The following is a 60,948-nucleotide window of genomic DNA, read 5'->3' as shown; positions in this document are numbered from 1 at the left end:
CAATATTTCAAGATGTTTTTCAGCGTTTCCACTCAGGATTTTTAAAATCTTAACTCAATTCAATAAAATAAAAGTTAATAATAATAATAATAATAATAATAATAATAATAATAATAATAATAATAATAATAATAATAATAATAATAAAAGGAACTGCAAGGCATAGAAGAAGGTGCAGGATACTGGTTACTACTGATTTTATTGGGTGTTAGTAGAATTGCTCCAAACCTATTGTATTTGGAACCTAACATACCAATACTATACTGCTGATACATCCCATATTAATATATTTTTTATGTCATTATTCTTTCTAGAGACTGGGTGAGGTTGAGGGATGAACCTAACTGGGACTATTAGTCTTGTCGATAAATAACAGTAAATACTTATTAGTAGGAAGAGCCACAAAATTCTCTTTTGTTTGCCTGCTTACATACTTTTGAAAATACATCTCTTTTCCCAAGTCACGAACCAGCAGCAATGGGGCAGGCAGAACCAGCCTGTGGATCCTCCTGCTGGGGCGAACATATTAAGGGCACTTCAGCTTCTCAGACAGGCCTCGCTTTGATCTGGGAATACACAGAGTCCTCAGTGCTGACAGTTTATGTAAGCAGCAGATCCCCGCCTGACGCTCAGATCAACGCCACTTTGGGGAAAGAAACTGCTCGCGCTTTTGAGAGACACACTGGGAGAAAGACAAGGGGTAACGACGCAAAAATACAAAAAAGACACTGACACATATGGGTCTTGAACATGCTGTGTCTCAATTGAAGAGGAACGGTGGAGAGATCTCGGGCATTTTCAAACATAACGCAACAGTCAGACTGCAGTCAAGGTCGTGGCAGAGGGAGATGACTTCCAAATCTTTATGTGCTGCTGCTCTGATGGGGAACTAGACACCCTGAATACCATCCAATGGAATGATTCCACTTTCTAAGGACTCATTTATTAAGAGGTTAATGACTCGAAATGGGAAATTAATTTAACGTCCAATGGAACATTCCCTGTAAGTGTGTGAGTGTGAGTGTGTGTGTGAGTGTGTGTGTGTGTATGTGTGTATGTGAGGGATGAGCCGTGCTTAGCCATCGGCCTAATGTTCTTCAAAGTCAAGATGAATGGACCCCTCCCTTCTTCAGTGAACTCCATTTCTCCGATGCCGATCGTAGATATGCGCTGTTGCTTTTTTCATGGCCAGATTCAATTTATGGTTTAATTAACATTTTGGATCCAAAAAGACACTCTCACGTCTTCAATAGCGCAGCTGGCCCGAGATGTATTGATGGATAAAGTGAATTGAATTTGAAAAGCAGAGATTTTGTCTTTTTTTTAAATAATTTTTATGATTATTACATCATTTGCCTGAGCCGTATATGAACTCACACTCCACAGCTGGTGGAAGACTTGCTTACTGTCAGTGTTCTGTTACCTAAAAAAAAAAAACTCACCTCCATTGCTTTGCTCACTCGGGAGCAGTAAAAACAGATGGCAACTAAGATGATCCATGTGTGCAGTATGATGACGATGTCTGATCATAATTTACCCCAAGCTCATCACAGTAATGTTGTGTTTGCAAAGTGCTTAATTCCTTTTTGATTCAGTGCCATCGTAAAAAGACATAGTCTTTGTGGAAGTGAACACTATTTCAGTTGTCAGGCCGGCTACAGGCTCACTGTCAGTTATATTGGACAATGCTGATTAAAGCTTTAAATTTTGATCTGTGGGGATTCAGGCTCGCAATATTGGTCAAAAGTGATTAAGCTGTCATCGCAGGGTAAGGTCATTACCGCTTCCTGGTAATGATACAGGCTTTTCGTTTGTCGACGTGTTTTCAATATGCAATAGCGATTACGCTGGCAAACTGGAAAAGTGCACTCAGAGGACACTGAGGTGTGTCTCCCTCTCCGCTCTCAAACAAAGAAGAGAATCTCGCTCGATTGTCCCTCAGCTGCCCTACAGTCGGTGAATATGACAGTGAAGATGACAAGAAGGGGTATTTATTCATTCAGTTTTTCTGAGCCACGATAAAGCCCAAAATGTTGCCTGCAACAGACTCAGTCTTTCCCTACTTTCCCCCAGTTGTTGATCACTTACCGGCCGGTTCTGGGGATTGAGGAGTCATCAGTCAATGACGTTAAAACAGTTAATAAAATGTTTTTTATCCCGAAATTGTGAAACTGCAACCACGAGAGGTCCTTGAGCATACGGTCATAAATGAGCACAACAAATATCAGGCTGATGGGTCCAGTGGTGTGCGAGATTTAGCGTGTACACACACACACACACACACACACACACGGAGAGCCAATTTATTAGTTAACGTAAAATACGCTGAATGAAAAGTGTAGTCATGTAGAGTCATCTTCTATATCTGCTTCTTTATGGTTACTGGTACAGATCTGATAAGAGAAACACGGTTTCTTTGTGGGTCAGTGTGTTCTAGAGGGGGGGGGGGGGGGCGGTGTTGAGACCACATCCCTGTGCAGTCTGTTCTACCTTTGTTCACCTCTCTGATCTAAGAGAGATGAAATGCAATAATAAAATATGAGGTTAATCAATAGGAAACTGGCTTTTATATGGATTTGCCTCATTAGCGAAGGCAATATCGGTTAAATCAATAAATCAATAAAATCAATAAAATCCCCATTCAAAATGTGTGCTTAACAGTTATGAATTATAATTATTAACCTTGGAAACAAAAACTTCCAAGGACTTTGTCATTTCCATTTTCTGAAGTGTTTATTTACTTTTACTAGCTGTGAATAGTGCCTTCATTGCCATTTCACTGTGCACTGCGTGACAATAGTGAAGCGCTGCACTCCAAATTGAGCAATTTACTGTAAGTATGAATGCTGGCATGTTTTTTCATTGTTCATCTTATACTTACTCAAAACGCTTGTACGGCATCATTCAAGCTTGTTGAAGACAGATATAGATTGTTTAGATTTTCAGCGCTGTAGAGGAATAATGAAGTTTCTAATTGCGCCAAGTCGGAGCTCTCAAGGGAGCGCCACCTCTCCAAAACAAAGAAAGATTAATAATGAGACGTGGACTATCAGAGGATGATGCGCTGGGAGGGGAAGCTATGATTTAAAGATCTGGACAAGCTAAGACTTAATCACTTTATCTGATTGGTATTTGAATCCATGAATCTCAATTAGCAGGCATTAGGATCTTTGTTGGCAGTTATGCGGACTCCATTTCCATGATTGGACCCTGCTTGCTTGTCAATAATATGCAGTTAATATACTGCACAGATGGAAATAGTTTAAAAACAGCCAGAGAAATATGCAATATAGTTAATTTAGGATGGGAAATATAAAAAGATATATATAGTATTTTAGAGGACATTTCAATTTCATGTGCACAAATCAGTAGATCTCCAGGCTGTGGATTGAATTCATACTAAATTTTCACCTTCAGTATTGAAGCACTTTTTCCTCAGCTTCTGCTGTTGTTTCCTTTTAGGTCTTATAATTAAGGGTTTCCCATCTTTGCTGCTTCGTCTATAGTGCTTTGTTTCTCCATGCGAGCCACTGTGTACTGTATTCTTCTGCCTTTGTGCGCGTTAATTACGGCTGAATAGGAGACAATGAGCCTTTTAACTGATAGGCCTTTCTCTCAGATTCCAGGTCCTTTATCATTCCTCGCCACAGGTTCTCAAAATGGCACCCTCCATACCTCAATTATTAACAAACCAAACGGTTGTCCTGGTTACCTGCAGATAAGCAGCTAGGCTAATTCAGTTATCTTATCAGTCGGAAGGTAAAATGAAAGCTGGAAAATCACCTAATTAGCCACTTTGAGGTATTGTCCCTTTGTAAGTATACAATCAGCAAAATAGATTAGCTTTGCTTACCCCACTACTGAAAACCAAGATTAACATGCTTTTGATTTTTCTTTTCTGCGTTTTTGTAATATTTCTTTTTGAATTATTCACATTCTGATCTCCCATTCTTTGCTCTCTAGGCGCACACACATTCACGAAACCCAGTTTCCACAGAGCCTCTTTAGCATCACCTGGGGTAGTGTTGGAAGGATTGCTCATCTAGAATTCAGTTTGAAAATATGTCTATGAAATATTCACTCTTCTCTCCCACCGTTGATTTTTGCATCCTACGGTAAGCTGCGAGCGGCCTCTTTGTGGCGGCGTGTGTCTGATATTGGCAGAGGCTCTCAGGGAGATGTGCGCGGATGACATCGGGGGAATCACTCAGACGAGTATCCTACTTGACAGTTGCTCGCTGCCTTCCGATGCCTCTCACCTGAGGCACAGGCACCGACGTCCTTCAAAACCATCTGTCTGTCTTTCACTGCTAATTGATTTGTCCTTGGAAGGAGGTTTCTGGGAATGCTTCAGGGAGAACATGTATTTTTTTTTTTGACAGATGCTCAGCACGTGAATGTGTACCGTACACGAAAAAGGGCGGGGCCTTGACTGGAAGATGCTTTTGATACCCGGAGGTGAATTAGTCGACTTTGTGATGCGTCGGGTTGTTTAAAGAAAGCGGCGGGGAGCTTGATGGCGCAGCGTCTGAGCAATTTTGCAACAGCAGTCGGGTTTGTTTTTCCTCGTGCTTCAAAAGTACATTAAACTCTTTGCAATACTTCTCTTTTGCCCTCTGGTTGCTCCTCAACTAAGCCAGCACTTTTCACAGTCTTTAGGGATTCATGCCTAAATGCAAGAAAACACCGTCACAGGAGGGGGTGGGGGGCACCCTGCCTTTTTTGATGCAGCCTGATACATGTTCCGAAACAGTTTCCCATCATCATATGCCTGAAGCACTGAAATCAATAGCATCGTGTTTTTCGACAGCATTATGATAGCCCACCCTTGGTGTGTGTGTTTTTTCCCCACCAAGATCACGAAGGCAATAATTAATTCAGGAAGTGAGGAATTATTCAAAAAAGAAAATGCTGCAAGCCACAAGTCGACTACCGTAGCCTTTAGTTTGAGTTCAGTGATCATAAGGGATTCATCCAGAACTGATTTTATTTAGTTTTTTGCATAATCACACACACTAAACCTTATTGCCCCCCCCTCCTCTTCACCACCAACCAACTCGCCTAAAAATGCTCTGGGAGAAATGTAGGTTATCGTCAGTATGATGTGCCGCGTGTTAACAAGAAACTTCAGGCGCTGCAGAAGTAGATGGTTGTGATGTTCACAGATCCTCTCTAAAGGGATTTCAATGAGAGGTAACGCACAGAATTATTCATGGTTCATCATTGTCAAGAAACTACCAAAATTCTGAGGATATAAAACACTTCATCATGCTTTTTAATGAGTATCAAGTAGAAGCTGTTTTCGGATGACAAATTAAGGAACTTTACATGCAACTTGCTATTAGACGCACTAGAAGCAGCACCTAATTACCAGCATGTGGGACTAATTTTCCCACAGTGTGGGAGTGACAGCAGATTTAAACTACCCACCAATAATTTGTGGTCTGGCTCTGAGGACATATTCCCCGGTGCTTACATTGAACAAGGAGCGTAGTTTATGTATTGTGTGTCAGAAAAGGTTAAATGCATACACAGGCATTAAAATGTAATTAAGCTTTTCTCCCAGTATGGAAAGACAGAAACAAAACAAAACATTTTTTTTTTAACATACATTTTAAACAATACTACAGCAGTTATACAGACAAAAAAAATACAAGATTATCACAATATACAACATTAAATATCCTTGTATACCACTTTATAATCTGGTCAATTACGACCTTTTACAATCTGTTATTTCTCTATAGGAGGCCGCTGATTGTTGCTATGGACGCAGTGCTGATCATAGACTCTGGAGGAGCTCATAAAATTATTTTGAAATCAAATTAATTTTAGATCCATTTTTTTGTGTCAAATTATTGATTTAGCCGTGTAATAAGCGGGATACTATTTGCGTGGGGGTCCTGCATCACCCTGTTGGGATTAATTTTGCAATAACGACCGGCTTGCTGTACATTATCCCTTTACGTAGTACGCTTAAAAAAAAAAAAAAAAGAGCCACTTGCATCACAGCATCCCTTGTTGGAGCCGAGGCGTGCACAGACATGTGGTAAAATAGTCCCTTGGCCATTTGGAGGCAAGGCATAGCTATAGGAGGTTTTTAAAAAAAATGCAGGTTTAATTATTTGAGCGTACCTGTGATCACTTCCCGACTAACAGCAGGAATGTCTGCTAGGGGTGTGCGTTGATTCCTGGGAGGCTACAGGCTACAGAAGAGACAATTAAACATTTAGATTGTGTGTTGACACAATTTAGACGTATGGGCCTGCGATTCAGACAGAGAGAGGGAAGCAGGGCCACGAGAGATAGTTGTCTTTGGGGGCCTTTTGTATGTATGCATGCATGTATGTGTGTGCACATGTGGAGGTTTGGCTGTACACACGGTTGAGGTGGTCCAGTGGTAATAGCCATGTCTATCTCTCTCCCCCACGGCTTTCCTCAGGTCTTTCCCCCCCCCCCCCCCCCCCATCAGTGATGAAGGATTGGAGGATTTGTAGCTTTAGCTTCACTGTAGCTTACTGCTTATTAGTTGGCCTCGACACCCCGAGGAGAACATGTGGGTAAATATAAGGGGGATTTAAGGAGGTTCCATCTAGTGAATGGATGGATTACATGATTATAAAAGAGCCCTGCAGGAAGGCTTCGATGTTAGTAGAGGCAACCAGCTGGGGAAAAGGAAAAACAGTAAGCAGGAGGAGGAGAGATGGGAGGAAGACACCTTGAATGCGCACGGATGTAAAGGCAACTTTACAGTGGGCAGAATAGTCCTGTAAAAAAATTCAGTGTGTAACTGTACTGTACTAGCGAGAGGTCACTGTTATATAGAGACAGTTAAAGGAAAATTGGGTTTTTACAATCTGGCTAAGTAAGTTTCGTAGTTCATATCACATTTTGATACAGGGAAGTGGCAACTCTGTTAGTCCTAATTTCAAACAGACCTTCGCACTTTGAACTTGAATTAAGAGATTCATTAATTTTATTTGCCTGCTTTGGGGAAAACACAAAAAGAACATACACAAAATTGACATGACTTCTTTTAGTTGATAAGTTAGCTAACAGTTTCCTATTTACACACCCAGAAGGCACAGAGCAACATTAGCGTTCATTTAGAGTAATCTTTCTGGCTACTTGGCAAAATGTGTGTAAAACTTGCATATCTTTTAGCTTTGTTTTTAGTCTCCACCAACTCTTGTGAAAAATGTGTAACTCTTTAGCTGCTAAATGCTCTTTCTTCACCAGCTAGTTGCTAACTTACACTGTTTATGTCAGCATGTAGCTTTTCTCTACATCCTTTACTGGTAAGCATGGCTCCCATTTTTATAATTTGACAATGTAGGAGTGGCTTATTGTCTTTAAGGAGAGATATTCTTACTCGTCAATTCTGAGATTTTAAGCTATTAATTACATATATTTACAACCTACACAGTGCCTTGCTCAGACATTTCTGCAGCTCTGGAAACCAACTCAGCCCTTTGACTCAGCCCCACTTTATCAAATCGCAATTACTTATGAGACTATTACTCCATCAGATCATGAGCGCCTGCTCCTGCAATTACTGAAATCTGTCGATGCAGTCCGGTGGTGATGACTTATGTGACAAATTCTCACAATAGTGACTCGATCGATCAGAGTGTGAAGCATATGCAAGTTTGTTAAGTCAGTGCAACACGTAGAATGTGAGATGGTTTGTCTTTATTGACGGGTTGTTCAGCTGATATTTACTGTGTGAAACAGTTCATTAGCGTAGTCGATCGCAAAGCATACACTTCTGTCATGCTGTCAAATAAGCTGCTTTGGTCTAAAGCTGTTTTTATTGATATTCCTCAATGTTTCTAGTCTTTTCTTTTTTTTCACACCAACTTGCGCTCCCCTCAGATGAATCTTTTATTGATTTCAAGCTTCAAAAACACCGCCTTTCCTTTGCTGCAAAAGTCTAAAGGGGTTTTGTGTTTTGTAAAATGAGATGCTATTTTCAACTTTGACCTTGACTAAATGCATCTGATACGTGGAAGCAAGAGTCAGAAACAAACAGCCACCTTGTCAGCATATAACACATCTTATTCAGAGGATGCACAGTACAAATCCTTTAAAACTTTCACGTAGATTTTTAGATTGCCCAAAGCCAGTGTGTCAAAGGAGAGATAGATAGTTTTCTAAATCCTTTACGATAACTTCATAAATGAATAATTCGATGAATGATTGAAAGGAATGAATAAAAATCAAGAGGAAATATTGGTCCTCATCAAACTAGAAAGAATGTTGCACTGTTGGGCACCTGGGTTCTCACTTGTAATTTGAAGAGCCTTTTGCCTAAAGTTACTGACAAATCCATTTTTTTAGCCAAAAGGAGAGCTTTATTAACAAAACCTAGCAAATACACAAAAATACAAAGTAACAAAATAACACAAACTAATTAGCGGAAGACACGGGGTAGAGACGAGCAGGACACGAGTAAGACACCAGGTAACATCAACGCCGAACTTATAAGGAACAATGACACAGACAGGGATATATACACACCGAAACTAACGAAGGGAACGAGACACAGCTGGGGAGAAAGGCAAGGACACAGGGCCAGGGTGAATGGACACAGGATGATCAAATCAACAATCACAAAGGGAGGGAAAACATAGACAGGAAGTACAACTAGACATAATATGAGGGGAGTGAACCTTATAAAATAAAACAGGAAACAAAGTAAAACAGGAAACAAAGTACACCCAGATCGTGACATCATCATGTCAAAATTGGTTTGGTTTATGACCAAATACCTGCCAAACTAATGGCATTCCTAACAGCCTCAGCCGTACTTTGTGTTTAGTGCTAATGCTAGTAAATGATAGCATGCTATCATGCTAAACGAAGACGGTGAACGTGATAAACATTCTCATCATCAGTGTGTTAGCATTGTCTGTCTAAGAACTTTAGCAGGCTGACGTTAACATTTAGCTCAAAGCACCACTATGACTAAGCCGCACAGAGTTGCTAGCATGCCTGTAGACCAGGGGTTCTCAAACGTTCTGTGGCCAAGGCACACCAAAGACCAAGCCAAAATCTCAAGGCACACCTGTGTTCATATCCCCTCTATAACACATAGTATCACTGATATCACTCTGTGAACATTTATTTATCCTAATCCTTGTAAGAAGCTATTCTCCTTGACACTAGCAGAGAGCCTTTGATGTGTCACACTCTAATACTTCCCACCATGCGCAAATGGCTAAAACATTTGACAGATTTTTTTTTTTAATGATTGTTTTATTTATATTTAAGCCAAAGCATATAAGACCTATTGTTTCTATATTGTGAAATAAGTGTGTAGGACAAAGTACCGATAAAGTACAGTGTTTTCCTGCACTGCGCCCCCCCCCCCCCCTGAAATTCAAGACGTTTATTTAGTTTTTTTTATATATTCACAACTCAACTTTATCTCATTTATGTGCTGTAGACCAGACCTGGTTATTGTACGGCCCCCGGGCCACATCCGACCCTTTGGCTGTCCCTGACCGGCCTGCGTGAGGCCACTGGTAAATTAGGTATCAAACTTAAATAAGTGTACATCATGGATGCAATACAACGGCCCGTTATTTTGTATATACAGACGCTAACGAGAGACCGAGTTAGCCGTTAGCCGTCAAAAATGTCGGCTCACGTTAAAAAAAGAAAAATTGACACTGAATGTAGAGTTTTTTACAAAACATGGACTTCTAAGTATTTAGTTACTGAAGTCAAACATAAAGCCGTGTGCTTAGTTTGTGTAGTACAGGTCGCCGTGTTTAAGGATTATAATTTGAATCGCCATTACGAGAATAAACACCCAGAGAAATACAAGAACCTGACTGATGCAGAGCGGGTACGGATATTCAAAGCTTTGCTAGCCAAGCTGAAAACTCAACAAGGACTTTTTAAACCAAACTTCACACATCCACGGATGGAGCCGTCAAAACCAGCTTTGTGATATCCCACAAAATTGCTAAAAACAGTAAGCCAGTCTCTGATGGGGAGTTTATCAAAGAGTGTTTGGTGGATTCGGCAGCGCTAATAAGCCCCGAGAAAAAGGAAGCATTTGAGAATGTGCCGCTCTCCAGGCGAACCATAACGAGAAGGTTTCGACGACATCGCGGAAAATCTGGAGCTTCAGCTGCAAAACAAACCAGACAATTTAGACCTTTTCTCCATAGCTGTGATGTCCGCGATACAGCCCAGTTACTCGTCTTTGTACGTGGGATAACGAAAGACTTTGAGATTACGGAGGAGCTGGCAACAATGCGGCCAATGAAAGGGACGATGACGGGGAGTGATTTGTTCACGGAGGTAATTGCATGCTTGGACAATCTGGGACTGAAATAGGACAAATTGGCAGGTGTAACAACCGATGGTTTATCCAAATCTGACAGGACAAATGTCGGACTTAAGCGGATGCAATGTAAAGTGAATGAAATGAACCCTGAACAGAAATTAGTATTTTTGCATTGTATTATACATCAGGAGGTGTTAAGAACACTAAAAATGCTAAATGCTAAAAATTAGCCATGTTACTGATGTTGTGCCTAAAACAGTTAATTTCATCAGGGCAAGAGCGTTGAATCACGTTTGTTGCACTTTTGGAGGAGCATAAGACTGAACATGGTGACATAGGCTACCACACAGCTGTCAGAAGTGTTGGGACTGCCTGGGAAAAGTGTTTAAAAGAGTATGGGACCTGAGAGCTGAGATTTGAGAATTTTGTGAAAAGAAATGCAAGGACTGTTACCAAACTGCACATGACATGTACAGTCTGGTGAAGGCTTTCATGAGGAAGTTGCAAGTTCTTTTCAAGCCAATTGGAGGGCAACATTCCCACCCACATGCCAACACTAAGAAAAGCCACACCATCAGCGGATCACCTCTGCAGGTACTAATACATGTTAGCAGCACTGCATGGTGAGTTTTTAAGGCGCTTTGAAGACTTCAAAACAGTTGAGAGTGAAATGCACATGATTTCTTCTCCATTCACTTACAGTGTGGATAATGCACCCAGTGATGTTCAGCTTGGACTCATTGACCTGCATTCTGATGCCATACTGGTAGAGCACTTAAGTCAGTATCACTGCTGGATTTTTATTCTTTTCTCAAAGAGGAGAACTTTCCACACATGAGGAGGCATGCTCAGAAGATGTTGGTTCTCTTTGGATCTACCTACATATGTAAACAAACATTCTCAGTGATGAAGTTTAACATCCATCCAGACATCCAGACCCTCTCTCACTGACTCATATCCACCTCAGACATTCAACCTGACTTCAGTGCACTTGTTCAAGCCCAACAAAGACTGGATTTCTCTCACTGAACAAGGAAAAAAACTGAAAAACAGAAAATAAGGTCAAATAAAATAGCAAAAGCACTTATTACTTTTTTGTATAATTAAATTTAATTGTGGTCTTTGAAATACTGCACAAACATGATCATTATCAAACTCGTTTTTGTGAATGTTGATCTAAATATCGATATAATATTGGCATTTTACTTTTTACTGTGCCTGCACCATATTTTCATAACCTGTAACATCTACTCTTACCAGTGGCAGCTAATCAAAACCATACAGTGTACCGCTTTTTATAAAGAGATAAAATGGTTATTGAGCAGAATTGAGTACAGGCTGTTGGTCCGGCCCTCCACAACAGTCCCAGGTTCTCACGAGGCCCCTTGTGAAAATTGTGTCTTGTTCTAGTTAACTTTTTTATATCATATTTGGTGTTTCGGCTGTTGTCAGGGGAACTGTTGAGATTTAGAAGACATCTGAAGTCCTTCTTATATCACTAAATGTGTCCACGGTACATACTTGCACAGTTAAATGTGCAAACATTTTATACATGTTGGTATGTATACTACTGAGGGCATATTCAATTAATTGATACGTGTTCAACATTAAGGTTACAAGACATTTCTTAAGACTTGTTCTTATTATACACTCCTCCAGCCAACTACCCCACCCTTTACCTCCAGGACTAAATAAATGATCCAAACAATATTGATACTAAGCAACTGTACAGTACAAAAAAGAAGATTCATTAGCATACCTTTAAGTTATGTATGTATATTAACTCACCAGCCTTTCACCTTATTTTTTTCGGCATGATTGGCCCACGGATCTCAATGACTCGACCACAACATCACACTGCAGCTTCTCATAAAACCACATCAATTACTTCCAGATTTCTGTCTCATTTCTTGTCATCTATTTTCACAGCTTCACGGGGACGAAACACCATCTGTACACCTTTCTCCCCCCCCCCCAAAAAAGAAACTCATCCTCTCTGTGTTTAAGATAATCTCATGAAGGCACTTGTTCCTCTGGAAATCCTCTTGCCACTGAAATCAATTTGCTTTCATCAGGCCTAATCACACTTGGTTAGAGAGCATTTCATGGAGGATGAAGTAACTCGGTGAAAACACTTCAGTATCCAATGATCCATATGGTCAATAGACTTTGCTAAAAGGATCAAAGAAGTGTGCCATGTTCACCATCTTAGCTTAGCCGTGTGGAATGCTAACCTTTGCTAATTAGCACTAAACACATAGTAGCTGAGGCTGATTGCACTCAGTAGCGTATTGAAAACTGAAAACACATGATTACAACCTGCTACCACTCTCAAACTGATTGACTTATTATTATCACTCAACAGTCAAAGTTAGTAAATCTTTCTGACTTAATTTGCACAAGTAGCAGTTGTAAGCAATCATTTGTAATAGTAGAAGTGAGCAAAACAATACATTAACTGATCACATTACTTCAGAAACACTGTACAAGCATCTTAAAATGTTATAAAATGGTATAATATTATATAATACGTATAACAGACTGCACTGATGTTAGTGTAGCAAATGATGTGGGAAGATGGCACTGATATACCACTATTCAGCCATCTGAGTAAATTAAATACTTAAAGTGAATTTATTTTCAACAATTAGACACAATAGTACAGATATATACAACAAATTAGAGAAATAATACATGTATATACAACAAATTAGTCGATAATTCATGTATTTACAACAAATTAGATAATGCATACAAAACAAATGAGAAACAATAAATGCATTTACAACAACTAAGGAAAAACAGCATATTTATTTTCAACAAATTAGAAGAGTAATAGTTTTTTTTTTATAACAAATCAGGAGAAAATAATGTAAACAAAGACCGGCCGTAGATGTAAGGCCCAGGAGTGCCCCATGCAACTGCGACTCTTTCACACCAATTTCTTCAAAAAGGGAGGCGGTTGTAGTTGTGCCATTGCAGCCTGCTGTCTGATATGAGGCAGGCTGCTAGCTGATGTCAGGCTCAATCTTTTCAGTGTCCATTATCACTACTCAGGATGGTAGCTCTGAAGGAGGCCGCTAGTAAAAAACCGATGCCGCGCAGTACCCCTACAGATTTGATGCACAGATCTGCATAAAGTTAGCGTTTAATGACGTCTGTGCCGTCTCAGAAAATAAGGGCGCTGACGAACACATGAACTATCATCAAGACCCTTTAGTATAATGTATTGTCGTATCCTGGGCATAAAACCTCCATCTCATAAGTGACTTCAAGTTATTTCTGTCCTCCAACAACTATTTACAAAAAAAAAAATGTTTTTAAGTACATTACTACGGTAGTTTTTATTCCTCCCCCCGTCACTTATGGCCATGAAATTGTCAAATCTATTTGTGTATTTGCCACAGTCTAAAGCCATTAATTTTCGTTCCCTACCGCCTGGCTCCCATTGTTTAACAAATCCATTAAAAACAGCTTGTAAAGACGTACTGCTGTCTCGACTAATGTAATACATCGTTTTAAACAGCATGCGTGTTGCAGTTTTTTCCCCCCGAACATGACATCTCACAGTCATGTTAAATGGAACTATCTTTTTGTTTTTAACTGTGCTGTTAATTCACACAGTAGAGTTATTTTGGTGGCAATTCAGGAGTCTGTTGAAAATACATCACTTAGAGCATAAATTCTTGTAGGAAAAAAAACTAAATGTGTGCTGGCATCATCATTTACAATGAATTGGATGGATGTCTAGTCTTGGGTTGACAAAACAGACAAGGTTCTTGGTAGATCTTAGATACTAGATGGGCAAAACATAGCCTTTTAATAGAACATTTTTGGAAAAATTGTTTTCATCTTTCGCTCTCCTCCACAGAGCTTTGAATCCTCGGAGCACAGATTGTATTCCCAGCACAACACTCGACATCACTGAGCCCACCAGGACTCTTGCAGTAAACCGGTAATAACGGAGAAAGATAAGGAGCAGTCGGCCAGATCAATAGTTGAGCACACCGCTGGCTAATCAAAGCCTTCACCACACAGGAGAGACCGACACAGAATGTCTTTGTCTCTCAGGATAATCCAGGTGTCAGACGCTATTGTCACTGCTGAGATGGAAAACCTTGAAAATAACTTTCAAGTCTTCCAGTCTTGTAATATATAGCATAATGTGGTTCCAAAAGTATTTCGTTTAAATGATTCTGGATTCTTTTAGTTTCGGATTCCTGTATGCTGGCATGTTTTTCATTGTGGATATTCCACATTTTTATTTGCTGCCCATCTTGACAGACCCTGATACACTGTATCTCAACGGGACCTTTCTGCTTAAATAAAAGGTTTCAATTCAAATTTAGGCATCTTTTATTTTGATCACGTATTAAAATGTAAACACTTTTTCAGTTATTAAAGCGTTTCTTTCAGATTGTACACACAGGAATCAAGCGCTACATTCTCCAAAACACAGTCATTTATATACAGTTTCTCTCCCTCCGCCGCCCCACAGAGGAACACTTGCAGCCCCTTTGTTCACCTGCCATCCCACCCTCTTCTGCATGTATTCCATTCCAATTATCTCAAGTGTTAAATCTGCATTGGGACTGGCCCTCTGAATATTTTATATCGCCAATTTAGCACAAGTTGAGCCATCTTTACTGTTGCTGATACAGTTCTGCAAGAGTTTTCCTTATATAATAGCAGCTCTTTACATTGCTCTGGTCTGTGGTCTCTCTGTTGGTCTTTGAACAACATTCTGTCACAGTGGGCAAAAGGGGAGGACTCAAATGCAAGACGGCAGACGAGGAAGTTAACAAAAAGAGGGCTTTATTCAAAAAGCTTACAAAATAACAAAAATACAAAAGGTAAAAAGTAAACTGAAAAGACAAACCAGGATGACACGGAGAGCATGAGGCGGCACGAGGAACCATCAACAAACAAGGGTGACACATGGATGACGATCTGACAAGGAAGCACTGGGAAAGACAGAGATATATACACACAGACACTAACGAGGGGAACGAGACACAGCTGGGGAGAGAGGCTAAAACACAAGGGCAAGGTGAACGGACACAGGAGGAACAAATCAACAATCACATGGAGAAAACACACAGACAGGAAGTACAACTAGACATGACAAAAGGGGGAGTGAACACTTCAAAATAAAACAGGATATACAAAAATCATGATCATGACACATTCGGTGGAAATGGGGTGGTTTTAAAAGGTCACAGGTTCGATTCCAGATGAGCAACACATATACATGCATATGTCGTAAGTATTGTCTTTTCTGAATGGGATGCTTCCTGTTTTATGTAATTCATATCACCCGAGTGAGTAAGCGAGTTCCAAGAGGTTGATTTGTATTATGCAAAGAACCCAATATTTAGAAAGTACAGGCTTTGTGTGCAAAGCCTTGAAAGAAACATGACAATAAATCAATGCAGCGAAAAGATTAATTCAGCTGTACCAGCGAAGACAAAAATAAATAATGGTGAAATGTGCGTTTGAAACAGACTGAAGTTCCACAGCAGTACTGTTAGTTGTCCTTCATGGGGAAAAGACAGTGAAAAATATCCATTTAGTTAATTGAATCTGAGTCATTAGCGCATAATTGAGGCCATGAATAGAGGTTTAATGAATGGAAAATTATCAGTCATTACCCTGCCCGAATCACTCATTTATTCCGTAATAAGACACAAGTTTTGATTGTGCTGCATATAAATATATGACAGACGTGGTTATAGTTGGTATGACAAACTAAAACTGACTGATCAAATCTATATCTGCAGGTTCATTTAACAATACGTGCAACACAGTTTGCATCGCCTATTGTTTTCTTTCCCCTTCTTTGCTGAGCATGCATGTTGTCTTTCTGCATTGTAGTAAAACACATTTATAGATCGTGTGCATGTGACGTCACGCTTATTTCCCAACCCGTAAGTCTGACATGTTGGATGATATACACAACCAAGACGGCGTCCGTTCACGTGTGAGTTGCTGCAACGCTTCGTAATTTTCTTTGTATTTAAACATCTAAGATTGAAAGAAAATGCCAATCGTGTGCGCAGTGTATAATTGTGGTCATAATGCTACTCGTGACCTAGAGAAACGGTTCTTTAGATTTCCTAAAATAATCAAAACCAACGATCCACAAAAGAGGGATGAATTGCTGTCTACCAAACGCCGTATGCTGTGGTTTAGCAACATAACTCGTAAGGATTTAACAGAAGAAAAAGCACAATTCACCCGTGTGTGTGTGTGGTGTCCACTTTATATCTGGTAAGAGCTCATGCTAAAGCTATGTTTTCAATGTTTATGTTAAACATTTGTGCTTATGTTATACCCGAACACTGTAAAACCTTACTTCTCCATATCGCTGACTGGTAAATAAGGCACTTTCTTTACATGTGATGGCAGCCATTTGCTCTTTTCTTCTGTGCATGTTTTTGTTTTGCTTTTTCTTGCGCCTACTTCACTTGCGAAAAGCAAAGCACCAATGTGAGAACATGCTTCATTTAATCCAGCCATAAAATCACTGTGTGCGAGGATAACATCGCTGTTCTTCTCACTCACAAACCACGGCTTGAGCGGTGTATCTGGAGCTCTTTGAGAGTGATTTACACGGGCATGGACGAGCACCCTGTCATATTTCACTGGTTTGGTAAGAAGACTACCAACCCAGCCAGAAACAAAGACATTATAAGCATCAAGCATCTAAGCTCTTGTATGCCTTCATTTGTGCATTGGTTGCCCACGACGTTTGTAGCACAAGGTAGTTCTCAATATCCGGATATTCAATCGGCGGTAATGAATCTAAATCCTCAATATAATCTTTAGCGTAGACGTAGACGGCTTTAGCGTGTACGGGTCACGGCCGCAAATTTGGACTTTTCATCTGAATCTTGCCTTTGCAGAGGACTCCAGAGAGTCAAAATACTTTGAAGAAGTCGGAGTTGTATTGTTGTTCGCTTTAGACGCCATTGTTGATTTGTTTTTCATCCAAAATGGCATTGCACGCATACGTAACACAGTTTTGTCACGTGTTTGCACACTACCTATACCTGGGAGCAAGCCATTATAACCACAGCCTTACTCTGTTTACCACCAACTTCACTGGAGCTATAGGGGGTTAATAGCTATGCTCAGACCCTCAGTGGTCGCTGCTGAGGTAGGAGGGACCATCACTCATTCAGCACTGAGGTGTAGAGATTCAAATCCTTATCTAAGTTACCTAAAGCAAAAATAAAAGCAATAACCCTATAAAAAATCGACAGGATTGGCTAGAAATGAGAACCCTGCCTTTGTTAGACTCTATGTGAAATCCATAACCCACTGTTTCAAACTTAATCACAATTTAAAGTGATAAATCTCCCATCATTATCATTGTAAACTGCTTAAGCACCCTAGCTAGAATAGAAAGCTTGGAAAGCGTAGAAACAGTCTAAGTGGGAGCAGAGCTTATAGCAAATGGTAAGTCAAGGTAAGTCTGTATGACCAAGACGCTAATAATAATCAGGATAGTTATTGACAAAGTGAGAAACAATTTAGGAACCAAGCCAAGTTAAAATGATTCATCAAATAAGCCATAGACAAGCAAAAAAGAGTGTTTTTCTTTATAATGGCATTAATTATGCTCAAGAACACACACACACACACACACACACACACACACTCACATGCACAGACACACACACACACACACACACACACACACACAGTCAACACCCAAACACACACACCCAAGATGTCACGTCGTCTAAACCGGTGTCTCAGTAAAGAACACCTGACTTTGTTCTAGTCCCGCTCGTTCGCAGCTGCTTCAAAGATGACGTCAGATTAAAGAGAGCCAGGAAACCACACTTTTTCATCTGCGCTACGCTGCAGCACGAGGCCGCTCAGCTGTTGGAATTTGAATGAGACAGATATAGATGAGAAGACTGGTTTAAAAAGGAGTCAGGATATATGGATTTCACATATTCGTGTTTACGTGTTTTGGGGCGACATCTCGTTGTGGGGATAGCTCTAGATTTGAACAGCTGTAAAGTTTCTAACAAACCTAACTCTTTCATAACTCTTGATTTTTACTGAATGAACACAATCCCCCAAGATATCTTCGTCATGCTGTTACAGCACCTTCACACAAAATCAATAGATGTTACCTGGTCTGAACCCGTTCTTTGTACACGGTGCTTACTACTATATTTGCTCTTTTCTCAGTTTTGCACTCATGTTGTTTGTTTTGTTCTTGTCTGAAGGTGCTGGTTTGTTTTTCTTCAAATTATCCTCAAAAAAACCTATGAATGTCACATCCATTTAAGGACTATTTTGACATTTCGGGAAATACACTTATTTGTTCTCCTGCGGAGGTGAGATTATTGATACCACCATCTCATATCTGTCCATTTATACAAAGCTACAGCAGCAGGAGGTTAGCTTATCTTAAAAACAACCTTTACGCTTCAGTTTTTGTATCGATAGATATATGGTGTTAAATAGTGACCTTTAGATGTGCTGTTGTGTTGGCAATTGTTGTTACCTTTAGGCTACCCTGTGCTAAGCAAACCTAGCGGGCTGCTGGTCGTAGCTTAATATTTAATGGACTTTTATAGCAAGAAGGGTATCAATCTTCTCACCTAACTCTTGGCAAGACAGGACTTTTCTTGGAAATAAAACAAAAACAATCCCTTTAAAAATCATCTTCTGAATGTGAGATTTCAATTTATGATCAGACCTCCTTATGCTGTGCCTTTGCACCAATCTATTTTGCTCTACTCAGATAATCAGGCATCAGTGACTGCATCTAACCAGCGGGTATCAACACATCATTTCATGTATAATGCTTTATCATCTAAAGTATAGATTTTTCTTTTTTGAGAGATAAGACTAGGTTTTCTGTACTCACAGTCATAGTTATGAAACTTTGAAGCAAAGCCAAGGTTCTTTTGAACAAGCGTATTTTCACAAGAGTTAAGGTATTATTCTCTTTTTCATATCATGTCTTGATGGGTGAAGCGTGCACGCAACCTAAGCCTCCATGCCTTAGCATTAAGCTTTGTATTTTGGCTTTATACATGTATGGAAATGCAAGCCTATTTCAACATAGGCCACTGCACCATACCACTGTAACATTTTAACATTCAATTATCTTTGCTATGCACATTGGGATTAATCATTTATAATACTAGATTGACTGCTACACATTTTTTTCTCAGTTCTTGTGCCACTTCTGTCATTCAGATACAGCCGGTTGGATATTATACAGGGAGATGGTTAACTGTGAGAAACGTGGGTGCGGTGCTTACCTGATTTAATATTATGCATAACAGCCCTGGCGATGGGGATGCCAGTCTGATGTCGCTCATTAATTCTTCAGTTCAGTGAGCTGTGGACAGACACAGCAGATTGACAGGGGATGAGGAGACTTCACCGCCGTCTCCTTAATGCTTTGAAATAGGAGTATAGTTTAGCTTTGATGCCGCCTCCTATCGCTAAATGGACATGCACCCCCCCCCCCCCCCCCCCACACACACACACACACACACACACACACACCGCCTCTCTGCACCCGTATCCCACCCCCAACACACACTGTCAGTCAGTCATCCTAGTGTGAATACATGAATACTGTAAACTGTAGCGACAGGGTAAATTACTATGTGTGCTATCAAGCCACAAGACATCAAAAATGCTTTATGACTTCCTGTGAGTGGGAATATGGAGATCAGGAGGCTCAGTTTGGTACAGCCTGAAGGCAGGTGGGGTAGTTTTCCAGGTGCGGCATTCATTTCAGTTCCCGTTTTAATTGTCCCATGTGTTCAATTAGCAATCATTTTCTTTATCTATCTATATTCTAATCACTCACAAATAGGCTCCGTTTTTTTTAGAGCGTAGCTTATTGCACAGTATTGATCAGTGGCCGCACTTAGGTAGGTGTTCCTGCATTGCGTATCTTAGATAAATAACATGGCTGCCTCTTTCATGTGTTCCTCGCCTGACACCACCCACACAAGCACACAGGATCAAATGTGTTGTTCTCTGCAGGAGACAATACATTTTCTTCAGAAAGAGCACATTTTTATTATAGAGCAGGCCATAGAGATGCAAGTGTTACTTTTGTGCCTCTCAAATCCTAACATGTAAACTGCTAGCCACAGCATGAATAATTCATGCTGACTGTGCTCCATTAAAAGTGAACCACTGCACACTTCGGAGCTCAGTGTGTCGGACACTAAGCAGAGGAGAGAATAGCAGAAACATGATATGGCTGTTTTTGTATTTCAACAGAAAATGTGTGTTACTTATGGAGGGTCCTTGGCACTGAATAAGCTCAAAGTATGGAGGACGTCTACTGATGTTTAGCAGGTGCAACGTTTACCATGTTCACCGTGTTAGTTCAGCGTGTTAGCATGATAACGTTTGCTAATTAGTACAAAGTTACAGCTGAGGCTGATAGGAATTTCATTAGTTTCGCAGGTATTTGATCAGTCTCCAAAGCTTGGACAAATTCGGGACAAATTAAAAGTTTGACCTAATGAAAAGTCAAGGAATCACCAAAAGTTTTAGCACCACATTTCCAATCCTGTCTCCTACAAAATTACATTCCCATACATCTACACTGCATTCTAGATGAAGTTTTGTGGTTACTGTTGTAAATTGAAACAAAACAAAACAAAAACACAACAAAACTATTTGGTTATGTCTGGTTTTAGATCATGGTTTGACTTGTTGTGATACATCAAAAACAAACGTCATCAAGGACCTTTTCCCTCGAAACGTAATTGACCATGCGGTTTTGTTGTAAGGGAACATTATTTTAGTCCAGGGCAAAGTGGTGACACAAGAAGAATGTTAAAAGAATAGATTTTTTTCTTAATCTTTCTTTTTATCATTATTGTTTTATTACAAATATCACCAACAAATACTGAACTCAAGGCCTCTTCAATGAACTTTACAGTGAAAAGCAGCAGGTTTGAATTGAAAGGCTGCAATATGATACATTTTCTTGACTTCCCTTTCACTTAATGTGAAACATTTATCAGACGGACCATAAAAATTAATTTACAATAAATAGAAATAACAGTAAACAATATAAATATGAATCTATTTAACATTTTAAACATAATTCACACATTTATGGTTCATAGTAAGGGTTTAGGGTTGACTCAAGGGCAATTTAAGTCAGCGATTAAATTAACCGGGTATTCAACCTCTTCAAAGTTTTGACTGTGAGGTGAGGTAAAACAGCTCATGAACAATATGAGCTTTTGAAACAGCATACATCTTCAGTGCTTTAGATTTTTCAGACAACTCTGACTCAACTGACATTATCAACACAATGAAAATAGTGTTTTATGAGATGAGTTAAGGGAATTCACAGAGTTTCTAATTTCTCTTTGTGTTGGTCTGGCATACAATGCAGGCTACAGTACAATCAAATAGTGTCAACTCTGACCATGATGGTTAAGTGATACAAACATAAATAAGAAATAACAATAAAATGTTTAAGGGTACATTGACATTCAGTGTAAAAAATTCCTTACAAAAAGTTACTGAGCTTACAAAGTGTGAAAAATATTGTAATTTCCCCATTATAAAAAATGCCACTTTGAACGAGGCACGTGAAGTCGCTTCATATGCAATGAAACACAAGAATATGGAGTATGGAATGACAATACATACAGTAGTGTACATGAAGTTATTGTGTTGGTTCTGCACTTTTCAGTGAATCAGTTTGAACCAATATGCTACGAAAATAATTTGCTTTCAGAAGCAAGTCCATTAGCAAAATGCCAGTGTAGAAACAGTGAAAGGTTTTGAATGGCTGAGGTCTTGTGATGATAGAGTTAAAGAACTATTCAAACATTCGTAAAGTGATAGTTACAAAGTTGCCATAGGAATGCTACAGAAGTCCTCAGCAATGACTTTTCTAATTGAATTTCACAAACGGACACTATTTCCATAAATCAGTAGTTCCTGAAATGCAGGCTACCTGATCTGAAACTGTTCAGTACTTAGAAATATGCATTACTGTGTGTCCGCTAGACAGTTGTGACAGATAGGAAGGCGCTATGTACTTTTGAACCCTCTGGGACTCTGGCCCCATGGCTCATCAGCTCTTGGATGGTCATCCAGTTATCTAGGATCTTTTTGTTTCGTTTCTTCATCATCTTTTTTTGACTGAGCTCCAAAATATTGATCTCCTTCCTGCCCTCAGCTCCACTGGCTGGGCCCTCCTTTAGACAATCGAGGCGACTCTTTTGCATGAACTCCCTCCTCTTTCTTTGCTCCCTGGCCCGCGCCAAGTGTTGCTTCCTCTCCTCTTTGCTCCAGTAGCGGCCCATCTTCATCTCGCTCATAGCATCGTCATCTGTAGTCATACCTCCGCTCCTCTCCTCTCTTATCCTTAGTGCCCGCTCCCTCAGGATGCGGTCACGAGCAGGCCTCCGGGCCACATAGCGCGTGCCATCAGCCCGAACTTTGACCTTCCACTCTAGACGGGGTTCCCCAGGGCGTCCGCTACGGTGCACGGGATCTCGACAGACACTGAGCAGACTCAGCTGGCTCTGGGAATACTCCAGGGATGAGTGCTGTTGTAGCAGCTGCATGTAGCTCTGTAAGATAAAGAACATTGTTACCACAGAATTATCTTCAGAGGTGCCTCACTCAAAGGCATATCAGAATGAGGTTGACACTCCTCTTGATTACACCTACCTGCAGTTGCCTGGATCCTCCCTGGCCTTGATAAGGGGTTGTCTGATAGGCACCATAGGGAAGCCCCCTCCTGGAATCTCTGCTCCTCCATTTCTTTTCACACCTCTCATCGTCTGCAGGCAGGGCAGGGTCCGACTCGGACCGGGAAGGGTTGCTCTGGTCTGGGCTGCTGGAGATAACAGAGCCTGGGTCTGCTGGTCTGCTACAACTGGGTGTATCCTGCGGCTTTGGAATAGCAATGGGACAGGAGGAAGCCATTCTGAGGTTTTTCTGGTTGGTGAAGTCGATGCGCCTCTGCAGAGAATGATCAGGCGATCTCTCCATACCTAGCGGTGTCGACCTTGCACTCTCTGCCGTGTTGTAGGCACTGGAGCTGTCCTTCTCTCGGATCCTGTCGTTGTCCGACCGCTCTGGGTATTCATGGATGTCGGCCAACCTGCCGTGCCTCTTGTGTCCGTCTTTAGGGCTCCGTCCTGGTGAGCACGATGCCGGTTGGGAGGGGTTTAGCTGATTCTGGCGGAGCTGATGCGCTTGCATGATACTCTGGCACTCGAGCTCTATGCTGCACAGTTCCTCATTTAGCATCCTCAACTCCTGCTCCACTCCATTCCCTCCTCTAATGCCATCTTCGCCATCTCCGTCCACTCCTTGCTCTGTGAGACTACACTCTATACTGTGTCGAATGGAGTACACCCCACACTCGTCTCCATTCCGAATTTGACACTTAAGTTCCAGGAGTTGCTGAAAGCGATTCTCTAAACCTAGGATCGCGCCTCCACCATTGCGATTACTGGCTACCCCTTCCTGGCCTTGGCCTTTGGACAATGTCCTCGGACCCTGGGTGTCCTGTGGCACTACAGTCCCTCGTCTTGTGTGTGGATGCTCGGCCCGCCATCGCTCCCTCAGACAATGGGCTGGGGTTCGCCTGTGGAGTCCAGCCAGAAGTGGTTGATGCTCTGGACTGTCTGTACTGCGTCCAAACCCACTGTCTTTGTCTTGATTGTTGGAGGAACAGGTAGCTGTGTCTGTTGTCATCTCTTCTTCAGCTAGATGCTTGTGTATGAATAAAGATAAAAATAGTTAGTCCTCCTCAATGGCAATGTTGTTCGCTTGCAAGACCATCTTATGTTTGTTACAATTCATGATTTGGTAACCATGATCGTTTCATACCCAGGTGCTTTGGTTTCCTTACCATAACCTTATCTTAAACCTATTTGCCATAGCCATGATCTATTTCTTCAAATATTTAAAAAGATTGTCATTGAATGTTATCCAGGGTTGTATAGAATTGTCCGATAACAATGTTCAAGGTTCCATACATCACATCATGTGCTCTCCCTATCCTTTCTTTTCTGCCTTTCTTTCAATTAGCCTCTCCCTCTTTCCTACCCTGTAACCTTTCTTCCCACTTTCCCAGACACCCCTCTGCCTCTTTTATTAGACATTTTTGTCTCCTGTTTTGATGCATTTCTCCAGTTTACTCTCTCACCTCATCTCCCCTGTCAAAGTTACGTTCCTTCTGCGTCCTCCTCTCCTCCAGGATCTCTATCTTCAGTTCCTCCACGAGCTCCTGTTGATCGTCATCCAGCCATACCTCTTCCTCCAACTGAAATCACAACATCTTGTCAGAGTAGGAACTCCAGACAATCACGCTGACAGTTTGAAGGAAAGCAAAAGGCTTTTAACAGGCAGCTTTTTGACATGACACAGGTTTTCAAGATAGGGCATTGGAGCCTGTGTAGATGTGTGAGTGTTTACCTGGAGTTCTGGTCTTGTCACCAGTAGTATGATGCTCCTTGCTTCTTCACTTGATAACAAGGCAACAGCTTTCTCTCTGTCTTGCACTTCACAGCCATTTATCTGTACGTCAAAGACAAGTGTAAATGGTCATGTTAAGAGGAGTGAACTTGTAGAAAGTACCAACCACACACCCAAGAAGGACCTGTAAATGTATCATTTAACTGACATGAATGAAAAGATGAGTGTAATACAGCTAACCATTGTTCCTATTCTTGCAAGACACACCTTTAGTAATCACATACTGACACCTTTTTCTTTCTTCTTTCTGCCCATTTTCTTCCTTAATTAGTCTATTTTCACACCTTTCTTTCTTGAATCTCATCATCTGTCTTTCCTCCTTTCTCCCATCACTCCCTCCACTCCATGCAATCCGTAAAAAAGGCATGGGTAGGCTGCATGCTCGGGAAGGGGAGTCAATTGCGAGTGTGTAGTCCAACCTCATGAGAGTCTGCTCTCAACACACACCCAGACACACAATTAACTGTTCTCTGACAGGTAGCGTTCATCTTTTCCTCACTAGAGTAATGGGGCTGTCAGAAGAAGATAATAGGGCCAGCAGTACAGCAGGCCCTGCTCCCCACAATCATTCACAATACTGGGACAAAGAAACACTACAGTGAGAGAATGGAGGTAATCAGCGAGTGCTATGTACAATGAATATGGAGAAGAGCTAATGTTGGTACACTGTTGATCAAACAGCAAGCAAGCAAGTTAAGGGGTTATTTACTGAGCGGACATGCAGTATATTTCCGTCAAACTATATTTTAGCATTTTGTTTTTTCATCCATCATGCTCACATTTCAATAATAAGAGATCAATATCTCGGAAAATCTAATTTATATAAACTAACAATGGAACAATGGATGTTTGTTTTCAGGGGAACGGGCTGTTGAAAAAATGGGCTTTTGATCCAATGAGACATTTTTCAGACTATTGGGGTTTCGGGACAATGGCGTGGCACCAGGAGTGGGCAGTATACCGGTTTTTTCACCGTCACCAGTGTCACCTTGTGCCACGACATGGATTTTACTATACAACTCAACTTCTCCCAAAACACATGTATGCCTTCCTCATTTTCGTTCCTATTTGGAACCAATAAAGACTGTTTTGTTTAATATGTTTTATTTCTTAAGATGTGTTCCCCTACATACCCAATAGTAGAATCATGTTTTGAGTGGAGTATGCCTTTTCATTTTGTAATGCCTGACTATGATACTGTCAAAGCAAAACACAAAGAAAATACTGTGATATATATTTTAGGTAATTCTGCCCACCCCTAGTTGGTATGCTCCGAAGCAATGTACAGGCTCCCTTTCAAAAAGGTTTATCACTGCATATTTCCCTCTCTTACAAACAAAAACACATGGCTAAGCCTTAACGAGGGCCAGTTCACCTTGGCTACACACACCTGGTGCCACTAATTGATACACTTTGGTAATCCTGTATTCCAGTGGGAAACAATGGGCATTGAAACTATTGTACATCTGTTGTAGACTGGATACAGATACAATCCAAAGTAGAACAATTGTTTGTATATAAGGTTTCAATATTTTATCTGTACGTGTTTGGAGAAAACTACTAGGTGTTTTCGCAGCATGAGACAGAGTAAGACTGAGACAGAGAAGAGTGTTAGAGATGATGTAGTGCCTGGTGTAACTGCGACTAAGAGCTTTAATTTCCCTGCTAAAACGAGGTGATTAAATATACATACACTTGCCCAGACTGGAGACACCAGCTACTTAGCTATGCTCTAAAAAGACTGCCTTGGAGGATCTACCTAGCGGGTTTGTTCAACACAGAAAAAAGGAAACAGGTTTTTTGTAAATACAAAGCTGATATCAATGATAACATCCTGCCAGAGTTGTGAAAAATATTGAGGGTTAAACCTATACATATGAGTTCATAATATACCCTGGTGTGAATGTACTTTGGTCAATTTGATGAAAATAAGCACCTGTAGAATACGATCTCCTTCCTTGATGCGTCCATCTCTTGCTGCTAAGCTGTTTGGCTCCACCTGCACAAAAGTGTTTGAAAATCAATGCTGACAGCCAGTCATTGTGTATCTGTTTTCTCCAACAAACCCACCAGTGATGTACCGCTCTCTCACCACTACTGTCTCATCTCTGCTGTCAGGAAATGTTTTTTTCATAAAGAGAAGATGCTTATTTTCTCGCTGACAACCTCGTATTTTTCATATGGTACAGTTATTGGTGCTGATGTATTTTTGCTTCATCCTGAGTTTAGCGACTGACACTGACTGAGGTACATGTAAGTCCTTGACATTATACAAAAGAGCATGTGAGTTATACATGAAAAAACCCCAACTAAAAACAATAATAGTTGCAAGTATTTATGGCACCGATATGATCTTTTTTAGCTGAATGAATAAGCATCTCATATTTTTCAAAAATGCATCCCAGTGGAAGCCCTCAATAGCCATTTCATAAACTTTGTTGTTCTTGCATTGAAGATCAAGAGAGAGAGCTACATGTGGGAAAAGAAAAACCTTAGTGGAAATGAAGAGAAGACTCACGCACTTCCCAAAGTCACACCGATGCTATCCATAAATGCATTTTAATGAGGGAAATTAGCATTTCTATCCTTTTATCAAACATACAAAAATAGATGCTGTCTGTTGGTGGGAAACTGCTTTCACAATCTGTTGAGGTTCAGCAAGTTTTGTATTAACATTCCGATTATTTGTCTTGTTCATGAAGAGCAGGTGAAAACCAAAGAAATAGCTGGCAGAGTTCAGAGATGTATATATATGTAATTAAATAAAGACTGAAGGAGCTAAATATGCTGTAATTCTGCCATTTATATCATTATGGCAGCATTATTATCCCCATAGCAGCTCTTACTGCTCACATGTTTGCATTTTTTGTTCGTAATGGGATTGAAACTGCACCTGCAGTCAAATAAAAAAAAAAATCTAATTCAGTTTGTAGTGCTTAAAGCCCTCATAATTCCATCATTCATTCAATTGTCATTTTGTCTTATCCCCAATTGAGCAAGAGGGTGTTTTTTTCTTTGCTGCAAATCATTAGAATTTAAAAAAGAATCTCTGTAATAGATCCCCTCTTTAGTGTAGTGTGTTTGGTATTCAGAGGGTACAGTAAATGTGGCATGTAACATACTTTGTGGAGAAGGTTGTCGTTCTAAGCTAATTAAACCCTTCAATTAAAACAAGTCAAAGGAGGAAGAATGAGGAGGAATGAGAACGGCAGGACGGGAATCACATTTCAAACTTGACTTCCTCTTTGGCCATGCGTGGCTCATTCAGAGTTGATATTTGACTGGCAAACACTTTTCTCTCCTTCCTCCCTCATTCACTTCGATTTGCTCCCTGCTTCAGGAAGTAAAGATGGGAATTCAAATGGGATTTCATGCCGTCTTTTAATAACTTCCTGCTCCAAAGGAAACTGATAATGGGACCCTGAGTTTGATTTAACGAACATGCAGCCCTATCTCTATCAGACCTCATCATGGAGGTAGGTAATTGTGTGATCGAAAAAAAAAATATTATCATTAAATCGTTAAAAAGCATTAAAAACCAAGCAGTTAAGTGTGGTGACTATATTTTTTACCCATAAGTGTCAGTCTAGGAAGTGCAAATAACGTGAACATCTGTCCCTACCTGGCTGACATAGATGCCGGTGTCCTCCTCATCGTCAGTCCTGTAGCACAGCGTCAAGCCAAGCTTCTCTTGGCTATTCTGCCTGAACAGCTCCACTTCCTGTTTTTACAAACAAGTCATGGATGTTTTAAACCACAAATATTTTCCAATCGTTCACCTGTTATGAGCCCACATTTTTCCCAGCAGATCTCATGGATTCCAAAATCATATACTTTCAAACATGGAGTTTATTCATCTGTTTTACAGAGCAGCTGAGACAATATCACCCATGGGAGATGAGGTCCAACTTAATTTTTACGCTCTACATCACCGTTACTAATCACTCCACAGTGTTTTGTTGTTCTGCAGACATAAGTAGTGTGATTGCTCTATGTAGAATATGGAGGCAATCTTTTACACACACACACACACACACATACACACACACACACACACACACACACACACACACACACACACACACACACACACACACACACACACACACACACGCTCATAGTTATGCACTAATGAGGACTGTTGCATCTCCAAACCTTAACCATAACAACTGCATGCCTAACCACCAAATAGAACAAATCATTCAAGCATTAATCAAGATGTATTTGTTCGCTAGATATGGAGGAAAAACTAAATACCTATGTACATTGAGGTGAACGTTTAGCAGATACATTCCTAACTACAATGGCACTCGGATAGCGCAGACCTTTGACAAGGCCAATGGTGCATTCACGTGCTCTTCGGATCTTCCCGTCTCTAGAGTTGGGTCGTCGTACTTCAGACTTCGGTGTGTTCATGAGCTTTAAGTTGTAATGTGGAAACAAGATGCACACTACAAAGGAGACCTATTTTATAGCTCAGTGTGTTTCCAGTATATGCATGGAAACGAAGAGCAAAGGACACAGATCAGATGAGGCATGAAATGTGTACCAAAATATTCCCAAACTTTCTGGATTGTTGTTCCATAGAAAGCGGGACAAATCTGTTCTCAATGCTGCCCTTTGAGTGGTGCACCAGTCAGGAATGAGGATAGCTTGTTACTAGCTAGTCTTTAGCTAAAATAGCTTTAAATCAGATTGCCAGAGAAAAAGGTGTCTAGTCGATTGAGCAGGACATACACACACAGGCTGAGGAAGCTTTCAGGTCTGAACTGGTTTAGTCCCTTGGATTCTTGGTCTGCACAGACTCACAGCACAATAAACACACACACACACACACACACACACACACACACACACACACACACACACACACACACACACACACACACACACACACACACACACACACACACACACACACAGGACACAGCTGAAAGATAAACAAAGCCCCACCATGTGTCTTGTACATCAATGAAATGAAAGCCTGTCAGTATCAAACTGATCCCAGCATGTGGTGGTATAAAGGGGCAGGTCATTGATGGCTTTAGTGATGATGATATTTCATTGGCTGGTCTTTTCCCTTCCCACAGGAAATGACTCTAAATTTAGCCTGACTCGGTACTGCCTCTTTTTGATCTCTGCTAGTGTATAAAGGTAATCATATAAAGATAACTCGAGGGTTAATATTTATTAACCCCATGCTGCCAAATTCATTTCAGCGCTGTGAAGTTGTGAAAGGAGGGGAGTGGGGTAAAAAGGGGGATGAGAATTGGGGGCATGAATTAAGGCCCAACCATTTTCTGTCATGGGAAACAACGATAGCAAAGATTGACAGGGGAAGTAATTAATTTCTGTGGCATTTAACCCCCTTTGCAGACAGCACTGACCTTCAAAGGTTGGGGTGTGTTAGGAGTTTATAATATTGTTACACCATGCACTGGTCTTGACTACCCACACTTCTCACCAGTTTAGCACATTGGCTGATTTGTACAAGCCCTGACAGTGAAATAACAGCTACATACAGTGAGATCAGACAGCGCCTTTATGTCAGTGCACATTGGTTTGTACGCTGAATTGTTGGAGTCAGTTATCGTAGTGTGAAGTCCACTGGTGAAGATGCGTGGACCGTGGGTGCTGAAACTGAGTCTATCAGTGATGATTGGATCATAATTTGTGGCACTGTGGAGTTTAAATTTGATGGAATTTATCTTCTCAATTTACAGTATGTGGTTTCCCAATTTAAATTGGAGGGATCACATTTACCACATGTTATTAACATAAATAAGAAATGAAGACATGTAACAATAGGTGGTGTGCTGTCTTGTCACATTAAACATCGGTTTGTAACATTGCAGACTTATATGCACTTAACTGTTACTTAATGTTTCATAAAAAAATAAATAACTGCCTAATGTTCATTGGCTTATTGTTTCCACATAACAGAGGATCTTTTCCGCTGCCATTTGTATCGCTTTCAAATGAGAGGTTTCCCATTGATACTGTTGTTCATCTGCTTCGGTGCTACTTGGTCTATGCAAACCAATTTGGTAGAAGTTTAAGAGAACCTCAACACATACCATTTAATGTTGGCAGGGTGGTAGCTCTTTGAAGTGTGACAAAATAACCCCAATGATGTCATCAAGCTTATCTTGGATAGGGTTAAAGAGTATTGATTTTTAAACATAAACCTGTGCTGTGAAGTGCGGGTGTGGATTTTGAAAGATGAAGGCATTTATCAGGCAGTGTTAAAGATAGTACCTAGTTGCATCATGGTAATTGTAAGATCAAGCGTTTTTGGTCCTTGGCCCATACTAGATAGTAAAAGACTAGATATCTTGGCCTGGTGTTCACCATTCTTCATTTATGATTTCTAATGATATAATGATTTAACACATTCTGACAAAGCTCAAAAATACTTTTTATTCTTGTACTACTCCTTGCTAGCAAATATTGTTTTTGTTTGAGAGGATTATAAAAAAACGGCCTTTTATGATTAGCATCCATTGACGAATAATCTGCCATTATTCAACATTACTTTCCCTGGGAAGTAGATATACATATCCAAAAGAGGTTGCAACTGTCGAGAAAAGGATTAACTCAGATATCAACGGCAGCATTTTATAGCAATTCTGGATATTAGAAGGGCAATGGCTTGCTATTCCACTGTGAACTCACAATCAAAGATATGAAACTGTTCGCTTTGAAAGTCTTTTTCTACATCCTCTACATCCTGTCTGCTACTCGGCAGGAGTAGCAGTGTAGTATTATGACAGCAGGAGTACCCATGTGTACAATCAGTTTGAAGTGAAGCTACCTGTCAGAAGTAATGTTCGTAGGAATGGCAGCCCTATTCTGTTCCATCCAAGAGGAAAGCCATTCATGTTTCAGTTAGATACACATGGATGGAAAGAGGTAAGTGGACGGCTGATTTGGAGTGTGTACGCCTGGCGAGGGGGGGGGGGGGGGGGGGGTGGGGTTCACAGCTGGCAGCAGAGGAATCCTAATGACCCACAATGCAGTTTACTGAACCAGGAAGTGCCTATTAAACCAGGGAGGACCATTGACAGTAGCAAATGCCACCCATCACTGTCACCGAACATGACCTCCAAGTCCACAATCTGAATGGCATGATGCATCTGTGACAATTGGGACACTTGTCAGTACAGGCTGTATGGCCGTTAGCAAATGTTGGCGTGCTTACATGCTTAAGTAAGGTGATGAACTGGCTTAACGATACCTTCTAAACATCAGCATGTTAGCATTGTCATGGTGTATAAAACATTAATCCTGAAACGATGTCTCATCTTCAATATGTGTGTAATTAGGGGCAATATGGACAGAAGTTTTAACACATGGTAATGATAAAAGAAATGTTGCTTTATTGTATTTAGTATCGTAAAAAAGCACAAATTGTGCCATTCCAAACCAGGAATGTAAAAGCCTCCTATTCAAAACTGAGGTTTAGTTGGTTAGTAGTTAGTATTTCGAGTCCTGTCTACCATAAGCCAGACTGAAGTCTATAAATACAGTAGATAAGTCTCATTAAATACATACCATTGATGGCAGCTAAAACTGAACATATTGTAATTGATTAATCAGTGCAAGGTCTTAATATTCTATAACATTCACCGGAACAAACTGTGAGGTCTTGCTTTTTACCACATAACATTGACAATTTCTGTTCAACTTAAAATGACTGTCTGAAAAAAGTATTTCTGAAAGAGTGTGCATGATGAAAGGGAAACTAAAAGCCTGTGAATGAAACACACAATTCAACAGAGAGGCCTTTCCGAGAGGGAATTTCTTTTGGAACGATTATATAAAGAATGGCCTTCAATCTTAAACCCAAGGTCTTTGCTATGCTACGCAGAACAATCTAAAGCATAGATGCAGCTTTCACAAGGGGCAGCCAATTTTCTTGTATTATTGTGGGACTTGAGCATTTCACATCAGGGCTATATTTGGATTAACTCTTGGGATTGTATACGAAAAGAGTGGCTTTATGTCCAACTGCATTCAATCTACGTAGTTGGAATAGCTTTAATTTATTTAATTTAGAGAATCTGAAGCTTCAAATAGCCAAATACACATGTCTATTGCAAGTGTTGTGCTGTGTGCATCCTGATACAGCATTATCACTTTTTTGATTCTTTATTAGAGAACTGTATACTCTGCATATCACTATCAAGTCACCAGCATAATGAAGACATCATTTCCAGCATCCATCTAATGATGGTAAAATAAAGCACCAGAGGAAGGATAATGAATTGTCCAAAACTGTTCATCCTCTGGGAGCCTAAATTTGGAATGATAAATTCCCATAGTAATTTGCCCTTTTATGTTTTTATTGCTTTTAGCATTTTTTTAATTATTTTTTGGGCATTGTGTGCCTTCATTGGATAACCAACAGTAGAGAGATGACAGACTTAACCTCTGTGGACCATAATGATTTATACCGATCAAGTAATCTTGTTCTGGTCCAAAGATGTGGACAGATTGACTGAAAGGCAAAAAACACGTAACTGTCTCAATACAGTATAATTACTTTAAAGTATGCTCGCTACAGCAGAAAGATGCAAAACCGTACCTCATACTCATACTCTTCAGTCCTCTCCACCTCTGCTGGGATATTGGACAGGTACTCTGGACATTCATAAAACTCATGCTCCATGGTGTGGATGGAATGACAACTAGAGAGAGAAAGAAGAAGAAGAAGAAGAAGAAGAAGAAGAAGAAGAAGAAGAAGAAGAAGAAGAAGAAGAAGAAGAAGAAGAAGAAATAGTTATGTTAAAGATAATTAAAGTGTCTTTGTGGTTATCACTCATTTGAAATAAGACAAGTGTGAGAATGATGTTCACATCCAGTTAAATTAGTTGCTGGTTTTAAATGGCTTCTTTGAGAAAAATAAACAAGAACAGTGCACATAAAGTATCCTGATCTTTATCATGCAACACAGCAGACTCCTTAAATAAAAGTAGTTCTCTTTTTTTGCAACAAAACTCTGAACAAGCAACGTAAACATCAACCCAATGGCCCTATAAAAGCCATGACCTCTGTAAATTGTCACCGTGATAACTGCCTCTCCATAATCATTGACCCAATCTGGCAGATTTGTAGTTTTATAGGACAAATTGATTTCATCAACTGCTCGGAAAAGCCCTATAAATAGCCACAGAATGGAGGTAGCGGCAGAATGCCCGCTCTATCAGCCCATTGGCTTTTAATCGACCAGCAAAAGCTCCCATTAAAGAAAATGAATGTAGCACACAGAAGCAATAATTGCATGCGGGTTTGGCTCCGCATAATGATATCACAGGGACAAAGTACTTAGCTATGCTGGGGGTTTCCACACTATGATACAACTGCTTAATTACTACCATGAAATGAAAGAGAACAACGGAGAAGCCTCGGGGAATCTTCAGCTTCATCTGGGATGGAACTTTTTTTCCCCTGGTTCTACTTAACACAATATGGGGTAATAATTGTCGACCTGCCCATGTCATCTCACTGCGCACTATTAACATTCAGCTTTCTTTCCGTAGATGGAAAACTTCTCGCCTTGGCTACTTCTGTACAGTAAGTGTTTGCCCTCACCTGTCGGACAAAAGAAAGGGACAGATGTCAGGGACGGGCGGAGTGGTAGGCCGAAGCTTCGCCAGTGCCATGATGTGCTCGAAGGTGATGTCCGTTTGCGTGCAAACATCCACCACACACACGTCCTCTGGCGTCCAGCTGTGGTTATGTGTAGGAGCGGCCGTTGCACTTGTAGGTGTTCGCCGGAGAACCTGGACAACGATGGGGTCTCGCCTGATGGCCTCCACCACTGCCTCATCATGGTCGACCTTGGAGAAGTTGCGCCCGTTCACCTGGGGGATGAGGATACCAAATTATTAGGACACCCTGACCTCCTACAAACCATATTCTGTTCCAATGTCTGAATTCCTTTGTCAGTGACAATAATTACAATATATGTGAAAGAGGATACTACTCTAGAAAGTGAAAGTAGATCTTTCACATATATTAAAGATCACAGTGCCTTTTTTTTAAACCGTTCATTTATCCAAGAATGATCTGACAGACAGGCGTGCTCTTTTCAGCAACAACCTGTTTCACATTCACACCTGGGAGCCTCGCAGTACTTTTCCACGTCTCCACAGTTAGGTGCTGAAAAGCTTCCAGGAGAGCAAGTACAAGTTAAGTGCTTTTATAAAGGGCACTCTGGTAGTAATTCTTGATGGAGGGAGCACATTGCATATTCTCCTTGTTTTTACCTACATGGTACACTTTCTCAGCAGATTCAGACATTTTAACTGCTGACCAGCTACTTACAGATGCGCTTCTCTAACCTTTTGGCTCCTGCCAAATGTTCAGACACTGTATAATGTAATAGATTGCAGCATTTACTGAAGGAGAAAAACTCTTTAATGAGCTCATTGTGTCTCATTCTGTATTACAACAATATTTTTTCCAAATCTAACTCAAATGGATTATTTACAATGCATTCCTACCACTAAGCCCACACTAGTATACAAGTCATAATACTGATTTAAGCAAATGAGAAGCAAAGTGGGGAGTTGGGGAAACGGCAGTTTTAGCAAGCAGGGCCTACTTAATTTGCGAGACCAGAAAAGGTTGTGCCACATGGGAATCAGTGAAGAAGAGATGTCATACTGACAGCTGTCAATGTGAAAGCACACACACCATGCATTTAAGTGTAATCAGGTAGGTTTAACCTCCGTATGCCAACGGTGTGAAGTTCATTTTCAGCCTGTTACATCCAGAAATTGATTATTCACATTGATTTCAGATGTCTAAGAGTGTCAGAGTGTTTGTCAATTAGGAATATGAAGAGCTACAATCTGAAGTGTTTCATATATATTTTAGCCTGGTGGAAGAGCTTAGTAGCAGCAAATTGGGCATCATGTTGACAGGATTATCGTTTTCTTTTTTTTGTGGGGTAGCCCTGTTACACCTTGCATGGTTAACAAATATACCAAATGTTCCAAGGGTATTAAGTGCCCATCAGTCCACATCCCACTGCCATATGCAGCTATGATGGCAATTAACATATGTCTGCTTCCAACCTGTGACCTTTCTTGAGTATTTGCCACATAAAAGTTCTCCTCCACACACATTAATTGCCTTTTATCATCCTGGTTAAACCGATGTCCATGACATAGATAGTATTGAGAAAGTTACACAACCTTTCTGAGCTGTAATGAGGTCCAGATGGACACATTAATCTCCAATCAGATCGAATGCTCTGGAAAACAGGAAGGGATTGTGCGGGTACACCTGCCAGTGTGTTTACCTGCTGTTGCTCCTCTATTCAATCTGCCTGTTGATGAGCTAACTGGCGGCTGATTAATAGCCAGCAGATGTGACAAAGACTGGGGATAATGGCTCAGAACATGCAGGTTTTATGTGTGTGTGTGTTTGTTTGTGCGCAACACACATGTTGTACATCATATATACTGAATTTAGAAAGCATTAAGGACAATTAACCACAAATGAGGAGATAAAGAGGCACATACAAGTTGGAGAAGGGTTTTAAAGCTTTGAGACAATTGAGATGTGGATTGGGAAAAATGGTTTAGAATTGTAGTATGGGATCTTCCTCTCTATCTGTATGTGTGTGAGTGGGCATGGAAGCTACATGCAAGTACGATATCTGTACTGAGACGTGTAGGTGTGCGGATTCCATCAATATCAAACAGTAATTCCATTCTGATTACAAGTTCCCTTTCTCATTACTCAACTGCGCTTCTGTGACCAAGCTGACTGAGAGACAATATCAAGTCATTACATCATTTGATATAACCCATGAAAGCTCCATGAGAACACTAAAAATAGCAGAGTTCACAGGAGTCTGCTGGGACAGCTGTAATGAACCAACATTCTAGCGCAGCCTTCATATACCTTTCAAGTTAAAGGTTACCATTGCCAATAAAAATGGTTCCCAGTAGCCCTAAACCAAAGCTTCTTATCTGTCCAAACCCTCTTCCTTCAAAAGGTCAAGGTTCAAAGTGGTGTGCTACAGTTTGGGAGGGCAGAACATACTGTATGTATTGTGTGTGTGTTCAGTGAGCGCAGTGTGTGTCATCGATCTTCAGCCTTTCCTTGAAATGTCATTTGCTTGTTATCGGTCCTCTGTATGCTTGTTATTACTCCTTGAGACACTTATTGCATGTTCTTTGTCTTTTTTTTTATCTATCCATACTGATGATTTGTTAAACAAAACCATCTGAGAAGCAATCATTGAAAACTGTGCGGAAAAGGGCAGGCACTTTCAAAAAATACTTGGCAGGTAATTGGATGAACCATCCGTCTATCACGGGCTAACTTAAACCTAAACCACGCCATGAATGTATTGCCATGCCCGTAGCTGCCAGTAGCTCTTCACAAGATGCCGATTAGTCCAAACCTCTGAGACATATTACTTGAATCCTGACAAGATGGATTTTCGTGTGATCTCTTGATCGAACAATTCTCGTTTGATCTCGTGAAATCCAGCTGCCGTGCAAGGTAAGGTCTAAATAAACAGACCTTACAAAGAAACAGTAAAGCTATGTAAAAATGGTTAGAAGGCTAGTTAGGCAAATGTCACATATCTTAGGACCTAATTAATAGACCGTCTCATTACATTAACGTCTTCACATATGTCTCAATGAGTTAGGCTACATTAACGCACATACTGTATATTGCACATATTCTATTTAGATTTTCAAATTTGATCTTTTGCACATTCCCTGGACAGTATTTTTCACATCTCTGCACAAAACAACTACTTCTAAAACTCTTCAGCGTTTTCAGTTTAAAACATTTTTTTTTTTCTATTCTAATTCTAAGTTTTGCAGTACTTGCTTTTATTTTCATGTTCTCTTAATATACCAAATGTACATACCAAACACCAAAGCAAATGCCTTGTATGTGAAAGCCTACTTGCCAATTCTGAATCAAAAGCTATCTCCAAAGCTTAGATGGTAGTTACTGCTAACATACTTACTTAAACAAGTGTTTAGCCGTACTAGTTAACCGGTCTTACTTTATATCTCTTGATAATGTTTTGGATTTACCTACTTCCTAATTTAAGTGGTATAACAAACTGATGTACTAAAATGTTGGATTCCTCAAAAATGGCAAAAACAGGAAACTTCATTTCTAGCCAAGGCTAGTCTTGGCTATCTCACCAGTTATAAAGCTTGAACTTCATATTGCTTTCTTGCTTTAGCTCATTGGTTATTGGAGCCAGAGATGTTAAGCTTTGTAGTGACTATAAATCTTTTACTACATGCTATAATTCTATTGTTTGGCATAATCTTTACATGGCAGATTCAGTGTTACCAAATAGGTGCGTTTAGGCTTTGTAGGGCAAAATGACTGTGATACACCAATTACATACATCATTGACTATGATGGGTTACTAGCAGACTATAGTGTGGAAATGGCTGGTTGGCTACATGTGAGACAGGGTTGAAAGTAACACAGTAAAAGCCAATCAGTGATGGGCCGGAGGCTTTCAATATGCTCAAGAGAAAGCTCATGTCAACCTTTAAATGTGTCACAGGGTTGAATCAGATGGCCACTAAGATGGCTAAATGCTGTTTCCACTTTTGAATACAAACAGGAGCGATAACGAAAGCCCACAGATAAGAGTTTGTTTGTTTGTGTGTGTGTGTGTGTGTGTGTGTGTGTGTGTGTGTGTGTGTGTGTGTGTGTGTGTGTGTGTGTGCGCATGAGAATAAGTGTGTTTGCTGCACAGTGATAAGATTGTGATGGAAACCACTCAACGTCAGAGCTAAATCTAACAGATATGGTGTCATAGTGAGCAAATGGATGCAGACACACACACACACACACACACACACACACGCTTATACACACAATTTAAACATTACATCAGCTCCCCACAGACTTAAAACAGCTCTACAATGCGTTTGAGATACTGCCCCTATTCAGTCAACATAATACAAACAGACTGAATAGGTTTACAATGGATCACAAAACAATAAGCTGCCGAGAGACCCCATGCCTATTCAACACCCACCTCGTCTGCCTCTGAGGAGAAACAGCGCTCAACACCATCAGCAGGCTTTCTTCCATTAATTTCCCAGATCATGGTTTTTGTAAACTAAAGTAAGATTGTTTTTACATTGAAATTGGCATATTGTGAGGAAGCGCAGGTGGCTTGCTCCGATAATCTGTCAAATCTCATTTCTCTTCCTCCTTCAGCTGCATTGAGACGGTTCAGGAGGCCGCTCTCATGTGGCGAAGGCTGACTGTCATAAATGTCTCATTTCAATAATAAAAGTCTCTGACATGCAATATCACCTAGTGCAGCGGAGGCAAAGAAGATGATGGTTTCATACATTTGAGTGGCAGGCCATGCAACTGGTGGGCCATGCTCGGTCAACTGAATCACATTGACCCTTGTGCAGGATGAGAATGCCATGATGCTGTTGATGCATGTGTGGGCTTTATAGCAAAACAGAATGGACAGGGTTGAAATAAATCGTTTTTTCCCATTCCTTGTTTACATTCTGTGCCTTTCCGAAACATTCCACTATACCATCAGCTCAAGTTCAACATTATATAATAGCTCTAAACTATTTGGGCAATTAAGGATTTAGAGGAAAATTAAGGCAGCTAGTTGGGTTAGCAAGTAGTTCCCCTGTGCAGTTAGCTACAGTCAGTTGCTAATCCAGGGGTCTTACTTCTGTGTTTACTTTTAGTTGGACTTTTATCCAAATTTCATTCAATTCAAATAATTTGGGAAGAGTTTGTGTTTCCCTGACTCTCCTCAAGGAAGGAGGCAAGTGAAACGGTAGCTCTCCCATTGTAAGCAAGTTGCTAACTTTCTTACAGAACTTTTGTTTGTCAGGGTTTTGGAAGATTGCTGGAACATACTGCTTTTTCAAATGGTAGACATAAGTGAAGTTTAGTTTCCTTATGACTTTTAAATTGTGCTCTGAAGTCAGAAAGTGAAAAAAACCCCAACTCTGATATTACCTCTCATTTACTGTACAATTACAGCACCTGTCATTTCATAGGATATAAAGAATCCAATAGCTTTGTGTAAGATGTGGCTGAGAGTGGCTAAAATATATAATTCACTACAATTATAGCCAATTTCAAGATGAGTAGGATTACTCTGTGGGGTAAATGGCTGCTGTTATCCTATCATGGGATCTATTTGAGGCAGGAGAGACACATTTTGAGGTGTGAGGAGAGTTCATCAGTATCTCATTGAATACATGTGAAATTTTAACCTCACGATACTTTAAAAAAGAAAAGTGCCATTTTCTTCAGAGTTTCACAGATTCACTTCAGGAATAGAAAAATCCTGACTCAACTTTAAAAGTGAATGAGGAGTTAGTGAGATTTCACCTCTGTTTTGCATATTACGCTTGGCTTCTTCGTCTTTCCCAATCAGACACTGTTCACTATGCATTGTAACGCTCTGCTGTTTTACATTTCTGTATCGTGCCAATTAATCAAAGTGACAAGGTATTTAATGAGAGGCAATTAGAGTGTTAACCAAAATGCAAATCAGATGGAGAGCGAGTGCGGAAGGGGGTGCGAGAGATGTGGTTTTGTGTTGGTAGTAGTAGTGGCGGCTTGGGTGTGGGTATGTGTGTATTTGGTGTGTGTGATGAGCTATGGCAATGGGTTCAAGGAGATTTCGCTCAGTGCTCTTATTAGGACCCTTATTCACCGAATAGAGTTCAGCTCTTCCTGTCTGTGTTTATGTGCTCGTCTGCATCCATGATTTCATCGCCTACGAGTGTCTGTACAAGTTGTAATGAGTGTCCTTCACAGTTTTTCAGACATGGGCTCCTGCACAACAGGCAAAAACAACCAATTAGTTGTGCATGGAGGAAGACGGCATGACAACATGAAACGTGGATTAAATAGCTGCTGTCGGGACGGATGTTAAGTAGCCCGCTCAGGTCAATCCCTTGTACATCACACAATATCTGTGTGCGGTAGATTAGACTGTGTTTTCTCTTGGAATCGCTCTTCACAGTGCTGGCTTGTTTTAGCTTTTAGATCTGAGCTTTAGAGGGAGCGTTAAAAGTAAAAGATTTAAGAATTTTTAGCAAACGAGTGGCGAGCTTCAAATGTTTTTCTACTTTCTCGAAGCAACAGCAGAGACCAGTGCTTCCCATATGTCCCTGTTCAAAAATATAATATCTGCTAAAAGTAACAGGCTGGTGTACTGTCCTTCATCTGGTTATCCTGCATTCAAGCCCTTCATCATGAAGTATCCACACTGCTGAAGTGTCCTTCAACAAGATCGACTTTGCTGCCTTGCAGCTGATCATACGCTGTTACCTTCCAATGCTGGGCTAAAACCAAAAGAATTGATTTTGATTTTGCACCAATGATCCCTTAAAAACATAAAATGTCTCAACACTAAAACTTCCCTACGGCCAAAGATCTCACATAAAATCAAGGTTGGGATCAATGCTCGGCAGTATTCTCAGATTTTACATTTTACAGGCATTTTATGGGATGTATTTTGCACGTTAGCCAAACTACAAAATTAACTGTTTGCTGTATTTTTAAATATCAAAAGTCGGTCAATAAACAATTTAGCGTCAGCTAGCTGTGCCTGTTTTTGAGCTAGCTAGTGGTGTTCATTGCCCACAACCACACAACCCGTGTTGGGAGCCAATCCTCACCACCCGACCCCAGAAAATATTCTTTAATCAACCACCCGAACCTGATCCGATGGAAACTGGTGGAATCTGGTTTATTGCATGCAATGTTTCTGTAAGTTATTAATAACTAACTCAAAACACTGCTTTTCACTTTTTGACCTGTCTGCCTGAACCAGTGATTCTAGTAAGCTCACCCACACACGACCGACCCGTGTCGCTACCAGCTAGGGAGTCGTCCAGAATTGATGGGACTTACTAGCAGTTTGTCATTGTCACCATAAGTGGGACAACTGCATATCAATCACTAAATATAATGCTGCTTTTGAATGTAATGATTAGGATAATGAACATTCATTTTAGTTTCATAAACATACTCATTACAACTAAAAGGCTAGTTGTCTGGATACAGATGAACTTGTAAGTTGATTTTAAATAAAATACTAATAAAATATGGAAGTCCTGATGTTGGAGGTGTCTTTTTCACCCTATTTTTCATCCATATGAATTTGTTGAAAATCTAATTTTCTGAAGTGTAATTTAAAACAAAATGAGTTATGTCTCACGTAATGCGTCAAACATTAATTATTGAATTATTCTAACATTTCATAACTAGAATGGATTTTTGATCTAATCTTATTATTATTTTCTTTCTCTCATTCTCTTTTCTGTGGAGCGATTTTTCTTTTGTCTTGTTGTCAAGGGTTTATTTCTGCTTTTGTCTGTCATTGTCACTCTTAAATCAGCCCATTTCATTTAGATCCAGTGGGTAAAAACACTGTATATTTCCAAAGCACTCTAAAAACAGGAAGTAAATCTCTTTCTGTTTATACCTATGTGTTATGTTTGTCTCAAGGGTTTTCTCTTCTCTAGCTCTTCACATGTCTATCTTTCCCCACCCCAGCGTGACAACACCGGCATTAGAAACACGTAGCAGACATCAGAGACTGTTGACTTGTGACTGTCATTCCAAGCAGCCATTTCTGATGTAAGTGGGGGGAAATCAAAGGTTATCATCCGTCAGTGAACGCATTAAGAACCATCTCATTTCCTGCTCTTTGTACCACTTCCACATGCAAGGCGGGCTTCCTTTCAATTAGGGTTCATGAATACAGATACTCCCCACTGGTAAAACCTTGGAATGAAACATAATTTGTCTTGTATTCTGCTTTTTGGAATTACAATATGAGTATTTACTTTTATTCATAAGGCAATCATGTGCTAGTATGTGCAAGTGATACTGTCAAGGGAAAAACAACCTCCTACTATATCTTTACTGAGGTATTCGAAAGCACATGAAGTCCAATTAAAAACATTTTTCTTACGACTAGAAAGCCCAATGGCAAAAGTCAAGAGGTTTGCCTCACACTGCCTAGTTTAATCCACAATCTTGTTCAACATCTACTTCAGCCTGGCAGTTTCTTCATTTTCCCTCATAAAATGACAAATGCCTTCTGCCTGGCAAGCTCATACATCATGGCAGGGCCAATGTGTCTGTATTTAACTAATAGGCTCTGTGTCCTCAAGCAGCCACGGATGGCACGGGTTATGACAAACTGCATCAACAAGACATTCATTACCCTCACCATCCTAGCACCCGAATCACAATTACCCCAATCCACGAGTGAGCATTCAGCCCCGCTGCCACAGTCTTATTCCTCGCACACCATGTCGGCAATGCATAAATTAGCCTTCTTTTGTCACATTGGGGGGTGGAGAATTAGCTCAGTTTGTTTTGCTTGTGATGATCAAGGCTGCGCTGATGGCAGATGACTGCAAAACTTCTTTACTGATAAATCAATAGACACTTTCATTTTTAATCTACGTACATGTGTACATGTGTTGGATGTTTTTGGTGTACATTTGACTTGTATGTGTGCGTGTTTGTGCATCCATGCAGATAGTTGTCTTGACTGACTAATGTACTTGGCCTGTGCTGTGCCAGGACTCTATTGTTGCTCTGTGTCCTCCCCACAGTCATTAGATCGCCATTAATCTCTCATCTGCCATTAAAACAACAGCCAGTGAGCTGGGCTGAACAATACAGTGGCCCTTCCTCCAACCCCTCGACACATAGTAGCAATGAGTTTGAATTAGGCTCTCGAGGGGTCACCGATTAGACCCACATATTTCATCCAGACGGCTGGGTTCACAAAGGGGTTGTGTGTTACTCCTCTATATGGTAAAGCTGAACATACATTCTCCAAACAAGACTGGTGATATTCTTACTGTCAACAAAACCAACGATGAATGGATCCTGCTAACAAGTGTAGTACTAAGCTTTTTATTTTGAGTCATAAACCTCCATATTTTACCCAGTCCAACACCATTTAGCTGACATTAATGTACCAGTGCACCAAATGGGTATTAATTCGCTGCTGAAAATAGTCCTCAACAAGTGCTCTACTTTCTCTTGTTTGTGTTACGTTTGCTAAAAAAAACCCTGCAGTGCCCAGCTGTATTATGGAAATGATTGTGCCTTTATGAAAATTTAAACTATATATTTGTGACCCATTGTTTAAAGATTTCCTTCAGTAATAACCAATAGAAATGGCACCACAGACAGGATAGAGAAAGCACTGGGACTATATGGATGGATGGATTATAGTAAGTATTGAATAATCTATGGTTTATGATGTTGTTATCTTTAGAGGTTGACCTGGCAGTAATGAAAATAGTATCTAATTAAAAATTTGGATTTATTTTGAACGTTATTTACTTTGGATATGTTGTATTTTGGAAATTGACACATACCAAATTTATAAAAAGAAATACAAGTTGTTTTTGACAGTTAATGTTGACTTTTAGATTTGGCAACGACTCTTAAAAAGATCCCATTAAGTTCTGATGCCCTTGTTTTCATTGTTCATTGGGTTTAAGCAAGGACAGTGCTGTGGGTAAACCGTACAGACACACTAGCCGGGGTTTAACGGTGTCATGAAAGTGACACCACATGCAGACACCAGTGAAGAGACAGAGAGATAGAACCGAGTCTGAGTGAATGCTGACTGAAGACATCAGAAATTAACATAGCCTCTCAACGCTTGAAGCATTTTACAGACTCATAACTATGTAACAGAAAAACTTTGTTTTTTTGTTGCATCTTTGAATTAAAACAGGAATATAGAGGAAACATTATAGGACTCAAAGTCCTTTAGAAACAAGTTATTCTATACCATTAATCAGTGAGATAAGGTTCATCTTAAATTCAGAAATGGGGGCATCTTTTTTGAAAAAAGTCTTGCTATGAGCACATGGTTCAAGGCAAAAAAAAGCCAGCTCCGGATTCAGGGGCATAATTAGCAAAACATGCTAGGGCTTGGAAAGTGAAAACATTTTACTGGGGAGCAGGACAATAAAAGATTTATGTGCTGCGTTTTGTATAAAATTAAGTATTTTCCTAAAGAAGCCTGGAGTGTGAACTTTCCTTTTTTTCTCCTTCTCTCTCCCACCAAACCTTTGCCTTTTTTCATTTTAAAGTGATGCATGTTTATGTTCACTGGAAGCACCTCAATCATTAGCATTATTCATAACTTGAAGCTTTCCCAGTCCTCCCCTTTGGTGAAGAAGAAAAACGACCTCACACTGAGCGGGCGAGAAGAGCTTATTCTGCGATGAAAAATACCTTCATGCAAAAGCATGGTTGGTTTGTTAAGTTAGAGACACACTGTGGTGCAATTTACCCTGATTCCACTTGCCTCAATCAAGACTTAGACCGTATTCACAGTTTCAGGCAGTTGACTTTACAATATGACAGAGTGAATGAATGGCTAATCACATCCGCCACCAACGTATTATCAGTCGGAAGATTAGTGAGCGCGTTTGGGTAATTTTCAGACTGTATCACAGTTTGAGTCTAAATCAAACCACTGTTTCTTAAAATGGGTCACAGGCATCATTTGTGTGAGTCTTCCCGTAACAAGGCCATGAATCATGTTGTAATTATAATGACTGAATGTATTCATTCAGGATGATAAGACTGATTTTTAACTTCTTGTGGCCGACGTCTAATCTTTTTGAATGGCCTTATGGCCAGACAAAGAAAATACTAAGTTTGGGAAAAGGGTTAAGGTGAGGATTATGTTTATGGTTAATGAAAAAGGACGCACATTATTGGCAATGTGTATAAAAGTCAGATGTGCTACATGCTGATCCCCCACGCTTAACTCCACACCCTTACTTTCCTGGTGCATAATCATCTAATGTGGAAGTAAATCTTCCCAAATTACACCGCTCCTCCTCTCCCTTCACTGGCTTCCAGTAGCTGCCCGAATCTGCTTCAAGACTCTGGTGCTGGCCTACCGTGCTGTGAATGGATCAGGCCCTTTGTACATCCTGGACATGGTCAAACCATACATTTAGCTCTGCATCGGCCAATCGACTCGCTGCTCCCTCACTGCGAGTGGGACCCAGATGCCCCTCAAATAAAATCCGCCTGTTTGCTAACCTGGCTCCAAAATGGTGGTCCGACCTCCCCATTGATATCAGGTCAGCAGAAAGTCTTCACACCTTCCGTCGCAGACTGAAAACCCATCTGTTTCAACAGCAACTTGGGCAATCATTTTAATAAATAAATACAATTCTTATTTATGTATGTAGCACTTACATTGGTTTGGTATATTTGAAGCTATTGTACTGCACTTACTGTGGTTTTTAGTTCCTTCTTCCTTTCTCACTGAACACAGTGTTGGATGCATTTCCCACATCTAACAAGATTGAAGTAGACTGCACAACAGAAGAGGCAATCTAATAGATTTCCTCAAACTAACAACAACAACAACAACAACAACAACAACAACAACGAGTGCTTTGGCCACTCTCCATCCTGAGGGCATTTCCCATATCAACACAAGGCTTATGGTTACACCCAGCGCTAAATGTAATCATCCCCCCTACTATGCAGATGGCTTAGTGTCATTCTATCTGTAACTGGACTCGATTCCAGGCTCTCAGTGGGCCTAATGACTCCTAAACCCAAGTTGGTTAAGTGGGAATTCAACACCAGAGCCCTGCTGTAACCTAATCTCCCTTTAGACCACCTGGACCCAGGACTCACCCTGTGGGTTCAGAGCACACTTGGCAGTGGCAGTGCAACAGTGCATTTGCATTTTTAAGCATTTAGCTAACAGCCTTTTTAAGACACAAACAAATGATTTAGCTTTGACAACATGCTGTAGAGCAGATGTCACGGTGGCTGTCAGAGAAAAACATCATCGACATTACAAGCTGTAAATGTTAACGACTTAGAGCCACTGATTTTTCGGCAATAACTGTAATAACAAAAAACCCTGTCTCCCCTGAATGATAATGCGTGTTTGAGTTTTCTTTTTATAGTTAAACTGACATTTGGTCTCAGAAGAGAATTGCACCTTCGCTGCCAAATAACTCAAACAAATATAGAGAAATTATATGCTCAGAAGAAGTGTTTTAACATTTTCCCCCCTGAAACAGCTAAATATCTAGGAGAAAGTTTTGTGAATGTGTATGTGTGCATTTTTGTGACATATCCATAACAGCTACAGATGGTTCGCCGTAACATCTGTCTAACCTGACAAAACACAGCCTGCAGCGTGTGGCCATAAGGTGCATTATTGGGTTAATCTGGCACAAGGTTGACTTCAAACCATATAACAATCACCGTCTGACAGCACACACACTGAGACTAAACACAATGAATGTCACTCTTCCTCCCACACATGACTGACGAACAGTCTCTGAGTCCTCCATCACTGTATTTTTCTTTGCAGGGTTTTTCCAACACGCTGGGAACATTTGTGGCACCTCAGAGGGCGGGGTCACACCAAAGTGTATTAATGAGTCGGGTAGACAGACAAGCAAGCAGGAATCAGACAGGGGCAGTGGAGCGGAACAGACTTGAAACTGTGTTTGGCGACTGATAAGTGACGGGAGGAGGAGGACGAGACTTTGTGTTTAGGAAAGGGACGAGGTAAAGACCTAGAATGGGGGGATTTAAGGGACTTATTGATGGCTCCTCTTTTCTCGCTCTGGTTCTCTCATGCTTTACTACTGCACAATCTTCCCTTCATTTTCTTTCTTTATCACATTTTACCCTCCTCTACCTTTCCATTTTTTCCTCAGCCCCCACCCTTTCTCTTTCCCCCTTCTCCCTCTCCCTACATCCTATCATCTTGGCCAGGCCACTTGGCCGATTGGTGAGTATGGTAATCAGCTAGAGGCTGATAACAACTGATAAGTCCTCTTGTCAAGCACTGAGAGCTTGAATGACATTTTTAAACAGTCGTTAAAAAAAAAAAAAAGATAAATGTACTGAACCTGTGAGATGTTCCTTCTGTGTGGTATATGTATGGACATAGTATGTGCAAATAGGCATATCTACCTCTTCACAATGCTGTGTAGTTGTGTGTACATGCATCATGTAGATAGGAGACAGGAGGGGGTGAGGAGTGTCACTCTGCCCACAGAAAGGGCTTTCATCCTGGGCTTATCAGAGCCAACGCAGGGGGAGATCGTTGGCTGGTGGAGCAAAACGCCGGACCTGCTTTCTATGACTTTGTGATTCCCCCCCCCCACCCACACACACACACACACACACACACACACACACACACACACACACACACACACACACACACACACACACAGCTAAAAAGAAATGTGAACGTGTGGTTGCTTACTGCCAGGCAGACAGATACACAAAGAAAGACACGAGCCAGACATGGACATCAATATACAAGTTGACAACCTGTCTGTCATTATCCCAGTATCACACCCTGCAAGGAAACACACACGTACGCTCAACTTCATTTACAGTAAAATCAAAAATACCTCACTAATCTATTTCAATCGTTTACATATTTCTAATAGTAAGCAAACACACATAACAATACAAAGGTGCTGCTTCATATATTAGCCTGGCATTAACCTGACGCTGAATAATCACCCATTTCCTGTTTCCAGTTTTGGCCGGCTACTAGAAGACGTGCTCCCCACGGCGCCGGTGACAAGGCCATATGCACCTCTAAATCATGCGGTATTACCGCCATGCTGTGCTCCAACGAGCAACTATAACCATGATGGAAGACAGCAGATGATCTTTGCTCAACAGCAGAGTTAATTTACATAACACAACATTAACATTTTAGAGGGGGAAACCATTACCTAAAGTTTATTATTTAGTACCTCTAAGCTTTGAAAGTGTGATTGTTACACTTTTCCCCGTAAAGTTAGATAAAATAAGATGCACAAAATGCGAGTAGAGATGTACGTTTTGAGAAATATGGTCCGTTTTCTGACACGCAATACAAAACTGCCATTCAAAATCACACACAGCAAGCGCCTGTGTATGAGAGAGAGAGAGAGACTTGTCAAATGGAATTACACTCACAGGTGAAAAGGTTAAACTCACTGACCTGCACAGACAGGAAGACAAGCTCGGACCGAAAAATGCAAAAGGTCACTTCATTCTATACTTTCGGAAAAAGCTCAAAATCCCATCAGAGAGAGAGAAAGAAAGAAAAGTGAGTTCAGGCCCAGTGTTGTGCTTCTCTGACATCTGGGCAGCTGATGAATCAGGTGATACCACCTCCCTTCATACCCTGCTGGTCATCTGTAGCACATTACGACCCAAAATCATAATTCAGAAGAAAGATCTGGGAGCAGAAGATTATATTCATCAAGGTCCCAGACTTCTCTGTCATGCTTTCTAACTCTTGGATCATTTAATATTTAGCTGGGATTTTTCCATTTCCACTTCATTTTCTGCTGTACAAGTGACTTCACAACCTCTCAGGCCAGCCTGGTCTACCAAAAATGACGTTCCCATACAACAAAATCGCATCATTAATTACGCTTCGAGGGAAATGTATGTTCTCCCATACGTTTGTTTTTGACGCATCACAAATAAATGTGTAATCATAGTCGTGGAAGTCCATGTAAGGGGAAGGTTGGGGTAGATGGATGGGTCAAATAAAAACAGGACTTTCACCCAGGTTTCACTCAGACCACTGTTTGTGTCCTGTGTGAAACCAAAAGTCGAAATGTAGCAAACATACAAAAAATCGTGATATTTTACTCAACATAACCAAGTAGTTTTGTTGCGTTTTACAACAACAAACACATGTTTAAAACTGTAATCCAGGAGACAATATATTTCCCGTAGTTGTATGGAAACGTAATTTTGTAGGTGATGTGGTTTGCCGATGTAACCGATATATTCCACATCCCTATCTGGACAGGTCTGAGGTGGCCATATGGAGGTAACGGCTGTGTGAGTCTGACCACAGCTTCCCCTGCTCTGTGTGGCACTCTCTGGACTCCATAGGAGGTGGCGGGAGGCGGGATGTCGGGGTGACTGTCTAGCCCCCTCCATGCTGTCTAACAGGCTGGACATGTGGCACAGCATCTGTCTCCGGAGGACAGGCTCACACCAAGTCTTGGCCTGGGTCACAACCGTACACACCCATGTATACAAAGAGGGGGAAAAAGGTGCAAATCAAACTTAAAGGTAATACCCTTGTGAATGTGGTACATGTGATGAAAGTACAGGTATAGTTAACAATATCCCCTTACACAATAATACAGAACACATGATCCAATATTGTGTTCCACAAGATATGAAATGTGTGCATCTTTTTCTTATTAAGTCCTTTCCCTATGAATCCCTTGGGTGCATGGGTTCGCAATTTAAATCCCAGTAACAATAAAAACATTAATAAATGTAATTGTACTGCTGAAAAAATGCTGGTTTTAAATAAGGGTTTGGATACAATGAATGCCTTAAGAATGATAACTTCAAAGATTATATGCAATATTTGAACCAACATCAAATGGCTGACCTTAACAAGCCACACAATGAAATTAACCAGATCTGACTAAACTGCACTCAATAAAACCATACTTTTGTTTGGTTTGAATCTTAATTATTCAGGACTTCTTCCATAGAAATCAAAAACTACTCCATTACTTTGCAGGGAAGGTTTACACACAGAGTACTTAGTGGCTCTTGTATTGTTGTGTGATACAATATTGCTGACGGTACAACTAATAGAACGAAACACGTGGGTCCAGTGAGGCTCTGAAGGACAGACGAGGTGGGACAATTTGACACAGCCACAAGCAAAATACATGGAATGGCAATTGCTACTGCCAGAATGGACCCCTGCTGTGCGAGTGTGTCAAGATACACACACAGAACATCACTAATGAAATGTTGAATGTAAATGGTCTGACGAGAGTCATAAATCTCTCAGTAGCTGCTGGGCAGCAGGGGTCGGGCAGCCAGCAGTCCTGTCAGAATAGTGCAGCTGTGTGAACAGAGATAGCCACTGTGGTGTGGGAGACACCGAGGCTGGCCTACGGGCTAAAAACTGGAATTGCCCCCTGAAATGCTCAATTACTTTTTCAAAATGGAAGGTGCTGAACGGGTCTGCTGCAAACACATATCCATTTTTGGGGAGGAAATCATTACCATACGTCCAATAAAGCTTCAATCCATATCGTAAAGTGTCAATGTTTCATCCACAAAAGACATTTAATGTGAAAAATCTATCTATATGCCTTGTCACATCTCTTTGCGAATTATTGAGTTCTAAAAGCTTGGTGATACAGTGACTATACTGATGCTGATGTTGCATTTCATTTACCTTGGAAGTCGGGAAACAGAGTTGAGAATGGCGTCACATCAGAGTTGACCCGAGTTGACCACGTTTCAGTATTACAAGTTGTAAAACCCATCATCTTTGTTAGCCATTGTTAACAATACCAGGTGATAACAACACGCATTTACTCATGCGGTATTTTGCATATACAAACACCGTAGCAACCATGGTACTTACTTGGAGTACTTTGAGTTTCACTGATTAAATGAGACACAAATAAGACAGAAGTGCTAATAAACAGTATATTACCTTACCCGTTGCCTCAGGTCTGGAGATGCAAACACCCTAATCACCATTGGGACCAAACTCCTGACCTGGGGCGACAGGGCCTTCTTAGTTGCGTCACCCTCCCTCTGGAATGCGCTCCATAACCACATCAGACAGTCAAGACCTTAAAACCCACCTCTTCAAGATTGCTTTCCCCATCTCATGACTCCGCTAGTTTGAACTGCGCTCTGTTCTGGTTTTGTTTTGTTCTGTTTAGTCTTTTGTTTGCATCTTGGATCTTTGCATTTTGAGGTTGGGGTTAGTGAGGTTTCGGATATCCGACTTCAGAGAGCATTCCCCTTTGACATTCTTCGACTGGGAACTCGGAAATTCCGACTTCAAAGTACAACTGGAACGCACCATGACAGTTGGTGAACTGCTGTAGCTGGCAAACTAGCTGATAACTGAACGGAACCAGCTCCCTGAGTTTCTTGGAGTTTTTTTGCTAACCTCATGCTTACTATCAGTTAGCAAGCTTGTTACTGTAGCACCTCTGACGGGACCAAAAGTTCACACACTTTATTCAAAAAAGCTTTTCATACCATCAACTCTTAGCTGTCTCATAACTGGCTACAAACCATTCCCCTCTGCGGAGGTGTTTATTAGCTACCGACAGCGTCAGTGAGAACTGTATGGCGCAACATAGCTAATGAGCTTCCTCTCGGCATATTTTGGAGTTTTCGGCTCTCCGTCTCCTAAAAGTACAGATCTGTCAAGACGACTTGCTATTGGTCAGCGGAGCAAATTTGCAGATCAAAGTTCACCAGAATTAAACTCAATGTCAAAAATTTGGACTGAATTAAACTGAATTAAAATTGTGCTTCTCTAAAATGTTTACACACAGGCAGCTTTCTTACCAAGACTTGAATTGATGATGCTATCAAATTACTGAAAACAATGGCAACAATATCAAACTGTTATTCTCAATAGTCTCTTTGATCTAACAAGAAACCATGTTAGTCAGGATTCATCGACCAAGACAAAAGGGACCGGAATGCATCACATCAAGTATCTAGGGACAAGTGAGAGAATTAGGTCTGCAGTTTGTCCAAAAGCTCCAGTCTAGTGCCACGATGCACCTGTTCTATCCCTGATTTACCTACAGTATCAGCATCCTTCGGTTCGACACTGGTATAATGAGCAGGTGGTGTTCTAGTGTGCAGCACTTTTGGAAATACAATAGAACAAAAAGACTTTTAGTGTCTGTAGTGTTGTGTGTGCACTAAAGTAAAATCAAAGAGGGGAGAAACAGATTGCTGAGAGGGAGAAAGACAGAGGCGGAGAGAGACTAATGAAGGTTATAAAGAAGGAGAAAGTATGAAAAGGGAGAGGAGAAAAAAACTGGAATTATAAACGAGAGAAGAGAAAGAGGGATTGTTGAGGAGTCTCTCTGGATTTGCAGAATCCCCACTGCCTCGAGTTTCAGGACAAAGTCACACTGACACACTTACTGCCTGGTGAGCTCTCTTTTCTTGCTTTCTCTTCTCTTTCCCTCTGGTAATGAGAACTGTAGGAGTTCGCCAACTGTCACCTGCACACTGCAGAGCGTTTAACAGTAAGCTGATTCGCTCGCTCGCGGTTGTGGCACACACACCACAACCTCTACTTGCTCATCCTAACCCTGATGTAATAATTTACGTTATTGGGACTTGTATTTTGTCTATAAAAGGAAGGCAAGTCCCCACAATGTGACTGTGTGAACAGATTTATGTCCCCCCTACATGAGTAATACACACCTCCACATACAAACAAACACAAACACAATATTCTTGGACGTCTGCCACAACGCCAGAACATCTACAGTGTGTTGCAGAAATAGGAGGAAACCAGAAGGGTCATTTTTATGTCCGCCACGCAATCACCATGCTTTATGATACAATCATGCATCTGCTGTTGCGTTATGTCAAATGAAAATTGCTTGAACTGTTGAATATATTTTAGATCTTTTTTTGGTGCCATACCAAGTCTAGTTTAGTGTAAGATAAACCAGTAAATACATACAGAATGTACTTTAAGCAGCGTTTACTCTTACACCATACTTGAAAGGAATAGTTTTGCTAGCGCCAACAGCTAGCTAAGTTAGCATAGAGGACTGGAAACACGGGGGAAGGCTAAAGGGGTCATTTGGTACCGTTTTGACAAACAAGATGGTGAGCTTTAGAGGTGTTGGTGGGTGGAGTTTGTTACCGTTGGAGAGAGCCAGGTTAGTTATTTCACCCTACTTCCAGCCTTTGTGGTAAGCTAAGCTAACCTAGCTAAATCTTTACTATACAGACATGAGAGTGGTGTCAACCTTCTCATCTCACTTTCAACAAGAATGCAAATGTATTTCCAAAATGTCAAACAAGTCCTTAAACAATACTATTTATCATTATAATGTACACAGCCACAGTCTTTAAATAGGCAATTAATGGTTACTATACTTATCCCTTTGTTCTAAACAATATTTTCAATTAACCTCAATGGTATCAAAGGAGCCACGACCTCCGAGGGTTTCCTTTAACTGACATGGTTAATTTCCTTGCACTCCAACCCAGGCAGACAACACAGACATCCACCATCTCATTAAAGCATGGGCCATTTAGTCAGAGAGCATAATGAGCTTAAGACGGCAGTGCTGTGAGTAACGCTCATGAAAGCAGCGTGTAGCAGCAATGGAGGGCTGGGGTCTTGAAAATGTATTTCTTTTAGAAGAAACATCAAATAAAAAAACAGCCATGCTGTCATTATTATTGGTCACAGTGAGAGTTTATTTCTTCTACCAATGCTGTAAATGTACACGTTTTTGACACGACAGCACACTTTGGATATCAAATATATTTTACATTATAAAACTAACAGAACTGCTCATTCTCATAATGCTGTATCCAATTTCCCTGCTGTCTGTAGCCATGTAAGATACTAAATGATGAATGAAACCTTGATGCTGGCGTCGTATTCGCCCGTACTATACTTCAACAACAGAAGAAAACCCAGTGCACGTGTTTCCCAACAATCAGTTCTACACTCAAAACCATATCGCTGCTATAAAAAAACACGTACTAACACTTTACATTTGATGTTCCTCTGTATTTTTATTTACAGTTCACCTTAAAAGATGAAACTTGTTCAAATAGAGATCAAACACATCATTTTCTTCCATTTCTAAAAGAATGCCACACTGGAGATGTTTTTTTTTCACACTTCACACTAATCTAATCAACACATTCCATCCAAGCCCAGTACAAGATGACAAGTTATACATTCACAGTGCATTTCTGCTCATTATGACAATATGATAATCTGTGGATGTGACAACGAGAGCGTCAGTGAAAAGATTTATTTTCTTATGTTTCATTTCTGCCTATATATTGGGGAAATTCTAAGAATAAAGGGTAACATGCAGCACATAATGTGAATATATTTTCAATAAAAAGCTATTATATTGTCCAGTTCAGTCCAGTTTGGCAGAAAACACAGAGGAAAATAGCATAACACATTTGCTGGTTGTTCTTTCAACTGTATTGCTTCTAGACAGTCACAGGCAAGAAGAGATGGGATGAATTCCCCTGGAGCCAGCGCGGGAAAAAAAGAACTGAACTTGTTTTCACATCTGCTGCTGCTGAGGAGAAATAACTAGCTCAACTCACTTTGATGGAGAAAGAAATACACACACTGGCTGTCTCCCTCGCTGCTTGGAAGCAACTCATTTTTGTACATTTCTCTCATGTCCCTCTCCCATTTTTCCTACTCAACATGTCTGGTATCTTTCTCAAAATGACTTTGTTCAGTTCCTCATCTCACCTCGTCTCATTTTAACCTTTCTTGCGTCTTCTTGGAGGGAAATCTAATTCTCCAAATCATTGCCATCATTGCCTCTGCTGTCGTTAAGTTTATCACAGTAATGATTCCCACCATCAACCACACCAAACCTCTTCAAGTCTCACTTACCTGTGCAATCTCATACAGCAGTTTGTAGTGTTCCTCCCGTTTCTGCAAGGTGCACAAATTGCAGCCCATTCTAGTTGTCAGGGAAACAGTGCAGAGTGCCCGATGGCGTGTGTGTGCTGTCTATGGTGTGTGTGAGCTCCCCCTGGGGCGAAAGACACTCGGGCTCCTCTTCCTTGGCTTCCCCCACTCCTCTTTCTCATCCGTGTATCCTCAGAGATCCCCTCTGTTGCTCCAAGCGCAGGAAACACACACACACACACACACACACGCACACACACACCCACGTGTAACAGCTCACTGCTTTAGTAGAGGTTGTGGGTGTAGTTCCTTCAGTGTGTGTGTTTGTGGGGAGTGTATCAGTGGTAAGATGAGTAAAAGCACTTGGCTTTTCTATCCCTCTTGCCTGTCACTCCTTCCCTTGATTCTCACTTGCATGCCCACATACACTCTCTCTTCTCCACCACCTCCTCTCTCAGTGTGAGCTCACGCTGGTACGCACACACACTTTTGGCTCATGGAGACACACCTCCTCCTGTGGCAGGCTGCCTACACATGCCTACTCCTACCCCGGCTCATGAATAGACAGCATTCTCATTGGCTGTTTAAGGAAAAGGGGTTGGGAGAAGAGGGAGGGGACTGGTCTTATCTTGGGCAGGTTCTGTATCTGAACATCAGTGTTGTTGCTTGCAGGCGAAGTGAAGGACATGTGGGTTTGTGGATCACTATTTGTATGCTCAAGAGTGCATCTTTTTTAATCTGTGTATATACATTCCGATCCATTCCAATGTAAGAAATTCAATATACACTCAAACAGGAGTTAAAATGCCATCGTTACAGTTAATCAAGTTCCTGAGAGGGTTTTTTGTCTGGTCCCACATTTGACAACTGGATTTGGCATAGAAATCAATCTCATTTGGATTCAATCAGATAGTCTTTTGCACTCAGTACAATGGTTGTTGGAGGGGTGGTGATTAGTGGCTGCCATAGATTTACAGTCAGAGAGTGATAGTCCCCAACCAGATGCTCCTTCTCTCTCTGCAGGCAGTTAGACAAGGGCACCGGACTAGGCTGACACACACAGGAAGAAACACAGACCACTATTGATTGGCTTCAAATTAGCTTCCAGCCCAACTGGCCTCTCTCCACGGGGGTGAGGGGGTGAGGGGGCAGAGGGGGCAGAGGGGGCAGAGGGGGAGTGAAGGAAAAGTGGAGAGAAGAGGAAGGAAGACTCTGCGATGCTGTTAAGATCAATTGAGAGAGCAGTGATGGTATTACAGCACTGTCACACTTGAAATTATGCGGTTTTCTTCCTGTTTACACAGAAACGTAATGCTGCCCACATTATATTTTTTATCAGCATATTATTTTTTAATTGTCAATGAACATATGGTCATATGGTTATGTTTAGGTACTCGCAGCACAGTTTAGGTCTTGATGTAATATTGAAAAAGGGACTTAAAGAATGATACACAATGTGTTTATTTCGTTAACGTTTAAAGTAAAACCAAAATTAGGATTCTAAGTAAGTATAGTAGGATTATAAAATCAATTTGGGATATATTTGTGGTAATATAGTCTAAGCTTCCAGGGAGTTGTTTCCCAAGGCAGTGTTTGACTGATGACGTTTACAGGAGATGCAATGTCAATTTCCATGGCCCTGTAGCCTCTAGCCTTCGAACATTGATGCAAGATAGTTTACTCCCTTTTTCAACAAGCCCACATACAGTAGCACTGGTCATTAACTGTTAGTTATTCAAGACATCTGACTCTTTACAACCTTTTCGGAGGACTCACTGTGCAAAACTAGCTTCTACTCCAAAAGTCCACGTAGCTTACCACCAAGAGCACTAATTCCCAATATACATGATTCATGTGTATTTCAGTACCAAGTCAAGTACACAAGTCAAACTAAACATCCCACCTCCCCCCCCCAACATCCAAAAACGTAACTACGTTTTTATTTTAATTATTGTCTGTGGCAGTGGGGTGTGGTTAGGGCGCCGGCTGCCAGGACTGGGGGGGAAATGTGAGTTGTGTGCAGTGTTCAATGGGGAGACGGAGGTGGCGAACGCCGGTGAGGGGAGTACGGGGCCGGAGGAGGCTTGTGATGAGCTTCCACCGTTGCATCCTGGTGGAGGACTTTCCCCTCGAGCAGTCTCAAGATGAGACCCTCCGTCACACGTTCGAGCAAGTAGTGTGTGTGGATGGTTCCCCACTACACCCGAACGCCGCACGAAAAGCCGCCGGGAAACGGTTTTCCATAACCCCATGTCTGGTCATCTAGGGTACGACAAGTCACTCAACCGGATCATGGTCCGTTTTTATTGGCCTGGCATTCGCGCGGACGTGAAGCGGTAGTGTGCGTCCTGCCGTGAATGTCAGCTGGTTAACCCACCGGCAACTCCAAGAGCGCCGTTGCGCCCACTGCCATTAATTGAGGTATCGTTCGACAGAATTGGTATGGACCTCATCGGGCCATTAGACTGGAGCGCACGGGGATATCACTTTGTGTTGGTCCTAGTAGATTACGCAACGCGATATCCGGAAGCAGTGCCGCTGTGTAACATCTCGGCAAAGAGTGTGGCACAGGCACTGTTCCAGGTTATCTTCCGAGTTGGGATCCCGAAAGAGATCTTGACTGACCAGGGCACGTCCTTTATGTCACGCACTTTACGCGAGCTGTACGGGTTACTCGCCGTCCGCTCCATTAGGACTAGTGTGTACCACCCGCAGACAGACGGGCTGGTGGAGCGGTTTAACAAAACGCTTGAAAAACATGGTTCGTAAGTTCGTTCACGAAGATAGTCGCAATTGGGATAAGTGGTTAGACCCTCTGTTGTTCGCAGTGCGGGAGGTTCCCCAGGCCTCCACGGGATTTTCTCCCTTTGAGCTGTTGTTTGGCAGGAAGCTACGGGGTGCTTTGGACCTGGTTAAAGAAAACTGGGAGTAGGGTCCTAGCACAAGTAAGAATTAAGTTCAGTACGTCCTGGACCTGAGAGCGAAACTCCATTCACTGGGACAGTTTTTATGTGAGAATTTACTCCAGGCCCAGGAACGTCAGCAGCGGCTGTATAACAGAGGGTCGAGACTCAATTTGCACCGGGAGATAAAGTATTTGTATTGCTCCCTACCTCTAGCTCCAAATTACTCGCCAAGTGGCAAGGGCCCTTTGTGGTCACCCGGCAGGTGGGGGATGTCGATTACGAGGTGGTGAGGTCGGACAGGGGGGGGCGACACAAATTTACCACCTCAATCTCTTAAAAGAGTGGAGAGAGGTGGCCTCTGTCTCTCTGGCTACTACGGTGATGGAGAAAGATGAGCTGGGGCAGGAGGTATTAAAAACGGTAAAATCAGCCCCGGTCTTTTGTGACAGCCAGCTTTCACCGTGTCAGAGAGCGGACGTTGCCACGTTGCAAAGGCTTTTTGCCGATGTGTTCTCCCCCCTGCCCGGGCTCACCACCCTCGCACACCTCCACATAGAGACGCCCCTGGGCGTGACGGTACGGTCACGGCCCTATCGGCTCACTCGGTGTATGCTGCTGCCTACTTAGATGACGTGATTATACACAGCGAGACGTGGGAGCAGCATATGCAGCAGGTGGCGGCAGTGCTTGAGTCCCTGAGGAGCGTGGGGCTCATAGCCAACCCGAAGAAGTGTGCGGTTGGGCGGAGGGAGGTACGGTATCTGGGGTACCACTTGGGTGGCGGGCAGGTGCGGCATCAGCTGGAAAAGACTGCCGCCACCGTCCCGGCCTGAGTCGGGCGGTGGGGGTGTGTGGCAGTGGGGTGTGGTTAGGGCGCCGGCTGCTGGGGAGAGACAGGAGTGTCCCAGCTGGAGGCCAGACAGCTGAATGGAATCAGGTAATCAGTGACATAATAAATGCATGGTGATGGCCTGGTTCTGGGCTCTTGCATTAGGCTGGGTCCCAGCAGCGAAGTCGTTTGAAGCCACAGCCCAGCGGTGACACAGGACGACAGTGCACGAGAGCCGGAGAGCAGTGGAGCCGCGGAGCAGCCGAAGCACCTGTCTGTGACCACCGCTTAAACGTGTCAATTAAAAGTCTGTTTGGTACACTATTTCGTCTGCGATCATCATTCCCTCTACGGTGGACAGGTGTAGTCCACATTGTCTTTTATCTTTATTGCTGGAGGATGTATGGCACATGACAGAGATACACTCATCAACATCAGAAAAGGAAGCGTGGGGATTGAATGAAGTGTAGCGGACCTTGCGGCGATCACCACCCACGGCATCTTGCAACCTCCCAGCCTGACCAGTCAGACCCAACACCACGAGGGGCAGAGTGACCACTGTGGGATTAGAGGGAGGAGAGCCGAGATGGGAGCTAAACTAACCCAGCTTGGACCTCAGGCTCTTCTACTAACGTTACCCAGCCTATTCCTGGCTGAGGTCCGGTCGTAGGAAAATAAGATGGACGAAATAAGACTTAGCTAACCCAGCAACGCCTTTACATAGACCTTGCTCCATCATGGCATCCTGGATCAAGCTACTGCACTTGACGGGCGTACCGCAGGACAGAGACTCCGGTGGGACGGGAGGAGGCGGAATGATGCTTGGTGCTCAAACCTCAAAATTAATCCACAATGTTTCCCTAATGTCAAATTTTCAATGTTAAACATGCTGGCCATAATATCTTCCCAGAGAGAATTCACTAATGTTTTTATTGCTGTTGTTTACATCCCTCCTGATGCACTACAGGAACACGCTGATGTTTTAGTTTTCTTTTTTCATGTTTTTCTTGTGTAGCATAAATGGTATAGTATAAGTTTGAGTCATTCTTTCTTTACAAAAGGTCAGTGCAGTTCACACTATAGCATCAATTATTTTACAATGAAATGCATTAATCAACGGTATAAACTCTGTTATGGAACCTCCACTCACAGACACACTCGGTCTGCATGACAAATAGCTGTCACTGCTAAAACTATGAGCAGAGAGCGCAGATGCGTCATCCTCCTTATCACCAGTCATGCAGGTACAAGGACCACAGTGGTTCAGTCAAGGGCGTCGGAGCTGATCCAGATCCAGCCCCCCAGATAACACTTAACCCTTTCTCTGCAACCACTCGTATCCCTCTCTGATGAGGTCAACGTTTTCCCAGCCGACCTCTGAAGGTGAGTTCTCGGGGATGACATCACCACCCTAATGAACTTTAGGGTTCTTCCATTTCATTTATTTCCTTTTGTTCTCTTTCCCCCCATTGCTATCAGTCTCTCCCACAAGTAGGAATGTTTGTAGTCTGATGCAGTCTCTGGGGTTAGCAATTTTACCAGACTCTGAAAGAAAAGTAAATCTGAGATGCACATTGTTTCTATAGAAGGTGAAATCATCATTTATGGCCGATAACTATCCTTTTTATTGTTCATATCACCCACTTTCCATTACCTCTACACTTTCCCTCCATTGCATCACTCTTTTCTATTGCCATGTGTACATGTGACACTGGACAGATGTCTGGCGCATGTTCTCATATAAAATTGAAGAGACTCATATAACTTTAAGAGACGTGGGATTTGAACCCTGCAGATTAGAAATTATATGAAGAACATTGCAAAACAAAATGTGCTTCATCGTCTTTGATGTCTGACAACTGGACTGGCAATCCAGTAG

General features: G+C 41.3%; 1 protein-coding gene across 1 annotated transcript; it reads right to left on the bottom strand.

The window, feature by feature from the left end:
- Positions 1 to 21,103: 21,103 nt before the first annotated feature.
- Positions 21,104 to 55,776, bottom strand: pdzrn4 (PDZ domain containing ring finger 4). Its single transcript, XM_029462062.1, has 9 exons — positions 55,317 to 55,776; positions 34,415 to 34,686; positions 33,408 to 33,510; positions 28,443 to 28,541; positions 26,757 to 26,819; positions 24,761 to 24,862; positions 24,492 to 24,608; positions 23,003 to 24,055; positions 21,104 to 22,902 (listed from the first exon to the last, which is right to left on the bottom strand). The coding sequence occupies exons 1-9, from the start codon at positions 55,383 to 55,385 to the stop codon at positions 22,330 to 22,332; spliced, it is 2,451 nt and encodes an 816-aa protein (XP_029317922.1). The 5' UTR covers positions 55,386 to 55,776; the 3' UTR covers positions 21,104 to 22,329.
- Positions 55,777 to 60,948: the final 5,172 nt, after the last annotated feature.

This window comes from Cottoperca gobio, chromosome 23 (assembly GCF_900634415.1).
Source record: "Cottoperca gobio chromosome 23, fCotGob3.1, whole genome shotgun sequence".
Taxonomy (NCBI): Eukaryota; Metazoa; Chordata; class Actinopteri; order Perciformes; family Bovichtidae; genus Cottoperca; species Cottoperca gobio.
The sequence above is the reverse complement of the archived record's forward strand: the minus strand, read 5'-3'. Positions and strand labels throughout refer to the sequence as shown.

What these genes read in the sequence shown, in the direction of transcription:
- pdzrn4 (XM_029462062.1), bottom strand. Translation starts at nt 55,385, where the DNA reads ATGGGCTGCAATTTGTGCACCTTGCAGAAACGGGAGGAACACTACAAA. An exon ending in CCGGCATCTATGTCAGCCAG is followed by an intron (nt 26,820 to 28,442) that starts GTAGGGACAGAT and finishes ACTTTTGTGCAG; the next exon opens with GTGGAGCCAAACAGCTTAGC. An exon ending in TGACAAGACCAGAACTCCAG is followed by an intron (nt 24,609 to 24,760) that starts GTAAACACTCAC and finishes TTGTGATTTCAG; the next exon opens with TTGGAGGAAGAGGTATGGCT.